Here is a 72,089-nt window from a genome sequence, read left to right as displayed (position 1 = left end):
GAGGATGGTAAAGGCCAAGGGAGGAAAGACTAAGGGAGGATGGTAAAGGCCAAGGGAGGATGGTAAAGACTAAGGGAGGATGGTAAAGAAGGGAGGATGGTAAAGGGGAGGATGGTAAAGGTTAAAGGTGGAGGATGGTAAAGGCTAAGGGAGGATGGTAAAGGCTAAGGGAGGATGGTAAAGACTAAGGGAGGATGGTAAAGGCTAAGGGAGGATGGTAAAGGCCAAGGGAGGATGGTAAAGAAGGGAGGATGGTAAAGGCTAAGGGAGGATGGTAAAGACTAAGGGAGTGGGGTAAAGGATAAGGGAGGATGGTAAAGGCTAAGGGAGGATGGTAAAGGGGAGGTTGATAAAGGCTAAGGGAGGTTGATAAAAGCTAAGGGAGGATGGTAAAGGCTAAGGGAGGATGGTAAAGGCCAAGGGAGGATGGTAAAGACTAAGGGAGGATGGTAAAGACTAAGGGAGGATGGTAAAGGCCAAGGGAGGATGGTAAAGACTAAGGGAGGATGGTAAAGACTAAGGGAGGATGGTAAAGGTTAATGGAGGATGGTAAAGGCTAAGGGAGGATGGTAAAGGCCAAGGGAGGATGGTAAAGACTAAGGGAGGATGGTAAAGGCTAAGGGAGGATGGTAAAGACTAAGGGAGGATGGTAAAGGCTAAGGGGGGATGGTAAAGGCTAAGGGAGGATGGTAAAGACTAAGGGAGTGGGGTAAAGGCTAAGGGAGGATGGTAAAGGCTAAGGGAGGATGGTAAAGACTAAGGGAGGATGGTAAAGGCTAAGGGAGGATGGTAAAGGCTAAGGGAGGATGGTAAAGACTAAGGGAGTGGGGTAAAGGCTAAGGGAGGATGGTAAAGGCTAAGGGAGGTTGATAAAGGTTAAGGGAGGTTGATAAAGGCTAAGGGAGGTTGGTAAAGGCTACGGGAGGATGGTAAAGACTAAGGGAGGATGGTAAAGGCTAAGGGAGGATGGTAAAGGCCAAGGGAGGATGGTAAAGACTAAGGGAGGATGGTAAAGACTAAGGGAGGATGGTAAAGGTTAATGGAGGATGGTAAAGGCTAAGGGACTGGGGTAAAGTCTAAGGGAGGATGGTAAAGGCTAAGGGAGGATGGTAAAGGCTAAGGGAGGATGGTAAAGACTAAGGGAGGATGGTAAAGGCTAAGTGAGGATGGTAAAGGCTAAGGGAGGATGGTAAAGGCTAAGTGAGGATGGTAAAGGCTAAGTGAGGATGGTAAAGGCTAAGGGAGGATGGTAAAGATTAAGGGACTGGGGTAAAGTCTAAGGGAGGATGGTAAAGGCTAAGGGAGGATGGTAAAGACTAAGGGAGGATGGTAAAGGCTAAGGGAGGATGGTAAAGGCTAAGGGAGGATGGTAAAGACTAAGGGAGTGGGGTAAAGGCTAAGGGAGGATGGTAAAGGCTAAGGGAGGTTGATAAAGGTTAAGGGAGGTTGATAAAGGCTAAGAGAGGTTGGTAAAGGCTACGGGAGGATGGTAAAGACTAAGGGAGGATGGTAAAGGCTAAGGGAGGATGATAAAGGCTAAGGGAGGATGGTAAAGACTAAGGGAGTGGGGTAAAGGCTAAGGGAGGATGGTAAAGGCTAAGGGAGGTTGATAAAGGCTAAGGGAGGATGGTAAAGGCTAAGGGAGGATGGTAAAGGCTAAGGGAGGATGGTAAAGGCCAAGGGAGGATGGTAAAGACTAAGGGAGGATGGTAAAGGCTAAGGGAGGATGGTAAAGTCCAAGGGAGGATGGTAAAGACTAAGGGAGGATGGTAAAGACTAAGGGAGGATGGTAAAGGTTAATGGAGGATGGTAAAGGCTAAGGGAGGATGGTAAAGGCTAAGGGAGGATGGTAAAGGCTAAGTGAGGATGGTAAAGGCTAAGGGAGGATGGTAAAGATTAAGGGACTGGGGTAAGGGGAGGATGGTAAAGGCTAAGGGAGGATGGTAAAGGCTAAGGGAGGATGGTAAAGGCTAAGGAAGGATGGTAAAGGCTAAGGAAGGATGGTAAAGGCTTAGGGGGGATGATAAAGGCTAAGGGAGGATGGTAAAGGCTAAGGGAGGATGATAAAGGCTAAGGCAGGATGATACAGGCTAAGGAATGATAAAGGAGGATGGTAAAGACTAAGGGAGGATGGTAAAGGCTAAGGGTGGATGATAAAGGCTAAGGGAGGATGGTAAAGGCTAAGGGAGGATGGTAAAGGCTAAGGGAGGATGGTAAAGGCTCAGGGAGGATGGTAAAGGCCAAGGGAGGATGATAAAGGCTAAGGGAGGACGATACAGGCTAAGGAATGATAAAGGAGGATGGTAAAGACTAAGGGAGGATGGTAAAGGCTAAGGGTGGATGATAAAGGCTAAGGGAGGATGGTAAAGGCTAAGGGAGGATGGTAAAGGCTAAGGGAGGATGGTAAATGCTAAGGGAGGATGGTAAAGGCTCAGGGAGGATGGTAAAGGCCAAGGGAGGATTGTAAAGGCTAAGGGAGTATGATAAAGACTAAGGGAGGATGGTTAAGGGAGGATGGTAAAGGTTAAGGGAGGATGGTAAAGGCTAAGGGAGGATGATAAAGGCTAAGGGAGGATGGTAAAGGTTAAGGGAGGATGGTAAAGACTAAGGGAGGATGGTAAAGGCTAAGGGAGGATGGTAAAGGCTAAGGGAGGATGGTAAAGGCTAATGGAGGAGGGTAAAGGCTAAGGGAGGATGGTAAAGGCTAAGGGAGGATGGTAAAGGCTAATGGAGGATGGTAAAGGCTAAGGGAGTGGGGTAAATGCTAAGGGAGGATGGTAAAGGCTAAGGGAGGATGGTAAATGCTAAGGGAGGATGGTAAAGGCTAAGGGAGGATGGTAAAAGGCTAAGGGAGGATGGTAAAGACTAAGGGAGGATGGTAAAGGCTAAGGGAGGATGGTAAAGGCTAAGGGAGGATGGTAAAGGCTAAGGGAGGATGGTAAAGACTAAGGGAGGATGGTAAAGGCTAAGGGAGGATGGTAAAGGCTAAGGGAGGATGGTAAAGGCTAAGGGAGGATGGTAAAGGCTAAGGGAGGATGGTAAAGGCTAAGGAAGGATGATAAATGTTATCTGCATAACATACCAATACCTACTGACATACTTTTGTATGTCTCCTCGTCTTTATTGTCATGTGTGCTCCCTCTCCGGGCCTCTAGGTCACCAGGCTACTCGTTATGGCGCACACCTGTCACCACACCTGAGTTAAGCAAAATAGGAAAAGTCCAAGTTGCTTTTCTTATGCCGCAGTCAACCCCCTGTCAACCCCGCCTATGTCATTACCTTCTACTCATGAGACCAAGCCCATGCATACACAGCTATACAAACAAGAGATTCGGTGTTATCTAAAGGCTCGGCAGTAAATGTCCACTCCCCTAGTTGATTTATAGTGATATGTCTGACTTGTCTCTTATCTCTTTCACTTCCTTGCAGAGTTCTGTGTCTCTGCATCTCTTTTATCTTTGAGGCTCTTCTGACAGACACCCTGAACTCACACATCTTCTCAGACCGTTTTTTTTTTTTAAAGAAGCAGAGACTAGAAAAGTACAGTGGAACAATATTAAGCCTTATAATGCATATTTTTTGTTTGTTAATCTGTAGTCTAGAACCCTATAAATGTAGTGGGGGAGGTGTCTTATAACCCCTCCCCTTCTATTAATACAACATAAAAATAATCCATTATTATAACACATAAAACATTTGGTGAAGCTCCTATCATGACCCCAATTTGACCCCATCAATATCCGTTGAATCGTGTCCATTTTCTGTTTTAGAAAGATTTGCACAAATATGAAAAGATGTGATGGTATCATCATAAAACAATATGAATTTAGATCATACAAGGGACAAACCTTAAACTGAGGAGATCTTTAAATGTCTCAGTTGAGTTCCTGCACCTGCTGTCCTATCACATTCAAATACAAATGTTTCAGTTGGACAATTAGGTTCCTGCATGAACCCCCAACAACTAAGGAGGTTCCTCGATGAACCCCTACCTCCTATGGGGTTCTTGGAAGAACCTTTTGGGGGCCATTTTCAGTGCCAAGAAGTCTAAGTTCTTCAAAGAAGTTTTAGGATCTTTTCGAAGAACCCTTGTTAAAAACCCTTCATTTGTTAGAGTGTATCTTATTGGCACCAGCAGAGAGTTGGCAGAGGAACACGGGCCACATCTCCAGTTGAGTGTCATATTCACTGTCTTTATCATTCGGGTCACTGCCACTTTCGTTTGTTTTTGGACAATCATTTCCTTTCCAGGTTAGATGGACGTCATATTGTATTTCAGGCTCTCCTTTTCGTAGGCCGATTATATGGATCAGACCACGTCGTGTTTATTGATCTGTTTGTCAGCAGAGTAGGCTACCCTGAAATTGTTGTAGTATAATTTAAAAAAAATACGTGCACGCACTTGGGCGTCCCGTACCGGTAAAACGTTACATCTTGCTTCACCTCTGATGCTATCTGATGTGAGGGCAATGTTCTGGCATTCTACAACTACATGGTTTCATCAGCCAGGTTACTGACATGGTTTCAATCAGCCAGGTTACTGACATGGTTTCATCAGCCAGGTTACTGACATGGTTTCAATCAGCCAGGTTACTGACATGGTTTCATCAGCCAGGTTACTGACATGGTTTCAATCAGCCAGGTTACTGACATGGTTTCAATCAGCCAGGTTACTGACATGGTTTCATCAGCCAGGTTACTGACATGGTTTCATCAGCCAGGTTACTGACATGGTTTCATCAGCCAGGTTACTGACATGGTTTCATCAGCCAGGTTACTGACATGGTTTCAATCAGCCAGGTTACTGACATGTTTCAATCAGCCAGGTTACTGACATGGTTTCAATCAGCCAGGTTACTGACATGGTTTCAATCAGCCAGGTTACTGACATGGTTTCATCAGCCAGGTTACTGACATGGTTTCATCAGCCAGGTTACTGACATGGTTTCATCAGCCAGGTTACTGACATGGTTTCATCAGCCAGGTTACTGACATGGTTTCATCAGCCAGGTTACTGACATGGTTTCAATCAGCCAGGTTACTGGCATGGTTTCATCAGCCAGGTTACTGACATGGTTTCATCAGCCAGGTTACTGACATGGTTTCAATCAGCCAGGTTACTGACATGGTTTCATCAGCCAGGTTACTGACATGGTTTCATCAGCCAGGTTACTGACATGGTTTCATCAGCCAGGTTACTGACATGGTTTCATCAGCCAGGTTACTGATATGGTTTCATCAGCCAGGTTACTGACATGGTTTCATCAGCCAGGTTACTGACATGGTTTCATCACCCAGGTTCCTGACATGGTTTCATCAGCCAGGTTACTGACATGGTTTCATCAGCCAGGTTACTGACATGGTTTCATCAGCCAGGTTACTGACATGGTTTCATCAGCCAGGTTCCTGACATGGTTTCATCAGCCAGGTTACTGACATGGTTTCAATCACCCAGGTTCCTGACATGGTTTCATCAGCCAGGTTACTGACATGGTTTCATCAGCCAGGTTACTGACATGGTTTCATCAGCCAGGTTACTGACATGGTTTCATCAGCCAGGTTACTGACATGGTTTCGTCAGCCAGGTTACTGACATGGTTTCAATCAGCCAGGTTACTGACATGGTTTCAATCAGCCAGGTTACTGAGGTTACTGATGGTTTCATCAGCCAGGTTACTGACATGGTTTCAATCAGGTTACAGGTTTCAATCAGCCAGGTTACTGACATGGTTTCAATCAGCCAGGTTAATGACATGGTTTCATCAGCCAGGTTACTGACATGGTTTCATCAGCCAGGTTACTGACATGGTTTCAATCAGCCAGGTTACTGACATGGTTTCAATCAGCCAGGTTACTGACATGGTTTCAATCAGCCAGGTTAATGACATGGTTTCATCAGCCAGGTTACTGACATGGTTTCATCAGCCAGGTTACTGACATGGTTTCAATCAGCCAGGTTACTGACATGGTTTCAATCAGCCAGGTTCCTGACATGGTTTCAATCAGCCAGGTTACTGACATGGTTTCATCAGCCAGGTTACTGACATGGTTTCATCAGCCAGGTTACTGACATGGTTTCAATCAGCCAGGTTACTGACATGGTTTCATCAGCCAGGTTACTGACATGGTTTCATCAGCCAGGTTACTGACATGGTTTCAATCAGCCAGGTTACTGGCATGGTTTCATCAGCCAGGTTACTGACATGGTTTCATCAGCCAGGTTACTGACATGGTTTCAATCAGCCAGGTTACTGACATGGTTTCATCAGCCAGGTTACTGACATGGTTTCATCAGCCAGGTTACTGACATGGTTTCATCAGCCAGGTTACTGACATGGTTTCATCAGCCAGGTTACTGATATGGTTTCATCAGCCAGGTTCCTGACATGGTTTCATCAGCCAGGTTACTGACATGGTTTCGTCAGCCAGGTTACTGACATGGTTTCAATCAGCCAGGTTACTGACATGGTTTCAATCAGCCAGGTTACTGACATGGTTTCAATCAGCCAGGTTACTGACATGGTTTCATCAGCCAGGTTCCTGACATGGTTTCAATCAACTCATCAGCCAGGTTCCTGACATGGTTCAATCAGCCAGGTTACTGACAAGGTTTCAATCAGCCAGGTTAATGACATGGTTTCTATCAGCCAGGTTAATGACATGGTTTCAATCAGCCAGGTTACTGACATGGTTTCATCAGCCAGGTTCCTGACATGGTTTCATCAGCCAGGTTACTGACATGGTTTCAATCACCCAGGTTCCTGACATGGTTTCATCAGCCAGGTTACTGACATGGTTTCATCAGCCAGGTTACTGACATGGTTTCATCAGCCAGGTTACTGACATGGTTTCATCAGCCAGGTTACTGACATGGTTTCGTCAGCCAGGTTACTGACATGGTTTCAATCAGCCAGGTTACTGACATGGTTTCAATCAGCCAGGTTAATGACATGGTTTCATCAGCCAGGTTACTGACATGGTTTCATCAGCCAGGTTACTGACATGGTTTCAATCAGCCAGGTTACTGACATGGTTTCAATCAGCCAGGTTCCTGACATGGTTTCAATCAGCCAGGTTAATGACATGGTTTCATCAGCCAGGTTACTGACATGGTTTCATCAGCCAGGTTACTGACATGGTTTCAATCAGCCAGGTTACTGACATGGTTTCATCAGCCAGGTTACTGACATGGTTTCATCAGCCAGGTTACTGACATGGTTTCAATCAGCCAGGTTACTGGCATGGTTTCATCAGCCAGGTTACTGACATGGTTTCATCAGCCAGGTTACTGACATGGTTTCAATCAGCCAGGTTACTGACATGGTTTCATCAGCCAGGTTACTGACATGGTTTCATCAGCCAGGTTACTGACATGGTTTCATCAGCCAGGTTACTGACATGGTTTCATCAGCCAGGTTACTGATATGGTTTCATCAGCCAGGTTACTGACATGGTTTCATCAGCCAGGTTACTGACATGGTTTCATCAGCCAGGTTACTGACATGGTTTCAATCAGCCAGGTTACTGACATGGTTTCATCAGCCAGGTTACTGACATGGTTTCATCAGCCAGGTTACTGACATGGTTTCATCAGCCAGGTTACTGACATGGTTTCATCAGCCAGGTTACTGACATGGTTTCATCAGCCAGGTTACTGACATGGTTTCATCAGCCAGGTTACTGACATGGTTTCAATCAGCCAGGTTACTGACATATAAACCAAAGTTCTTTGAGATCTTAGTGAAAAGCTGAAAACAGTAGATTAGTGTGATCGTGGTGTGTAGGCAAGAGAAGAGAACACACACACAGAGAGAGAGATAGATCAGAACAGACAGACAGGCAGGGAGGGAGGGAGGGAGGGTGAGGACAGGGGAGGAGTGTGATGATAGTGATTATTAATGAGTTGGCCTGTGATCCCTGGATGATGAATATCAAGGATTACTGTTAATCCAGCCACAGGAGAGGACATCTGACTGACACACACACACACACACAGCAAAGAGAAAGCAGAGAATGTGAGACTCACTGCAGAATGCTGTGGTAACCATGGTGTTTTTTTTAAAAATTGTACCTTTATTTAACTAGGCAAGTCAGTTAAGAACAAATTCTTATTTTCAATGACGGCCTAGGAACAGTGGGTTAACTGCCTGTTCAGGGGCAGAACGACAGATTTGTACCTTGTCAGCTCGGGGGTTTGAACTTACAACTTTCCGGTTACTAGTCCAACACTCTAACCACTAGGCTACCCTGCCGCCCCCACACCGGTTAAGTGTGACTTGAATTCTAAATAAATCCCTGACAGTGTCACCAGCAAAGCACACCCACACCATCACACCACCTCCTCCTCCATGCTTTACGGTGGGAACCATTTCATTTAACAGGTGTCCCATAATTTGTGGAATTTCTTTCCTTCTTAATGCCCATTGAGGATCTCCCCCTCTTTGGGGTGGCAGGGTAGCCTAGTGTTTAGAGAGTTGAACTAGTAACCGGAAGGTTGCAAGTTCAAACCCCCGAGCTGACAAGGTACAAATCTGTCGTTCAGCCCCTGAACAAGGCAGCTAACCCACTAGTTCCTAGGCCGTCATTGAAAATAAGAATTTGTTCTTAACTGACTTGCCTGGTTAAATAAAGGTTAAATAAAGGTAAAATAAAAAAAAATAACAAATAAAAAATGCGTTTGAGCCAATCAGTTGTGTTGTGACAAGGTAGGAGTGGTATTCAGAAGATAGCCCTATTTGGTAAAATACCATCACTCTCCTTCTTGGTCAAATAGCCCTTACAGCCTGGAGGTGTGTTGGGTCATTGTCCTGTTGAAAAACAAATGATAGTCCCACTAAGCGCGAACCAGATGGGATGGCGTATCGTTGCAGAATGCTGTGGTAGCCATGCTGGTTAAGTGTGCCTTGAATTCTAAATAAATCACAGACAGCGTCACCAGCAAAGCACCCCCACGCCATCACACCTCCTCCTTCATGCTTCACGGTGGGAACCACACACCTCCACCTCCATGCTTCACGGTGGGAACCACACGTGCGGAGGTCATCCGTTCACCTACTCTGCATTTCACAAAGACAAGGGGGTTGGAACCAAAAATCTCAAATTTGGACTCATCAGATCAAAGAACAGATTTCCACCGGTCTAATGTCCACTGCTCGTGTTTCTTGGCCCTCTTCTTCTCATTGGTGTCCTCTAGTAGTGGTTTCTTTGCAGCAATTCGACCATGAAGGCCTGATTCACAAAGTCTCCTCTGAACAGTTGATGTTGAGATGTGTCTGTTACTTGAACTCTGTGAAACATTTATTAGGACTGCAATTTCTGTGGCTGGTAACTCTAAGAAAATTATCCTTTGCAGCAGAGGTAATTTTGGGTCTTCCTTTCCTGTGGCGGTCCTCACGAGAGCCAGTTTCATCATAGCGCTTGATGGTTTTTGTGACTGCACTTGAAGAAACATTAAAAGTTTTGAAATTTTCCTTATTGACTGACCTTCATGTCTTAAAGTAATGATGGACTGTCGTTTCTCTTTGCTTATTTGAGCTGTTCGTGACATAATATGGACGAATAGGCGTGTCCAAACTTTTGCCTTGTACTGTAATTCATGGGTTATTGTTAGACGATTGCTAGCTATAACGAACATGGCAGTTGGCGTCACCTGGCGAGAGTTTGTCACATTAACATTGTGCCTTTGCTGTAGCAAGGCATTTTTGAAAAAAACATGTTTTTTTTTTTTTTCAAATGCAAATCTTTCTAAACAATAATTTCTGTCTCCAGTGGATAACCGTGAGATCTGTTGATTTGGAAGCATAATCTACAGTGTCACTCTTTATTCACATTTGAGAAGTAACTCAGTCCCATACGTCAGTCTATTCCCTATGTAATGCAGCCAGTGTGTACATTGACCGGTTCCCTGCTAATTCAATTACAGCCCACATGAGTCTAAAATATCTGACCCAGGTTTGTCACCATTGATCGGTTTGATTTGGATCCTGGGTTTAAAATGATAACATTAACAAGCCTATGGAATGTTGTTACCCTGGGTTTATTAAGAGGATAATCTTAACACGCCTATGGAATGTTGTTACCCTGGGTTTATTAAGAGGAGAACCTGAACAAGCCTATGGAATATTGTTACCCTGGGTTTATTAAGAGGAGAACCTGAACAAGCCTATGGAATGTTGTTACCCTGGGTTTATTAAGAGGATAACATTAACAAGCCTATGGAATGTTGTTACCCTGGGTTTATTAACATGATAACCTTAACAAGCCTATGGAATGTTGTTACCCTGGGTTTATTAAGAGGATAACCTGAACAAGCCTATGGAATGTTGTTACCCTGGGTTTATTAAGAGGATAACCTTAACAAGCCTATGGAATGTTGTTACCTTGGGTTTAAGATGATAACCTTAACAAGCCTATGGAATGTTGTTACCTTGGGTTTAAAATGATAACCTTAACAAGCCTATGGAATGTTGTTACCCTGGGTTTATTAAGAGGATAACATTAACAAGCCTATGGAATGTTGTTACCCTGGGTTTATTAAGAGGATAACATTAACAAGCCTATGGAATGTTGTTACCCTGGGTTTATTAAGATGATAACCTTAACAAGCCTATTGAATGTTGTCTCTGGCTGGGGCAGCCTTCTCCTTTGAAGGATCAAATGTACTGAACAAACATTAAAAACACAACATGCAAAATGTCAGAGATTTTACTGAGTTATAGTTCATATAAGGAAATCAGTCAATTGAAATAAATAAATTAGGCCCCTATGGATTTCACATAACTGGGAATACAGATGTGCATCTGTTAGTCAGAGATACCTTTTTTTTTTTTTTTTTTTGAATTTTACCCCTTTTTTCTCCCCAATTTCGTAGTATCCAATTGTTGTAGTAGCTACTATCTTGTCTCATCGCTCCCGTACGGGCTCGGGAGAGACGAAGGTTGAAAGTCATGCGTCCTCCGATACACAACCAACCAAGCCGCTGCTTCTTTAACACAGCGCACATCCAACCCGGAAGCCAGCCGCACCAATGCGCCGGAGGAAACACCGTGCACCTGGCCACCTTGGTTAGCGTACACTGCGCCCAGCCCGCCACAGGAGTCGCTGGTGCGCGATGAGACAAGGACACCCCTACCGACCAAGCCCTCCCTAACCCGGGCGACGCTAGGCCAATGCGAGGAGGTCATGTGAGGAGGTCATGCGAGGGGGTCATGTGAGGAGGTCCTGTGAGGAGGTCATGTGAGGAGGTCCTGTGAGGAGGTCCTGTGAGGGGGTCATGTGTTGTAGCAATTCACCTTGTTCCTGCTTCCTGTACAATGATTTGTTGACCAATAGAAAACAACACGGTATACATCCCAAGAGGACGGCCTTGGCAGAAGCTAACGGAGATCCACAATACAATACAAATACCCTATTCCATATGTAGTGCACTACTTTTAAATCCTATTCTCTATGGGCCCTGGTCAAAAGCAGTGGACTATAAAGAGAATAGGGTGATATTTGGGATGCAGATTGGTCCCTGTATCCGAGCTGAGGCCAGGGGCCATAGTGGAGGAGGTGGAGGGAGGAGGGAAGATGGTGGCTGTCAGCCTTGCATTGTTGCACTGGTCTGTCTTTCTGCTGACAGGATCAGCTGGCAGTCGTCTCCCCTCTCTCTGCCTTAGCACGCAAACACACGGTAGAGAGAGAGAGAGAGAGAGACAGAGAGGCACGCCCTGACACACACAGAGGAGTGCCACACACAGATCAGGGAGCTACAGGAAGATACACAGTGGAGAGGATGCAGAGGAAGACAGACAGACGGACGGGTGGGCGGGCGGGCGGACGGACAGACAGACAGAGAGCCAGAGAGAGAGAGTCAGAGAGAGAGAGCCAAAGAGTGAGAGAGACCGAGAGATATATAGAGAAGGAGCGAGAGAGAGACAGAGAGAGAAAAAGGCAGAGAGAGACGAAGGCAGAGAGAGACGAAGGCAGAGAGAGACAAAGAGAGAGAGAGAAAGGCAGAGAGAGACAAAGAGAGAGAGAGAAAGGCAGAGAGAGACAGAGAGAGACAGAGAGAGAGAGAAAGGCAGAGAGAGACAAAGAGAGAGAGGGAGAGAGAGACAGAGACCGAATGGAAATGTCATTACATCACAATCTCCCTCCTCTTCTCCTGTGGGAATGAAACACAACTCCCTGATCCCTTCTGCTTGTCTGATTCTAATCCCCAGTCACCCTGGAGAACACGGATGTTGTTGTGTACATGTTTACAGGCTTAGTTACAAGTGATGAGAGCTGCGCCGTGTTTAAAACACAATACTACACAACCGGCTGTGTTTAGTCTGTAGCCGATAAACTACCACACACTAAGAAAAGAGGGTTCCTCAAGGGTTCTTTGGGAAGGGTGAGGGTTCTATGTGGAACCATAATGACTAAAAGAACCATTTGAGCTCTTCGATGGTTATTTTCAATTCACAAAGGTGTTCTTTCCTCTTTTAGTGAACATTTAAATAATCGGGCGGTGGCCTATATGTTAGGGGCGTGGTTTCCTCAACTCTTTAAGTGAACATTTAAATAATCGGGGCGTCGGCCTATATGTTAGGGGCGTGGTTTCCTCACAAATCTCTCCGTGTGTGTGTGAGAATCTCTCCGTGTGTGTGTGTGTGAATCTCTCCGCGTGTGTATGTGAATCTCTCCGTGTGTGTGTGTGAATCTCTCCGTGTGTGTGTGAATCTCTCCGTGTGTGTGTGTGTGAATCTCTCCGTGTGTGTGAGAATCTCTCCGTGTGTGTGTGAATCTCTCCGTGTGTGTGTGTGCGTGAATCTCTCCGTGTGTGTGTGTGAATCTCTCCGTGTGTGTGTGTGTGAGAATCTCTCCATGTGTGTGTGAATCTCTCCGTGTGTGTGTGTGTGTGTGTGAATCTCTCCGTGTGTGTGTGAGAATCTCTCCGTGTGTGTGGGTGAGAATCTCTCCATGTGTGTGTGAATCTCTCCGTGTGTGTGTGTGTGAATCTCTCCATGTGTGTGTGAATCTCTCCGTGTGTGTGTGTGTGAGAATCTCTCCGTGTGTGTGTGTGAGAATCTCTCCGTGTGTGTATGAATCTCTGTGTGTGTGTGTGTGTGAATCTCTCCGTGTGTGTGTGAATCTCTCCGTGTGTGTGTGTGTGAGAATCTCTCCGTGTGTGTGTGTGAGAATCTCTCCGTGTGTGTATGAATCTCTGTGTGTGTGTGTGTGTGTGTGTGTGTGAGAATCTCTCCGTGTGTGTGTAAATCTCTCCGTGTGTGTGTGTGTGTGTGTGAATCTCTCTGTGTGTGTGTAAATCTCTCCGTGTGTGTGTGAGATTCTCCCACTAGCAGGCCAGGACATTGAGGACATTGGAACAACGTCCCCCTAACAGGAACCTCCATAGGTAACAGTGTATTCAATACAACATCTAGATAGATGTCCCCCCAGTGTCGCTATCACAACAGGGTATTTATATCTGACACGGAGGCAGAGGACAATAATAAGGAAACAAGAAACATGATGATGTCACGTTTATTTTCATGAACAACACTTTTAAAAAAACACAAATTGTGTTCTTATCCTGGAAGTATACTTGAAGCAGGTAGTATGCATTAATGTGAAGACATGAAGCATTTAAGAAGAGCGACCCGAGGACTGGCCGACCAATAAATAACTGTATCAACATCAAAAATAAAAAAACAGATTCACAAAATATAAATATAATATGACATTAATGAACAACTTCCTAAATACTGAACACTTCTCATACAACTCAAGTCAAAACAACTTGAATAGAAAAAACTAAAAAGGACCCAAATAAATACATGAAAACATTAAAATGAGAAACCTGGCAACTTCATAAATACTGCTCTTCTCATGAAGATCAATCAACATTTGCTTGAAAAGAAATGGTTGTTCACTCCTGTGAACTACAGTGAGTATATACAAAACATTAGGAACACCCCTCCTCCACTTTAGCCCTCAGAACAGCCTCAACTTGTCAGGTCGTGGACTCTACAAGGTGTTGAAAGCCTTCCACAGGGACTCTACAAGGTGTTGAAAGCCTTCCACAGGGATTCTGGCCCATGTTGACTCCAATACTTCCACAGTTGTGTCAAGTTGGCTGGATGTCCTTTGGGTGGTGGACCGTTCTTGAAACACACAGGAAACTATTCAGCGTGAAAACTCCAGCAGCGTTGCAGTTCTTGACATACCCCGTTTAAAAAGGCACTTAAATATTCATTTCTTGCCCGTTCACCCTCTGAATGGCACACGAACACAATCCATGTCTCAATTGCCTCAATTTTTTAAAAAGACCTTTAACCTGACTCCTCCCCTTCATCTACACTGATTGAAGTGGATTTAACAAGGTACATCAATAAGGGATCATAGCTTTCACCTGGATTCACCTGGTCAGTCTGTGTCGTGGAAAGAGCAGGTGTTCCTAATGTTTTGTCCACTCAGTATATCTGTGCTTGGTATTGTAGTATACGACTGTTATGTCTGACTCCTACTGGTGGCTCTTCCTGTGTTGACATGTGTTGTTGACCCTGTAGCTGTTGTCAGTAGACAGGAAATGCAACAAAACGCTAACAAACTGACAGAAACAGTTTGTTTTGGTTACCAGTGTACCATCATAAACATGATGTAGATGTGGCCAGGTTGAACCTCATCTCACCTTAGTTGAGCACCTTCTACTCCTCTCCAAGCTAGGGTTAGTTAGGGTTAGAGTTAGTTAGGGTTAGTTAGGGCTAGAGTTAGTTAGGGCTAGAGTTAGTTAGGGCTAGAGTTAGCTAGTGATAGCTAGGGTTAGAGTTAGCTAGAGTTAGCTAGTGATAGCTAGGTGTAACGGATGTGAAACGGCTAGCTTAGTTAGCGGTGCGCTAGAGTTAGCTAGGGTTAGAGTTAGCTAGGGTTAGAGTTAGCTAGTGATAGCTAGGGTTAGAGTTAGCTAGTGATAGCTAGGGTTAGAGTTAGCTAGGGTTAGAGTTAGTTAAGCCAGTTTGTCCCAGTGGTCTTGGCTGTAGAGACACACTTGATAGAGGATAGCCAGATCCACCAGTACCTGAGTCAACCCACACAACAGGAACTGGAGCGGGCTCTCCTTCAGGGCAAAGTAGGCCGTCTTGAAGCTGTCCCCGGCCATCCACAGTAGGACCATGTTCACACTGAAGACAGAAAACATGTCAATAAGAAAACAGGATCATTGACCATCCCTTTGAATGACAGAGTCACTGAGAAGAGGAAACATGGTGCTGCACCTGTTTGCCTCCAGGTGTGTCTTTTAGATCGGTTTGAGCACCGAACTCAAGAGGTCCTTATTGATCATCAGTGTCAAATAGGTCCGACTGGTGTCTGAAACAGTCCAACATGGGCCCTATAGCCCTATGACACCCAGAAGGTCTGTAGGACAGGCTGACTGATGTCTGAGACAGTCCAACATGGGCCCTATGACACCCAGAAGGTCTGTAGGACAGGCTGACTGATGTCTGAGGCAGTCCAACCTGGCCCTATAGCCCTATGACACCCAGAAGGTCTGTAGGACAGGCTGACTGGTGTCTGAGACAGTCCAACATGGGCCCTATGACACCCAGAAGGTCTGTAGGCCAGGCTGACTGGTGTCTGAGGCAGTCCAACATGGGCCCTATGACACCCAGAAGGTCTGTAGGCCAGGCTGACTGGTGTCTGAGGCAGTCCAACCTGGCCCTATAGCCCTATGACACCCAGAAGGTCTGTAGGACAGGCTGACTGGTGTCTGAGGCAGTCCAACATGGGCCCTATGACACCCAGAAGGTCTGTAGGCCAGGCTGACTGGTGTCTGAGGCAGTCCAACCTGGCCCTATAGCCCTATGACACCCAGAAGGTCTGTAGGCCAGGCTGACTGGTGTCTGAGGCAGCCCAACCTGGCCCTATGACACCCAGAAGGTCTGTGGGCCAGGCTGACTGGTGTCTGAGACAGCCCAACATGGCCCTATAGCCCTATGACACCCAGAAGGTGTAGCAGAGTTCTCTTTAGGACTAGCTAGCACACGATGCCGGCTCCCTAATGTGTACCGGAGTATTCTTTAGGTCTGGCGAGCATACGGTTACCGCCCCCTACTGTACTGGAGTGCACTTGCCTCCCAGAGTCATAGCATAACATTTTTACCCAACGAAGTATAAAGAGGAATTCCTGCAGATGAATTGCGGTCTGCAGTCGCACCGTTCTCCCTGTGCCAAGCCACAAACCGGTATTAGCTTAGCATCTGTATACGTAGCTTATCTATCTTGTCCAATTTAAACAGAGAAGCATGGCGAGGCTGACAGTCTCACATCATCGTGACCTCAACTCTGCAATGTGCCAAGCCACAAACTGGTATTAGCTTATTATCTGTATATGTAGCTTATCTTAATGATTATCTATCATATCCAATTTAAACAGAGAAGCATGGCAAGGCTGAGAGTCTCACATCATCGTGACCTCAACTCTACATTGTGCCAAGCCACAAACTGGTATTAGCTTAGCATCTGTATACGTAGATTATCTATCTTATCCAATTTAAACAGAGGAGCATGGCATGGTTGACAGTCTAACATCATCGTGACCTCAACTCTACAATGGTTGTTGACTTAACTTAATGGTGCTTCTTCATTATCATAACCACCAGGTTTTGGCAGACAGCCGGGTGTCATCTGAGTATTATTGGCTCACATCCAAATGCCAACTTATTCCCCAGATAGTGCACTGTGTAGGTGCATTGCATTATAGGTAGGGAATACGGTGCCATTTTGAGACAAACTTAGTTAATTTAGTAGGTTAGTTAGTGTGTCTCAGGGTACGGCTGGAACGCGTTTCAGAGGATAGCTCTCGTCAGAGTAAACACTCATTAGCTTCACCTCACGAGAAAGAAAAACGTTCATCAACTACAAGCATACCAGGAGTTTTACTGCAGCAGCTCATGGCCGGACTAACCAAGTCTGGGGCCTGGGAAAGGACAATTTAAAGCAGTAATTATTCACTCCTATGGCCTTTTTATTGCCTACCTCATCATGCCTTTTGCACACACTGTATATAGACTTTCTTTTTTTTCTACTGTGTCATTGACTTGTTTTATTGTGTTATTGACTTGTTTATTGTTTACTCCGTGTGTAACTCTGTGTTGTTGTCTGTGTCACACTGCTTTGCTTTATCTTGACCAGGTTGCAGTTGTAACTAGCCTACCTGGTTAAATAGAGGTGTTCTCAACTAGCCTACCTGGTTAAATAGAGGTGTTCTCAACTAGCCTACCTGGTTAAATAGAGGTGTTCTCAACTAGCCTACCTGGTTAAATAGAGGTGTTCTCAACTAGCCTACCTGGTTAAATAGAGGTGTTCTCAACTAGCCTACCTGGTTAAATAGAGGTGTTCTCAACTAGCCTACCTGGTTAAATAGAGGTGTTCTCAACTAGCCCACCTGGTTAAATAGAGGTGTTCTCAACTAGCCCACCTGGTTAAATAAAGGTGTTCTCAACTAGCCTACCTGGTTAAATAAAGGTGTTCTCAACTAGCCTACCTGGTTAAATAAAGGTGTTCTCAACTGGCCTACCTGGTTAAATAAAGGTGTTCTCAACTAGCCTACCTGGTTAAATAAAGGTGTTCTCAACTAGCCTACCTGGTTAAATAAAGGTGTTCTCAACTAGCCTACCTGGTTAAATAGAGGTGTTCTCAACTAGCCTACCTGGTTAAATAGAGGTGTTCTCAACTAGCCTACCTGGTTAAATAAAGGTGTTCTCAACTAGCCTACCTGGTTAAATAGAGGTGTTCTCAACTAGCCTACCTGGTTAAATAGAGGTGTTCTCAACTAGCCTACCTGGTTAAATAGAGGTGTTCTCAACTAGCCTACCTGGTTAAATAGAGGTGTTCTCAACTAGCCTACCTGGTTAAATAGAGGTGTTCTCAACTAGCCTACCTGGTTAAATAGAGGTGTTCTCAACTAGCCTACCTGGTTAAATAGAGGTGTTCTCAACTAGCCTACCTGGTTAAATAGAGGTGTTCTCAACTAGCCTACCTGGTTAAATAGAGGTGTTCTCAACTAGCCTACCTGGTTAAATAAAGGTGTTCTCAACTAGCCTACCTGGTTAAATAAAGGTGTTCTCAACTAGCCTACCTGGTTAAATAAAGGTGTTCTCAACTAGCCTACCTGGTTAAATAAAGGTGTTCTCAACTAGCCTACCTGGTTAAATAGAGGTGTTCTCAACTAGCCTACCTGGTTAAATAGAGGTGTTCTCAACTAGCCTACCTGGTTAAATAAAGGTGTTCTCAACTAGCCTACCTGGTTAAATAGAGGTGTTCTCAACTAGCCTACCTGGTTAAATAGAGGTGTTCTCAACTAGCCTACCTGGTTAAATAGAGGTGTTCTCAACTAGCCTACCTGGTTAAATAGAGGTGTTCTCAACTAGCCTACCTGGTTAAATAGAGGTGTTCTCAACTAGCCTACCTGGTTAAATAGAGGTGTTCTCAACTAGCCTACCTGGTTAAATAGAGGTGTTCTCAACTAGCCTACCTGGTTAAATAGAGGTGTTCTCAACTAGCCTACCTGGTTAAATAAAGGTGTTCTCAACTAGCCTACCTGGTTAAATAAAGGTGTTCTCAACTAGCCTACCTGGTTAAATAAAGGTGTTCTCAACTAGCCTACCTGGTTAAATAGAGGTGAAATAAAATGAAATCAAATAAATAAATATATATTGCATCCTCTAAACTCCATGGGCAAATTCATTTAAAATCGGTTGTTGCTAGGAAATATAATTTATTTTTAAATGAAATTTAGAAGAGCTTGTTCTCTCATTTTCTAAATGTTCTGCCTATGCATTACACAAAAACCTGTCACTGATATTCACCCTTCTAGTCAATACAGCACATTGAATTGAACTTGATCCTTCTAGTCAATACAACACATTGTTCACTGTACAATAGAATGCTGCATTGATTGGCTGATTGGCTCATATCCAAAGGCCTAACTGTGATTGGTCTGGAGATATGGCAGGAAGGAAACATGCATAATGATATGGGGCAGCAGGGTAGCCTAGTGGTTAGTGCGTTGGAAGGTTGCAAGTTCAAACCCCCGAGCTGACATGGTACAAATCTGTCGTTCTGCCCCTGAACAAGGCAGTTAACCCACTGTTCCTAGGCCGTCATTGTAAATAAGAATTTGTTCTTAACTGACTTGCCTCGTTAAATAAAGGTCAAAAAAAAAAAAAAAGTGGCTGTAACACGTTTTTCCTCATCAGTTAAACACACACCCCCTCCCCTCATTCTCATAAATACACACACACCCCACCCCCCTAGTTTTCATAAATACACACACACCCCACCCCCCTAGTTTTCATAAATACACACACACCACTCTCTCTGTCTCCCACAAACAAACTGCTCCCAACTTTAAAAAAAACCTTAGGCACCAAACAGAATTTAAGTAGCCCAAGAAAAATACTTGTTTTATAGTATAGTCTCCCATTAGGCCTTTATGAATCCTATATAGTTTAGTCTCCCATTAGGCCTATATGAATCCTATATAGTTTAGTCTGCCATTAGGCCTATATGAATCCTATATAGTTTAGTCTCCCATTAGGCCTATATGAATCCTATATAGTTTAGTCTCCCATTAGGCCTATATGAATCCTATATAGTTTAGTCTCCCATTAGGCCTATATGAATCCTATATAGTTTAGTCTCCCATTAGGCCTATATGAATCCTATATAGTTTAGTCTCCCATTAGGCCTATATGAATCCTATATAGTTTAGTCTCCCATTAGGCCTATATGAATCCTATATAGTTTAGTCTCCCATTAGGCCTATATGAATCCTATATAGTTTAGTCTGCCATTAGGCCTATATGAATCCTATATAGTTTAGTCTCCCATTAGGCCTATATGAATCCTATATAGTTTAGTCTGCCATTAGGCCTACATGAATCCTATATAGTTTAGTCTTCCATTAGGCCTATATGAATCCTATATAGTTTAGTCTCCCATTAGGCCTATATGAATCCTATATAGTTTAGTCTCCCATTAGGCCTATATGAATCCTATATAGTTTAGTCTCCCATTAGGCCTATATGAATCCTATATAGTCTCCCATTAGGCCTATATGAATCCTATATAGTCTCCCATTAGGCCTATATGAATCCTATATATAGTTTAGTCTGCCATTAGGCCTATATGAATCCTATATAGTTTAGTCTGCCATTAGGCCTATATGAATCCTATATAGTTTAGTCTGCCATTAGGCCTATATGAATCCTATATAGTTTAGTCTCCCATTAGGCCTATATGAATCCTATATAGTTTAGTCTCCCATTAGGCCTTTATGAATCCTATATAGTTTAGTATCCCATTAGGCCTATATGAATCCTATATAGTTTAGTCTGCCATTAGGCCTATATGAATCCTATATAGTATCCCATTAGGCCTATATGAATCCTATAGAGTTTAGTCTCCCATTAGGCCTATATGAATCCTATATAGTTTAGTCTTCCATTAGACCTATATGAATCCTATATAGTTTAGTCTCCCATTAGGCCTATATGAATCCTATATAGTTTAGTCTGCCATTAGGCCTATATGAATCCTATATAGTTTAGTCTCCCATTAGGCCTATATGAATCCTATATAGTTTAGTCTTCCATTAGGCCTATATGAATCCTATATAGTCTCCCATTAGGCCTATATGAATCCTATAGAGTTTAGTCTTCCATTAGGCCTATATGAATCCTATATAGTCTCCCATTAGGCCTATATGAATCCTATATAGTCTCCCATTAGGCCTATATGAATCCTATATAGTCTCCCATTAGGCCTATATGAATCCTATATAGTCTCCCATTAGGCCTATATGAATCCTATATAGTCTCCCATTAGGCCTATATGAATCCTATATAGTCTCCCATTAGGCCTATATGAATCCTATATAGTCTCCCATTAGGCCTATATGAATCCTATATAGTCTCCCATTAGGCCTATATGAATCCTATATAGTTTAGTCTGCCATTAGGCCTATATGAATCCTATATAGTCTCCCATTAGGCCTATATGAATCCTATATAGTCTCCCATTAGGCCTATATGAATCCTATATAGTCTCCCATTAGGCCTATATGAATCCTATATAGTCTCCCATTAGGCCTATATGAATCCTATATATAGTTTAGTCTGCCATTAGGCCTATATGAATCCTATATAGTTTAGTCTCCCATTAGGCCTACATGAATCCTATATAGTTTAGTCTGCCATTAGGCCTATATGAATCCTATATAGTTTAGTCTGCCATTAGGCCTATATGAATCCTATATAGTTTAGTCTCCCATTAGGCCTATATGAATCCTATATATAGTTTAGTCTGCCATTAGGCCTATATGAATCCTATAGAGTTTAGTCTCCCATTAGGCCTATATGAATCCTATATAGTTTAGTCTCCCATTAGGCCTATATGAATCCTATATATAGTTTAGTCTGCCATTAGGCCTATATGAATCCTATATAGTTTAGTCTGCCATTAGGCCTATATGAATCCTATATAGTTTAGTCTGCCATTAGGCCTATATGAATCCTATATAGTCTCCCATTAGGCCTATATGAATCCTATATATTTTAGTCTTCCATTAGGCCTATATGAATCCTATATAGTCTCCCATTAGGCCTATATGAATCCTATATAGTCTCCCATTAGGCCTATATGAATCCTATATAGTCTCCCATTAGGCCTATATGAATCCTATATAGTCTCCCATTAGGCCTATATGAATCCTATATATAGTTTAGTCTGCCATTAGGCCTATATGAATCCTATATAGTTTAGTCTCCCATTAGGCCTACATGAATCCTATATAGTTTAGTCTGCCATTAGGCCTATATGAATCCTATATAGTTTAGTCTGCCATTAGGCCTATATGAATCCTATATAGTTTAGTCTCCCATTAGGCCTATATGAATCCTATATATAGTTTAGTCTGCCATTAGGCCTATATGAATCCTATAGAGTTTAGTCTCCCATTAGGCCTATATGAATCCTATATAGTTTAGTCTCCCATTAGGCCTATATGAATCCTATATATAGTTTAGTCTGCCATTAGGCCTATATGAATCCTATATAGTTTAGTCTGCCATTAGGCCTATATGAATCCTATATAGTTTAGTCTTCCATTAGGCCTATATGAATCCTATATAGTTTAGTCTTCCATTAGGCCTATATGAATCCTATATAGTTTAGTCTCCCATTAGGCCTATATGAATCCTATATAGTTTAGTCTCCCATTAGGCCTACATGAATCCTATATAGTTTAGTCTGCCATTAGGCCTATATGAATCCTATAGAGTTTAGTCTCCCATTAGGCCTATATGAATCCTATAGAGTTTAGTCTCCCATTAGGCCTATATGAATCCTATAGAGTTTAGTCTCCCATTAGGCCTATATGAATCCTATATAGTTTAGTCTGCCATTAGGCCTATATGAATCCTATATAGTTTAGTCTCCCATTAGGCCTATATGAATCCTATATAGTTTAGTCTGCCATTAGGCCTATATGAATCCTATATAGTTTAGTCTCCCATTAGGCCTATATGAATCCTATATAGTTTAGTCTCCCATTAGGCCTATATGAATCCTATAGAGTTTAGTCTCCCATTAGGCCTATATGAATCCTATAGAGTTTAGTCTCCCATTAGGCCTATATGAATCCTATATAGTTTAGTCTTCCATTAGGCCTATATGAATCCTATAGAGTTTAGTCTCCCATTAGGCCTATATGAATCCTATATAGTTTAGTCTTCCATTAGGCCTATATGAATCCTATATAGTTTAGTCTTCCATTAGGCCTATATGAATCCTATAGAGTTTAGTCTCCCATTAGGCCTATATGAATCCTATATAGTTTAGTCTTCCATTAGGCCTATATGAATCCTATATAGTCTCCCATTAGGCCTATATGAATCCTATATAGTTTAGTCTCCCATTAGGCCTATATGAATCCTATATAGTTTAGTCTCCCATTAGGCCTATATGAATCCTATATAGTTTAGTATCCCATTAGGCCTATATGAATCCTATATAGTTTAGTCTCCCATTAGGCCTATATGAATCCTATATAGTTTAGTCTCCCATTAGGCCTATATGAATCCTATATAGTTTAGTCTGCCATTAGGCCTATATGAATCCTATATAGTTTAGTCTCCCATTAGGCCTATATGAATCCTATATAGTTTAGTCTGCCATTAGGCCTATATGAATCCTATATAGTTTAGTCTCCCATTAGGCCTATATGAATCCTATATAGTTTAGTCTTCCATTAGGCCTATATGAATCCTATATATTTTAGTCTGCCATTAGGCCTATATGAATCCTATATAGTTTAGTCTGCCATTAGGCCTATATGAATCCTATATAGTTTAGTCTGCCATTAGGCCTATATGAATCCTATATATTTTAGTCTGCCATTAGGCCTATATGAATCCTATATATTTTAGTCTGCCATTAGGCCTATATGAATCCTATATAGTTTAGTCTGCCATTAGGCCTATATGAATCCTATAATGTTTAGTCTGCCATTAGGCCTATATGAATCCTATATAGTTTAGTCTGCAATTAGGCCTATATGAATCCTATATAGTTTAGTCTGCCATTAGGCCTATATGAATCTTATATAGTTTAGTCTCCCATTAGGCCTATATGAATACTACCATGGAATCACATCTTACGAGTAGCAAACCCTTTTCCTTTCTTCCTGGACCAATCAGATGTGCCTAAACCTAGTGTGAAGTTACCAGGTTGTTAGCTAGCTAGGTAACATGACTGAACATGACGTTGTTCGTTATCAAACCAATAATTAGCGGCCCGGGATTAGTTTAAAACGGCCAGCGACGTGGTTCTGTAAAATTATATCAAATGCGCACGAAATCGTGCAGAAAAAAAATGGTGGCTCTGGTAAAAATGTCTCGTGTTTTTTGAGACGAGGCGTTTTCCTTTCTGTAACGCTGAAGACATGCCTGTCGCGAAGCTGTGCTCCATTTTTCCTCTGGCACTCAAGAGACTGTGTGACAGGCTAGCAAACGTGTAATTGCAAAGCCTAGTCAGACTGGCCCGTGCTCTTGGTTATACCAGGCAATTCAATTAGACAATGTGTCAAGTTGGCTCGCTCTGCTCCAATGCATAACATGTTCAAATGTAACAACAAAACACTCATCAGGGTCTGCATCCCCGCTCGCCATCCCGGCTGCATTAGAATATAAAACAGAGAGGAATAGATGGGCATGAAGAGCGGACAGAGAGAAGCAGGTGAGTGAGGGCTGGTAGTGGATGCTGAGAGAAGCAGGTGAGTGATGGCTGATAGGCGATGCTGAGAGAAGCAGGTGAGTGAGGGCTGGTAGGGGATGATGAGAGAAGCAGGTGAGTGAGAGCTGGTGGGGGATGCTGAGAGAAGCAGGTGAGTGATGGCTGATAGGCGATGCTGAGAGAAGCAGGTGAGTGATGGCTGATAGGCGATGCTGAGAGAAGCAGGTGAGTGAGAGCTGGTAGGGGATGCTGAGAGAAGCAGGTGAGTGATGGCTGATAGGCGATGCTGAGAGAAGCAGGTGAGTGATGGCTGATAGGCGATGCTGAGAGAAGCAGGTGAGTGAGAGCTGGTAGGGGATGCTGAGAGAAGCAGGTGAGTGATGGCTGATAGGCGATGCTGAGAGAAGCAGGTGAGTGATGGCTGATATGCGATGCTGAGAGAAGCAGGTGAGTGATGGCTGGTAGGGATGCTGAGAGACGCAGGTGAGTAAAGGGGTGGTAGGGGATGCTGAGAGAAGCAGGTGAGTGAGGGCTGGTAGGGGATGCTGAGAGAAGCAGGTGAGTGACGGCTGATAGGGTGGCTGAGAGAAGCAGGTGAGTGAGAGCTGGAAACCTTTATCTGAGTAGAGCGGGTCAATTTCCTGAAGAAAATGTGTTTGTTTCCTCAGCCTCACCTCATGCCTGTGGTGGAGTGGTTGCGTTGGTTCTGGAGCAGCTGTGGTAGCCCCAGCATGGCCTCCGTCAGCACGGCCAGGAAGCCCAGGGACTCCACAAACAGAGAGGAGTCCAGGAGGAGAAGGGTGGCGAAGGCACAGGGCAGCGTGAAGGCCAACAGGAAGATGAGGTAGTCCTCAAAGCCATCCCAGCTCCAAAAGAACCGGGGTTCCAGATCTGATAGAGAGAGAGATGGGGTGGATGGAGAGAGAGAGCGAGACAGAGACACAGAGAAACACAGACACAGAGATACAGACAGAGAGAGAGAGAGACAGAGACACAGAGATACAGACAGAGAGACAGAAACAGACAGAGAGACAGAGATACAGACAGAGAGAGAGAGACAGAGATACAGACAGAGAGAGAGAGACAGAGACACAGAGAGAGACAGACACAGACAGAGAGACAGTGATACAGACAGAGAGACATAGACACAGACAGAGAGAAAGGGATACAGACAGAGAGACATAGATACAGACAGACAGAGAGAGAGAGAGAGAGAGACACAGACAGAGAGACAGAGACACAGACAGAGAGACATAGACACAGACAGAGAGACAGATATACAGACAGAGAGACATAGATACAGACAGAGAGAGAGAGACAGAGACACAGACAGAGAGACAGAGACACAGACAGAGAGACAGCGACACAGACAGACACAGACAGAGAGACAGAGAGACATAGACACAGACAGAGAGACATAGACACAGACAGAGACATAGACACAGACAGAGAGACATAGATACAGACAGAGAGAGAGAGAGACAGAGACACAGACAGAGAGACAGAGACACAGACAGAGACACAGACAGAGAGACATAGATACAGAGAGAGATGGATACAGACAGACAGAGAGAGAGACAGACATAGACAGACAGAGAGAGACACAGACAGACACAGACAGAAGGTAAACAATGGAAGGTTTTTGTTCCCTCTTTCCTCCCCAATACCTCCCTCTAGTGGTGAAACAATAGAACAGCTGCAGAGGTGGCTGGATGGTTATTAAATGGTGCATACAGTGCCTTGCGAAAGTATTCGGCCCCCTTGAACTTTGCGACCTTTTGCCACATTTCAGGCTTCAAACATAAAGATATAAAACTGTATTTTTTTGTGAAGAATCAACAACAAGTGGGACACAATCGTGAAGTGGAACGACATTTATTGGATATTTCAAACTTTTTTAACAAATCAAAAACTGAAAAATTGGGCGTGCAAAATTATTCAGCCCCCTTAAGTTAATACTTTGTAGCGCCACCTTTTGCTGCGATTACAGCTGTAAGTCGCTTGGGGTATGTCTCTATCAGTTTTGCACATCGAGAGACTGAAATTTTTTCCCATTCCTCCTTGCAAAACAGCTCGAGCTCAGTGAGGTTGGATGGAGAGCATTTGTGAACAGCAGTTTTCAGTTCTTTCCACAGATTCTCGATTGGATTCAGGTCTGGACTTTGACTTGGCCATTCTAACACCTGGATATGTTTATTTTTGAACCATTCCATTGTAGATTTTGCTTTATGTTTTGGATCATTGTCTTGTTGGAAGACAAATCTCCGTCCCAGTCTCAGGTCTTTTGTAGACTTCATCAGGTTTTCTTCCAGAATGGTCCTGTATTTGGCTCCATGCATCTTCCCATCAATTTTAACCATCTTCCCTGTCCCTGCTGAAGAAAAGCAGGCCCAAACCATGATGCTGCCACCACCATGTTTGACAGTGGGGATGGTGTGTTCAGCTGTGTTGCTTTTACGCCAAACATAACGTTTTGCATTGTTGCCAAAAAGTTCAATTTTGGTTTCATCTGACCAGAGCACCTTCTTCCACATGTTTGGTATGTCTCCCAGGTGGCTTGTGGCAAACTTTAAACTAAACTTTTTATGGATATCTTTAAGAAATGGCTTTCTTCTTGTCACTCTTCCATAAAGGCCAGATTTGTGCAATATACGACTGATTGTTGTCCTATGGACAGAGTCTCCCACCTCAGCTGTAGATCTCTGCAGTTCATCCAGAGTGATCATGGGCCTCTTGGCTGCATCTCTGATCAGTCTTCTCCTTGTATGAGCTGAAAGTTTAGAGGGACGGCCAGGTCTTGGTAGATTTGCAGTGGTCTGATACTCCTTCCATTTCAATATTATCGCTTGCACAGTGCTCCTTGGGATGTTTAAAGCTTGGGAAATCTTTTTGTATCCAAATCCGGCTTTAAACTTCTTCACAACAGTATCTCGGACCTGCCTGGTGTGTTCCTTGTTCTTCATGATGCTCTCTGCGCTTTTAACGGACCTCTGAGACTATCACAGTGCAGGTGCATTTATACGGAGACTTGATTACACACAGGTGGATTGTATTTATCATCATTAGTCATTTAGGTCAACATTGGATCATTCAGAGATCCTCACTGAACTTCTGGAGAGAGTTTGCTGCACTGAAAGTAAAGGGGCTGAATAATTTTGTAGATGGGTGATAGATGGGTGTCTTATGGTTTTTAAAAGGATGTTGTTAGCCTTTGCTATCATCTTTCAACGTAACCAAACGCCTGGAGCCGAAGTCAGATGGCTGTTAGATAGTTATTCTACGGGTGCTATATGGTTGCTGTTACCTGTGATGTGGTGCTGTTTGGTGCTGATACGGTTGGTGTTCTGTACAGAGCAGCAGAGGTTGAGCATCACCAGCATGGTGAGAATCATCACCACACTCTGCAGGAGCAGAGTCACCTCAAACTGCTTCCCAAACCTGCAGGTGTGAAAACACACACACACACACACACACACACACACACACAAACAGGCAGACGCGCACACACACACAGACACACACACACACACACACAAACAAACAAACAAACAAACAAACAAACAAGACGCACACACACACATATTAGCGGAAAACCTGACACTACATTACCTCCAAGTAAACCTTACCCCCAAACACCCAAACCAACTCGCCAGAAGAGGATGCGGAGGATGTTAGCGACCAGCAGAACCAGGCAGACGCGTGTAGAGAAGCCGTCTGTGTTCTTGGTCCGAAGGATCTGCCGGTACTGTGAGGTGTAAGGCAGAGCCCCTCCAGCCACCATCACACAGGACGTCAGCCAGTCCAAAGAGTGCCACAGGGTCCCCACATCTCCCTCCTCTTCATCACCCAGACCCAGTCTGTTGTCCATGTCTCTCACAACAAATAGGACACCACAGCACAGCTTTCCACCAGTAGGCTCTGATCCAATGCACCGAACATAACGTCAGACTTTAGTTCCGTTAGTTCAATAGTGCATATAGGTAGGCCCTAAAACAGAATCTGTAAGATGTTGTTGTAGTTTTGTTTATTTACTTTTTTTTAACTGCAAATCAGTCAGACAGTAAACTGTAACCTATTTCAAAGCTGAAACTTCTGCTGAGCTCTTATTCTGGCATGAATTACAAAGCAACACGAGGTGAGAAATAAAAACGGACTGTAGTCAACCTACCTATATGATAGGGAGGCTTTTGTTCATCAAAGCCAGGATAAGAAAAAGTCAAGAGTTGAGTGAATTCAACCGGCAGAAAATGAATGGCGAATAAACCAAATCGAGGAGGATGCAATTTCCTTTAAAATATATATTCCTACTAAGTGCTTGTTCGCCATGCATCATGTTCCAGGTTCTGCTCTATTTCTTCCAAATACTCACTAATGTTGTTGCATTATATTATAAACGCTTCTAATTCAATACCTTTTGCTCGTTTCCCGTTTTGGTAAACTCGCGAGATTTATCATGCGCATGCTTCACTGTTTACTCGTTGGGGGGGTCTGTAGCTCGTCAGTGAGGGATTCGATTAATCTCGCTCTGGCGCCCGTGTTAGCGTGTTTTACACCGGCTCAAAGTTTATTGCATTTAGAACCGGGCTGCTTTATGGGCATGAGCCAGGTGCCATGCTCTGACCGTCAGATTGCGAAATCGGCTCAAAACAAAAGTTTGGTAATCAAGCACGTGTAGTAATTAGTTAGAGTATGTATTTTCCCATGTGATTGCTTTTGATTTAAAGAAAAACGCTTTATCTGCCATCCCAATTAAAACTAATTAGAAAATGTATTTTATTGGAAAATATATGTTGTTTGTTTCTGGACGATGCACCATGCTGCCTTGTTGACAACATGACCAAGCGGTGCAGATTACTGTTCCATTTGAGAAGGGCGCTCCTCCCTCTCCGTTTTTGCCCGATGAGGTAAACGGTCATTGCCCGTTTCAACCCAGGCCAGTGTAAAATAATTCCCTCAATCATTCAAGGTTGTTTCGCTTCGACTGCAGAGAAGGAAGAAGACGTATCGGACGAACCAGTGGTCGAACCATAAGTACAGCAGCGCCACGAATTTAGTGCAATGTCAGAGATCCAGGATCCGAAATCTGTACAGGACCTGACTGGGGTGGTGAGTCTTATTATTAGACCCAAATCCTTGCCATATCCTGTCCCATTTGAAAACCTGAGAACTAGCTAGCGTTAGCTAGCAGGCTGGCTAACTGGCTAAAGTTACTGTTTTTTTCTCCCCCAATCGTTTTTGTAGCAACATTAACTTTTTAATTTTTTTTTTATCTCAATGAAATAGTTGCAGTCAAATTATGTTTCGCTACATTACCTTGTTTTAGTCCTGTTTAGCTAGCTAGCTACAGCTATTATTCTTGAAATGTAACTGATAGATAGATGGGTGATAGATGGCTAAACGTAATTGTGTTCCCCCCGGCTTGTAAAGCTTGACTTTTTTTTGACGACAAAACTGCAAATCCCCATGGTTTCCATGGTATCAGCGGTGTAGGTATCAGAGGCAGCTTCAACGCCCACAAAGTTCAATAGTATGCATGCATGCAATACGATTCTGCTATGCTACAGGATATAAACGTGTCCACCCACACATTGCAACAAACAGTGATTACATGTTCTGTCCTCCTCTCTTACAGGTCCAGACATTGCTGCAGCAGATGCAGGATAAATTCCAGACCATGTCAGACCAGATCATTGGAAGAAATATCCTGCCTTTTTACAATTTCAATGCTATTTTTTCACTATTTCAACGCTATCAAAGACAGACTTTTAGAATGACACCGTTTTATGTTACAATTGAATTGGATTGCTCATAGCGTAGTCTAATGATATCAATGACTTGACCATTCAGATACATGTAATGCACTCAATCCTGGAGGTTTTGTCAGCCCGGGTTTGAAGCAAATTGTGTAAATCAATCACTTGTATTTGTCACATGCTTCTTTAAACAACAGTTGTAGACTAACAGTGAAATGTTAAACTTTTTGCTAACATTTCCAAATACAGAACATTAATATCGGCGTTGTATTACTGATGGATCGCTGTAAACAAGCAGACAGATTGGGCCAAAGGGATTGGTGCTACATAGTTCTATGGAACTTTTGGGTGTTCTATGGAACTTTTGGGAGTTCTATGGAACTTTTGGGAGTTCTATGGAACTTTTGGGAGTTTGGGATATCTTGTATAGTAGGCATGGCACCTGAATGTTGTTCCCGCTTCCTTGACAAGAGTACTCGATGAGATGAGTGGCCGCATCGATGACCTGGAGAAGAACATTGGTGACCTGATGACCCAGGCTGGCGTGGAGGAGATGGAGGCGGAGAACAAGGTCAAGGAGGAACAGGGCTCTGCTTAAAAGGTAATCAACATGGAGTCCACTGAGCGTTCTGCTTGTTTTTGTCATCTCCTATAGATCTCTCTGTGTGTGTGTGTGTGTGTGTGTGTGTGTGTGTGTGTGTGTGTGTGTGTGTGTGTTCGAAGGGTTTTTCCAATTAAACTGTCCAATATTTGTCAACAACACTGTGTATGTTTTCAGATTGTAACTACTAGAACCAGATCCATATGTTTTTTGGGGCGGGGTCCGATTACGATTTTTGGGGGTCAAAGTTCCCAATGCCGATATATTGTTTTTTTTAGAGTGGGAAATGAAAACGTGTCATCTTTCTACTCTGAATTCTCAGACATTTCGATCCAAAAGAGCAATTGTCCAATAACTATGCTTCAAATGTTGATTTCATACTTTGTGACGATAATAATAATGTCACGCAAAATGGCTGCAGGTGTTCCGATCAGCATGAGATTCCCTCGTTTCATTCTATTTATTCAATATCGGTTATCAGTGAATATCCGCCCGTACTGATTTAGCGGTTAAAAAGGACAATATTGGCTATCAGTGAATATCCGCCCGTACTGATTTAGCGGTTAAAAAGGACAATATTGGCTATCAGTGAATATCTGCCCGTACTGATTTAGCGGTTAAAAAGGACAATATCGGTTATCAGTGAATATCTGCCCGTACTGATTTAGCGGTTAAAAAGGACAATATCGGTTATCAGTGAATATCTGCCCGTACTGATTTAGTGGTTAAAAAGGACAATATTGGCTATCAGTGAATATCTGCCCGTACCGATTTAGTGGTTAAAAAGGACAATATCGGTTATCAGTGAATATCTGCCCGTACTGATTTAGTGGTTAAAAAGGACAATATTGGCTATCAGTGAATATCTGCCCGTACCGATTTAGTGGTTAAAAAGGACAATATCGGTTATCAGTGAATATCTGCCCGTACCGATTTAGTGGTTAAAAAGGACAATATCGGTTATCAGTGAATATCTGCCCGTACCGATTCAGTGGTTAAAAAGGACAATATCGGTTATCAGTGAATATCTGCCCGTACCGATTTATCGGTTAAGAAGGACAATATTGGTGATAGTACTGGTACCCCTTGACTTATTACACATTAATTTAAAATGGATTTAATGTTTTTTTCTAATCCATTTATCTACACACAATACCTTATAATAACAAAGTGAAAACATGTTGTTTTTTAGAAATGTTGAAAATATATTGAAAAATGAAATACAGAAATATATCTAATTTACATCAGTATTCACACCTCTTTGCTATGACGCTACAAATTTCCATCCAATGTCCTTTGATCATCCTTGGGTTTGTCACTACAACTCGATTTGAAGTCTACATGTGGACATGATTTAGAAAAAAACACAGCTGAATGTGTAAATAAAGTCCCACTGTTTGTTGACAGAGCAGAAACTATAGCATCAAGTCCAAGGAACTGTCCGTAGTGCTCTGAGATATACTGTATGCTTAATCACAATTATATCTGGGGGAAGGGTATAAAACATGTTTAGAGTGATGAAGAAGTTTCCATGAGCCCAATGGTCTCCATCATAGGAAATTGAAAAAATATGGAACTACCCAGACTGCCTAGAGCTGGCTGTCTGACCTAACTGAGCAATTGGGCAAGAACCCAATGACCACTCTAACAGATCTACAGAGTTCCTTAGCTGAGATGGGAGAGCCTGTCAGAAGGACAACAGTCTCTACAGCACTTCACCAATCTGGGCTGTATGGGAGAGTGGCCAGACGGAAGCCACTCCTGAGGAAAAGGTACATGACGACACACCTGGTGTTTGCAAAAAGGCATGTAAAAGACTGAGAGCATAAGGCAAAATATCCTGTGGTCTGATGGGACAAATTATATAACTCTTTGGCGTGAATGTAAATCAGTGTCTGGAATAAAACAGGCACAGCTCATCGCCTGTCTTAACGCATTCCCTACTGTGAAGCATGGTGGTGGCAGTGTCATGCTATGGGGATGCTTTTCAGCAGCAGAGACTGGTAAGAATAGAGGGAACAATGAAGGGAGCCAAATACAGGAAAATCTGTGATAAGAACCTGCTTCAGAGCGCAAACAACCTTAGACTGGGAGCAAAGAGTGACGTTTCAACGGGACAAGGACCCCAAGCATACAGCCAAAGCAACGCTTGAATGGCTTCAGAACAAGAATGTGAAAGTCCTTGAGTGGCCTAGACTTAGTCCCATTTAAAATCTGTGGAAAAACTTGAAGATTGCTGTTCACCGCCACTCCCCATCTAACTTAAGAAAGCTTGAGAAAGCTGATACAGACACACCCAACACGACTCTAAGCTGATACAGACACACCCAACACGACTCTAAGCTGATACAGACACACCCAGCACGACTCAAAGCTGATACAGACACACCCAGCACGACTCAAAGCTGATACAGACACACCCAAGACGACTCTAAGCTGATACAGACAAGGAGCTGTCCGTAGTGCTCTGAGATATACTGTATGCTTAATCACAATTATATCTGGGGGAAGGGTATAAAAAATGTTTAGAGTGTTGAAGAAGTTTCCATGAGCCCAGTGGTCTCCATCATAGGAAATTTAAAAAATATGGAACTACCCAGACTGCTTAGAGCTGGCTGTCTGACCTAACTGAGCAATTGGGCAAGAACCCAATCAGGACGACTCTAAGCTGATAGACACACCCAGGACGACTCAAAGCTGATACAGACACACCCAGCACGACTCAAAGCTGATACAGACACACCCAGGACGACTCAAAGCTGATACAGACACACCCAGGACGACACTAAGCTGATACAGACACACCCAACACGACTCTAAGCTGATACAGACACACCCAACACGACTCTAAGCTGATACAGACACACCCAGGACGACTCTAAGCTGATACAGACACACCCAACACGACTCAAAGCTGATACAGACACACCCAGGACGACTCAAGGCTGATACAGACACACCCAGCACGACTCAAAGCTGATACAGACACACCCAGGACGACTCTAAGCTGATACAGACACACCCAGGACGACTCAAGGCTGATACAGACACACCCAGGACGACTCAAGGCTGATACAGACACACCCAGGACGACTTTAAGCTGATACAGACACACCCAGGACGACTCTAAGCTGATACAGACACACCCAGGACGACTCAAGGCTTTATTTGCCTCCAAACGTGCTTCCACAAAGTATTGACTCAGCTGTTAATATTGTATGTAAATGAGATTTCTGTATTTCATGTTAAATAAATGAGCAAAAACTTCTTCACTTGTTTCCACTTCACTTGTTTTCACCATGTCACCATGGGGTATTGTGTGTCGATGAGGAGAGGGGGGAGGGGTCATGTAATCCATTTTGAATTCAGGCTGTAACACAACCAAATGTTGAACATTTTCTGATGGCACTGTGTATCGGTCAGGCTCTAGTATCGGTCAGGCTCTAGTTTTTGTGTGATTTGAAAGATCTTTGGTTTATTTAACATGGCCTCTTCTCTTTCCACCCTCAGGTTTCCAAGTAACAGGATGGTGGAGACTATAAATGGGAAACAGACAATTTTTCAGGAGTATTGTAGTATTTAAGGTTTTTTGTTTTGTTTTAATTATTAGTATTTTAATTTACTGTGTATGTAACATGTTTTATATTAACTCTTGTAATAATGTTCACTGTCAACTTTTTTTTTTTTTTTTAATTGATATTTAACTTAACTTGAGACACTATCCTGAATAATGGCTCACTCAGGTGACTCAGGCTCACTCAGGTGACTCGCTGGGCCAGTAACTGATTATGTCAACTAGCCAATTGATCATTTTAACAATATTTCAACACAAAACATTTACTGCTATTCAAATGTTCTAAAAACATGTTGTGTGTTAAGATTTCTTTATTACTTTGTCTTTTTCACAATAAACCAGGGCTTGCATACACTTTTGTTCCTCTTCTCTCATACAGGTTGAAAAGGGCAGTGCATCGAGGACATGAGTTGTGCACAAAATTTTATTTTATTTTTTTATTTTTTGCAAGGCACTGTATATTTTCCTATTTTCAAAGAAGCTGTCAATATCTCTGAATAAATGCCCCCTCGGGAAGGATATAATGCCCAGTTAAAAAGCAGTGAACACCCACATCCACCATACTCAAGGAGTTGGGTTTTAAAAATGCAACAGAGGGAAGCGTGAAATGGAAATGCACAACTTGTATGCTACTGCAATTTATTCTAACATGTTCAATTGGAAAGTCAGTGTATGACACATTGCAAACTGGTACATGTTACAAATGTGTCATTACTCCGACTACCATGGAATTACATAGGTTTGGGCACTGATCTACACTGTCAAATAAGAAAGGACAACAACCCTGAAATATCTTGCTTCGTTTGAACATTTGGTGCAGAATGTCTTTCAAGTCCATCAGGACAGGGCAATTCACCCGTTGTAGCCAAATCGGCCCAGTTGTGTGTGTGAGAGAAAGTCTTACAGCTGGCAGCGTTAGCTTCTTTATTTTTTGTATGATTAAGAATATTATGCTTTGAACATGACATCAGCAGAGATTAGACAAATAATGTCGTTTATATTGCAGATTTCTGTATTACCCCTCTGTGCCCAGATTTATAGATATATCGTTTGCTGTCGTGTATGGATTTAACTACAAGTACCTTAGAACCATAGCTACCGCACATCAACTTGTACCATAGATAGGTCGACCGGGAAACCGGTTTCTGAACAACTGGTTAAATTGTACTTGGAAACAAAAAAGAGTAGTGGTGAGAGTCAATGTAGTATTGCCGTATAGAATAGTCCTTTGTGCTTTATGCAGATAGACTTATTGCACGATATTTGCTGCTCTTCACTTGCTTTCTATCGGAGTGTGACTGCAGAAGAGCGTAGATCCTATCAGCTGTCGTTGGATTCTTAGGAAGCGCTTTAGAGGTTTGTTTATGCAGCACTACTTTTGTGTACATCCGATTTTTTTTTTTTTTTTACAAAATCAGGAATTAATAGTGTTTTATTTCTCGAAATCATCAGTTAACTTAATTTAATTGTCAAAACGACTTTAATATGTTTAATCTTAAACTATTGGACATGATTGATGCCGAATGGCTGAAGTATTCCTCGGGTCTATTTCTTCTGGATGGCAGTGCTTCGCCTTTCTCCTCGCTCCCTGTGCTATAGCCGCCATCTTGAATTTTAATCTTAATTTCAGAAATGTTTTGTTTCCGACGATATTTTTTTCCGATTACAGTGTCGTACCAATTCTGGATTATTTTTTTTGTTGTTGTTGAAGGATTATCTAATGTTCCTGCTCATCTTGGAATAAATATTTAGTGAGTATTTGTACGTTATTTGTTCAATCGGTGAATGGTCGTTGCAAGACGTCCCTGACACTTCTATGGGTGGAAAAATGTTTTCAGAACGTAAGTTACCTCGCTAACAACTGTGCCGTTTTGTAGCCAGCTAGTTACTGTAACATTTGTCCGGTAATGTAGATAACTAGAAGGCTATTAAACATCCAAACTCAGCCATGATAGTAAGTTACCTAGTAATAAAGAAAACAAACGAGATATGGACAAGCTAGTCAGTTTTCCTGAACTAGCGTTAGCCATGCTAGCTGGCTAGCTAACCTCGGTTATTGGGCCTGGGCGAGTGTTTTGTCTATTTTGCTTTTCAAAAACAGATAGTTAACGTTTAGCTACGTGTTTATCGTACAATGTTTGTATATTAGAGGTGTATTTACGCTCGACTTTTGTGTTGAAAATCACTAGCTAGATTGTTTCGGTACCTATAACTGGTAGATAATTAGCTAGCTATACAGATGATTTGCTTTAGCTAGTTAACGCGGGTGTTTTACTTTACTGTTATTGATTGTTAGCTAACTAACATTACTAAACCCTGTTAACACCAAGGCATTGAAACGAATATTATCAGTGCCGGTGAGTGAGATGTATGTCAACTTTCTGTAAATAGTTAGTCGCTTTCAAGTTTTCAAGCCATCCATAATTTGTTAAGCTAATGCCGGGCCAACCTACATAGCTATGTAACATCGCTAAATATTGTGTAATGTCCACCCTCTGACATGCAAATAGACTACATTAACGACGAGTTGGCTATCATCAGGCCTCTGTTTGAAATGGAAAGTTGGCAAACATGTATCAGTGGTGTTCTTCCGGGTTCCTCGTTGAACACTTTTCTCAAAACAGTCAACTAACTAGCGAACGTAAACTCGCACATGATGTGGTTCCGTTTCTGACATTGAGATACCCCTCAGAATGAGGTGTTGCACTAATTTGCCAGCTGTTTTTTGACAAGAGGCCCTGTCAGTACAACCTCTTGTGTTGTTGTTAGCTTGTACTGACGTTACGCCGGGGCGTATTTCAGTTGCTAGTGTTCAAGGGTGTAGCTAGCTAAAGAAGTGTTACCAAATCCATTGTTCCGTAAAATAAATGCATGGCTTCTATTGCCCATTAGTTTAACTTCCGATCAATATTTTATTGTTACGTGTGAATCTGGCTGGCAAAGAAGACATCATCACGCACGTCTCAAACGTACCAAATTTGAGTCGGCCAAAGCGGCTTCCCTCATTCGACCACTAAGTGGCGCTGCAGATATAATCTAAATCAGAATCTGAAGATTCTACACCATTTATATTTTAGATTATTATATAGATTTTTTTGGTGGGGGGGGCTCATTCTGGGTCTCAATTTACTGTTGAGAGTTAAACTATAAATAACTTTTTTATTTGTCACATGCTTTGTAAATACAACAGGTGTAGATTAACAGTGAAATGCATTACTATCTTTCTTCCCATAGAGCATCAGACAATGTAGGCCTGTCTCAAAATACAACACGGCCCCTTTAAGGCTTGCCTGGAGGTTGGTGCACCACCCTTGGTTGCCTGTGAAATATTGAAACGTTACAATTACACCTAAATACTTAAAATAATACCCTCCAGGGCTTGAAATTGAGGCCATCCTGTCTTCCCTGGGACAATAAGATATACAGTACCAGTCAAAAGTTTGGACACCTACTCATTCAAGGGTTTTTATTTGTTTTTTACTATTTTCTACATTGTAGAATAATAGTGAAGACATCAACTATGAAATAACAAATGGAATAATGTAGTTACCAAAAAAGTGTTGAACAAATCAAAATATATTTTTGATTCTTCAAAGTAGCCGCCCTTTGCCTTGACAACTTTGCACGTTCTTGGAATTGAGTTAACCAGCTTAACCTGGAATGCTTTTCCAACAGTCTTGAAGGAGTTCCCACATATACTGAGCACTTGTTGGCTGCTTTTCCTTCACTCTATGGTCCATCTCATCCCAAACCATCTCAATTCGGCTGAGGTCATCTGATGCAGCACACCATCACTCTCCTTCTTGGTAAAATAGCCCTTGCACAGCCTGGAGGTGTGTTGGGTCATTGTCCTGTTGAAAAACAAATGATAGTCCCACTAAGCACAAACCAGATGGGATGGCATGTTTCTTCAGAATGCGGTAGTAGCCATGCTGGTGAAGTGTACCTTGAATTCTAAATAAATCACCAATAGTGTCACAGCAAAGCACCCCCATACCATCACACCACCACCTCCATGCTTCACAGTGGGAACCACACATGCAGAGATCATGCATTCACCTACTTAGCTTGTTGATGTGGACACCAAGGAACTTGAAGCTCTCAACCTGCTCCACTGACCACGCGGTCAGGTCTCCGACCTCCTCCCTATAGGCTGTCTCGTCGTTGTTGGTGATCAGGCCTACCACTGTTGTGTCATCGGCAAACTTGATGATGGTGTTGGAGTCTTGCCTGGCCGTGCAATCATGACTGAACAAGGAGTACATGAGGGGCCTGAGCATGCACCCCTGAGGGGTCCCCGTGTTGAGGATCAGCGTGGCGGATGTGTTGTTACCTACCCTTACCACCTGGGGGCGGTCCATCAGGAAGTCCAGGATCCAGTTGCAGAGGGAGGTGTTTAGTCCCAGGGTCCATAGCTTAGTGATGAGCTTTGAGGGAACTATGTGTTTGAACTCTGAGCTGTAGTCAATGAATAGCATTCTGACGCAGGTGTTCCTTTTGTCCAGGTGGGAAAGGGCAGTGTGGAGTGCAATAGAGATTACATCATCTGTGGATCTGTTAGGGCAGTATGCAAATTGGAGTGGGTCTAGGGTTTCTGTGATAAATGGTCATGAAGTGAGCTATGACCAGCCTTTCAAAGCACTCCATGGCTACAGATTTAGGCAGGTTACTTGAGTGTTCTTGGGCACAGGGACTATGGTGGTCTGCTTAAAACATGTTGGTATTACTGCTTAAAACATGTTGGTATTACAGACTCGGACAGGGAGAGGTTGAAAAGGTCAGGGAAGACACTTGCCAGTTGGTCAGCACATGTTCGCCGTACACCTCCTGGCCTTGCGAATGTTAACCTGTTTAAAGTTCTTACTCACATCGACTGCGGAGAGCATGATCACAGTCTTCCGGAACAGCTGGTGCTCTCATGAATGTTTCAATGTTATTTGCTTCGAAGCGAGCATAGAAGTAGTTTAGCTCGTCTGGTAAGCTCTTTTCACTGGGCAGCTCTCGGATGTGCTTCCCTTTGTAGTCTGTAATGGTTTGCAATCCCTGCCACAACCGACGAGCATCAGAGCCGGTGTTGTACGATTCGATCTTAGTCCTGTATTGACGCTTTGCCTGTTTGATGGTTCATCGGAGGGCATAGCAGGATTTCTTATAAGCTTCCGGGTTAGAGTCGCGCTCCTTGAAAGCGGCAGCTCTAGCCTTTAGCTCAGTGCGGATGTTGTCTGTAACCCATGTCTTCTGGTTGGGGTATGTACAGCTGGATGTTTACATACACCTTTTAGCCAAATACATTTAAACTCTGTTTTTCACAATTCCTGACATTTAATCCTAGTAAAAATGACCTGTCTTAGGTCAGTTAGGATCACCACTTTATTTTAAGAATGTGAAATGTCAGAATAATAGTAGAGAGAGTGATTTATTTCAGCTTTTTATTTCTTTCATCACATTCCCAGTGGGTCAAAAGTTTACATACACTCAATTAGTATTTGGTAGCGTTGCCTTTACATTGTTTAACTTGAGTCAAATGTTTCGGGTAGCCTTCCACAAGCTTCCCACAATAAGTTGGGTGAATTTTGGCCAGTTCAGTTCTACCCACAAATTTTCTATAGGATTGAGGTCAGGGCTTTGTGATGGCCACTCCAATACTTTGACTTTGTTGTCCTTAAGCCATTTTGCCACAACCTTGGAAGTATGCTTGGGGTCATTGTTCATTTGGAAGACCCATTTGCGACCAAGCTGGCTGATGTCTTGAGATGTTGCTTCAATATATCCACATAATTCTCCTCCCTCATGATGCCATTCATTTTGTGAAGTGCACAAATGGTATAGAGGGAAATGGTCCTATAATTCCTATAATAACTACAACCTAAAACTTCTTACCTGGGAATATTGAAGTCTCATGTTAAAAGGAACCACCAGCTTTCATATGTTCTCATGTTCTGAGCAAGGAACTGAAATGTTAGCTTTCTTACATAGCACATATTGCACTTCTACTTTTTATCCAACACTTTGTTTTTGCATGATTTAAACCAAATTGAACATGTTTCATTATTTATTTGAGGCTAAATTGATTGTATTGATGTATTATATTAAGTTAAAATAAGTTAATTCAGTATTGTTGTAATTGTCATTATTAAAAATAAATAAAAATCGTCCGATTAATTGGTATCTGCTTTTTTGGTCCTCCAATAATCGGTATTGGCGTTGAAAAATCATAATCGGTCGACCTCTAGTTCTTATAGGCACTTTAGTATTGCCAGTGTAACAGTATAGCTTCCGTCCCTCTCCTCGCTCCTCCCTGGGCTCGAACCAGCAACACCACGACAACAGCCACCATCGAAGCAGCGTTACCCATGCGGAGCAAGGGGAACAACTACTAGAAGGCTCAGAGCGAGTGACATTTGAAACGCTATTAGCCTGCGCTAACTAGCTAGCCATTTCACTTCGGTTACACCAGCCTCATCTCGGGAGTTGATAGGCTTGAAGTCATAAACAGCGCAATGCTTGACGCACAACGAAGAGCTGCTGGCAAAACGCACGAAAGTGCTGTTTGAATGAATGTTTACGCGCCTGCTTCTGCCTACCGCCGCTCAGTCAGATACTTAGATACTTGTATGCTCAGTCAGATTATACTGGACACGCTAGATAATATCTAGTAATATCATCAAACATGTGTAGTTAACTAGTGATTATGATTGATTGTTTTTTATATGATAATTTTAATGCTAGCTAGCAACTTGCCTTGGTTTACTGCATTCGTGTAACGGGCAGTCTCCTTGTGGAGTGCAACGAGAGAGAGGCAGGTCGTTATTGCGTTGGACTAGTTAACTGTAAGGTTGCAAGATTGGATCCCCCGAGCTGACAAGGTGAACATCTGTCGTTCTGCCCCTGGACACCAGGGTTTACACCTCTACTCTTTATAAGTGCCATGGGATCTGTAGTGACCACAGAGCCAGGACACCAGGGTTAACTCCCCTACTCTTTATAAGTGCCATGGGTTCCTTAGTAACCACAGAGCCAGGACACCAGGGTTAACTCCCCTACTCTTTATAAGTGCCATGGGTTCCTTAGTAACCACAGAGCCAGGACGGACACCAGGGTTAACTCCCCTACTCTTTATAAGTGCCATGGGATCTGTAGTAACCACAGAGCCAGGACACCTGTTAACGGTAATTATCCTTCATTATATTTGTCTAACATGCCTATATTTATGTCATTAAAAGTCTCATTAAAGATTAACTGTATTTTCTGGCACCGGCCTCATTTTCTGGCACCGCCCTCATGTCTGCATCTCTTTGGACATGAGGCTTGTAGCCAATATGCAGATCACCTACACTTTTTGACATATTGGCTTTTTTTTATTTAGACTGCATTTGGAAAGTATTCAGACCCCCTTTATCCACATTTTGTTACGTTACAGCCTTTATTCAAAAATGGATAATAACATTTTCAAATAAAATGTTCCCTCGGTCTACACACAATACACCATAATGACCAAGCGAAAACTGTTTTTTTTTAAATAGAAATTTTTAGCAAATGTATTAAAACAAAAACAGATGCCTTATTTACATATATATTCAAACCTTTTGCTATGAGACTCAAAATTGAGCTTCGGTGGATCCTGTTTCCATTGATCATCCTAGAGATGTTTCTTCAACTTGATTGGAGTCTACCTGTGGTCAATTCAATTGACTGGACATGATTTGGAAAGATACACACCTGTCTATATAAGGTCCCACAAATGACAGTACATGTCACAGCAAAAACCAAGCCATGAGGTCGAAGGTATTGTCTGTAGAACTCCAAGACAGGATTTTGTTCAGGTTACAGACCTGGGGAAGGGTACCAAAACATTTCTGCAGCATTGAAGGTCCCCAATAACAAAGTGGCCTCCATCATTCTGAATGGGAAAAGTTTAGAACCACCAAGACGCCCGGCCAAACTGAACAATCGGGAGAGAAGGACCTTGGTGACCAAGAACCCGATGGTCATTCTGACAGAGCTCCAGAGTTCCTCTGTGGATATGGGAGAACCTTCTAAAAAGAACAATCAACCCGATCAAACATTTCTGGAGAGACCTGAAAATAGCTGTGCAGCAACGCTCCCCATACAACCTGACAGAGCTTGAGAGAAGGTGCTTCATCAAAGTACTGAGTAAAGGGTCTGAATACTTAGGTAAATGTATGTACTTCTCTGATAGAGTTCAGTGTGTCAAATCGGAGGGCCTGTTGTCCGGACCTCTGACAGTCTCTATGGGTGTGCCACAGGGTTCAATTCTCGGGCCGACTCTCTTCTCTGTATACATCAATGATGTTGCTCTTGCTGCTGGTGATTCTCTGATCCACCTCTACGCAGACGACACCATTCTGTATACTTCTGGCACGCGCTGCATACTCGTAGCACGCGCTCCACCAGGTATATCTCACTGGTCAACCCCAAAGCCAATTCCTCCTTTGGTCGTCTTTCCTTCCAGTTCTCTGCTGCCCATGACTGGAACGAATTGCAAAAATCTCTGAAGTTGGAGACTCACATCTCCCTCACTATCTTTAAGCACCAGCTGTCAGAGCAGCTTACAGATCACTGCACCGGTACATAGCCCATCTGTAAACAGCCCATCTATCTACCTACCTCATCCCCATACTGGTATTTATTTATTTATTTTGCTCCTTTGCACCCCAGTATCTCTACCTGCACATTCATCTTCTGCCGATCTACCATTCCAGTGTTTTAATTGCTATATTGTAATTACTTCCCCACCAAGGCCTATTTATTTCCTTATCTTACCTCATTTGCACTCACTGTATATAGACTTTGTTTTCTTTTGTTCTACTGTATTATTGACTGTATGTTTTGTTTATTCCATGTGTAACTCTGTGTTGTTGTATGTGTCGAATTGCTACGTTTTATCTTGGCCAGGTCGCAGTTGCAAATGAGAACTTGTTCTCAACTAGCCTCCTGGTTAAATAAAGGTGAAACAAAATAAATTTAAAAAATTGTAATTTCAGTTTTATATATATATATATATATATATACACATTTCTATAAACCTGTTTTTGCTTTGACATTATGGGGTATTGTGTGTAGATTGATGAGGGAATTTAAAAAAAATGTATTTTAGAATAAGGCTGTAATTAGGGATGCATGATATATCGGGGAGCAAATCGGAATCGACCGATATTAGCTAAAAATGCCAAAATAGGCATCGTCCCGATGTCTAGTTTAACGCAGATGTGCAAAACCGATGTCAAAGCTGACGTGCATACCTATATAATGTAGGTAGGTGAGGTACGTGCCTGTATAATGTAGGTAGGTGAGGTACGTGCCTGTATAACCTAGGTAGGTGAGGTACATACCCGTATACCGTAGGTAGGCGAGGTACATAGCCGTATACCGTAGGTAGGCGAGGTACATAGCCGTATACCGTAGGTAGGCGAGGTACATAGCCGTATACCGTAGGTAGGCGAGGTACATAGCCGTATACCGTAGGTAGGCGAGGTACATAGCCGTATACCGTAGGTAGGCGAGGTACATAGCCGTATACCGTAGGTAGGCGAGGTACATAGCCGTATACCGTAGGTAGGCGAGGTACAGGCGAGGTAATGACGCCATGAAAAATACAACGCTACACGTGCAACACAGCATTTCTAATCTAGCAATACCACAACCCTAATGACTCATTTGGAAGTGCATCACCACCCAGACGTTCAGAGACTACTTAGTTTTTCTGGTTTTATTCTAAGTGCATGCTTCCAACAACTAAACAAGTTCAAGTCATTTGAAAGAGTAAGAACATTTCAGCGAGACAACTCAAAGGCGAAATCCATTAACGCCAAGCTAATGGAATTCATTGCCTTTTGACAATCAACCGTTCTCTGTCGTGGATGATGTTGGCTTTCGCCGACTGGTCGAGCACCGGTACACACTAGCAAGTAGGCGCTATTTTTCAGATGTTGCCCTACCGGAGTTAGACAGTATTGTTGAAACGCACATCATGAGCTACTTGTTATGGGCATCGCTGCTATTAGCTTCACACTGACATTTGGACCAGCGACGTCAGCCCCATGAGCATGCTGAGTCAGTGGATCGACGAGGATTTCGTACTGAGGAAAGCCGTAATTGCATGCTCAAGAATGTGCTGGTTCTCCTACCGCTGCTGCCATTTTCAATGGCATTTGAGAACATGTTTGAAACCTGGAAACATGAACACGCTAGCTAGCTCCTTTCAAACAACTGACTGGAGAAATAAGCTCATCAACTGCGTCTGCAGCAGACGTGATACGCTCTGTCACGGCACTGAGACACCTGCTCAACAAAACCGCAGACGTGATACCCTCTGTCATGGCACTGAAACACCTGCTCAACAAAACAGCAGACGTGATACGCTCTGTCACGGCACTGAAACGCCTGCTCAACAAAACAGCAGACGTGATACCCTCTGTCATGGCACTGAAACACCTGCTCAACAAAACTGCCGACAGGCCACGGGGTTAAAACGTGCAGAAGTACTCTACTAGAGACGGTGAACAAGCGATTAGGTGGCGTTCTCTCTGGGCCGTTTGACTGTGTCGCCACGGAGCTCGTTGCTAGGTACAAGGACCGCTACTTCGATTCAGACAAGAAACAGGGTTTACCTGAAATGTTTGCACACAGCTGGACAAGAGTGAAACGGACACAGTGACAATGCGCACCAAAGAGGACACAGAGAGACAGCTGAAACTTCACTACTTGACATGTATAATGAAATCCTGGTTGAGAATGAAACGACTGAACAAATGAACAATGAAACAGCACAGCAAGTAAGTGAAAGAAATAGGTTTTGATGATGTTTTACTGGTAATGGAGACATACTTAAATGGCAACAAAATAACTTTTGGTGTGCGTTTCAAGTATTTAACTGTACTAAAATGCTTAATAAGTCCGCTAAAATGTAAAATATCGGTTATCGGGTTTTTCTGTCAAGGAAAATATTGAATATCGGTATCGGCAAAAAATGTAATATCGGTGCATCGCTACCTGTAAAATGTTTTTATTTAATGTAATTTTTTTTCTTTAAAGTGAAGGGGTCTGAATACTTTCCGAATGCACTGTAGGTAGGGGTAAAGTAACTAGGCAACAGGATGAATAATAAACAATACCAGCAGCATATGTGATGAGTCATAAGGCAGAGCAAAGGGGTGTGGTCAATGCAAAAAGTCCAGGTCGCTAGTTCGTTAACTATTTCATCTTCGTGATATGGCACATCTGTCCGGTGTGAAGCGATTATCTTGGCAAAGAAGAAATGCTCACTTAACAGGGACGTAAACGAATTAGTGTACAAAATTTGAGCGAAATAAGCTTCTTTTTTTTGTTGTGCGTATGGAACATTTCTGTGATCTTTTATTTCAGCTCATAAAACATGGAACCAACAACTTGTTGGGTTTTTTAAATATTTTTTGTTCAGCGTTAAATACAAAAACCACCACCTGGTGGACAAAGTGCACAGATGCTGTTTCCATATACATGGTTCCACCCGGTGGGAAAAGAAGGCGTCGGAGGACATGATCCACACATTAGACCCCCCCCCAGTACAAGCTGAGAAAATATTCATCAAAAACAGAAATTCTGGACTTTTACAACAGAGTCCGATGAGAGGTCCAGGTTTTGGTGTCGGGTGCGGATCCCTTTTCCTCGACCACAGACATTTTGGTCCAGTGTTAACACGACAACGTACATTTCTCTTTAACAGTACACCTTACTGAAGACAGGAAAACTGCATTCTAAATGCCCGAAGAAAAGCTTTTCTCCCAGAACACCACACAGCCGACTACCTAGCTGACGCACTCCGTAGAGGCACTAAAATAACGGCTGTTTTTGAAGAGAAACGGTCCACAATAACAATAAACAATACTGTAAACATTACAGCTGCAATCAGAGAACTGGGCTGGAAATGGTTGAATTGTTTTGGCCACAATTTAATCCTTTTAAAGTAAACTCTGTGTAGAATGAGTAACAGATAACAGAGGGAACCTTGGTTGTCTGCCTCACTATTAATGTCTCCTTCTCACACAGTAACTACATTTCAAAATAATATATTACCATTTGTAATGTGTAGTAGCATTGGCCATGCACAAATCCAATTAAAAAAATGTACGAAAAAAAGAGTTGGGTTATTACAGTTTTGCTACGCTTTTGTTACAAGCTGTGGTGATTTTTATAACATTCTTCTAATGTAATGTCACATTTTTATCCACACAGGACAGTGACTTGTTTGGGGTCAAAACAGAACATTATAAAGAATACTAGAGCAGTGTGCAGCAATTCACCGGGTAACGGAGGCAATTCGCCGGGTAGCGGAGGAGGCAATTCGCCGGGTAGCGGAGGAGGCAATTCGCCGGGTAGCGGAGGAGGCAATTCGCCGGGTAGCGGAGGAGGCAATTCGCCGGGTAGCGGAGGAGGCAATTCGCCGGGTAGCGTAGGAGGCAATTCGCCGGGTAGCGGAGGAGGCAATTCGCCGGGTAGCGGAGGAGGCAATTCGCCGGGTAGCGGAGAAAGTCAGACGCGCTACCCTCCGTCATGGCAAGCCATCGCTGTTTTTTGGAGTCCATCAACCAAGCGCTGAAGCCACAGAGCAATATGTCACCATCTCCTCATTCCATCCCAATGCTCACCCTGTTAAAGGGAGAAATCTTAGTGGACAAAGATGGAGGCACTGCACTGATCTGAAGGCTTGGTGGTGGGAGGGGGACAAAAAACATCACCTTCGTCGACCCTCGCTGACGTTTGGACCATGATACCACACTGGACGAGACTGAAAACAAAAGGTTGAGCATGAGGTAATGATCCTCGGACGAGCGCCTGTCAGAATAAGGGTGGAAGGGGTTGGGCAGTCTAATTGGGAAGAAGGGCTCAGCTGTTGCACTAGCTGCCTCCCGCCATTGAAGAAACTGACAACTTACCTGCATGAACCAGCCATTGTAGGAGAGGAGGACCCACTGCTCTGGTGGCAGAGAAATGAACGTAGTTTTCCTTTTACTCGCAGAAACGTTGCCCACAAGTACTTGTGTAGATGTGCCACACGTTCAGCTTCAGAGCGAGTCTTTTGGCACGGGCAGGGAATGTCGTCACTCTTCAGAGAGCGATTCCTGAAAGGTGGACGTGCAGGTCTTTCTGGCAAAGAACTTGGATGGTTTTTAGCTGCAACCAGCAGCAGTGAATGTAGTTAGTCTACTTGTGCAATTTCTTTCAGGAATTTGATAGCCTTATATAAGCCTGATTTAGTAGCTTTTATATACCTCAACATGTGCAATTCAGTGCTGAACTATTCTTATTGTTTACTACTATTTGGTATTATTTGTTTTTAAGACCGGTCAGTGAACATGCTAACAATTAGCTATTTTGACTGTCCTCTTGTACCTGGCATCTAAGCTGCTGGTCATTTCGAAGGCCTAAGTTTTATTTATATCTTTTTGTTGCTCAATAGGTGCAATATTCATGCTGCTGAACAAGTCTGATTGTAGTTCTTGGTGTTTCTTATTTAATAGTTTTGTTATATTTTGTATCTTGTGTCGTAGGCTACACTGTTTTGTCCTGTTTTTTGGAAGCAGCAACTGCTAGTCATTTCCATTCCAGGAGGCCTAAACCTTCTCTCACTTAGTTGTTTTCCTTAGTAAATATTTAATATCTATTTGCAATCGGAAGTTGCGTGTTTTGAAGAAAGGTAATGCTGTTTGTTCGTTTGCCAGCATGCAGAGTTAAAGCCTTGATTCCCACCCTGTCTATGGTCTTCTTGTTTATATAAACATTTGGTAATAGCGTAAACCCAAGGATGGTATGAAGGTATTGGGGAGAAATGGATACCGCCCTATTCCAGGTTTGGTCCATCGGTACCGCTTGCCGTGCGGTAGCAGAGAGAACAGTCTATGACTTGGGTGGCAGGAGTCTGACAATTTTTAGGGCCTTCTGACACCAACTGATATAGAGGTCCTGGATGGCAGGGAGGTCGACACCACCCACCGTGCTCAGAATGACACGTAATCACATTTTTAAATGATGCTATTTAATTTTAAGAGAACATGTAAGTTGAGGATGCGATAAACGTGTCCTTACCGCGCACTTTGAAGCCAAGTAACGAACAGAAAAATCATTAGCCTGTTGCGTGTCTTTCAAGTTTGGCGAAAGTAACTTTCACCATTTAACAAATGCACCTTTTTTACAATAAAGCATTCCATGTGTTTGAAGACCTATGTAATATAGCCTACTAATCCTGATGTGATGATTGGATCGTTGTAATTTAGACTAATAATATAACTCATTCCATGTGTTTGCAGACCTACAGTGCCTTGCGAAAGTATTCGGCCCCCTTGAACTTTGCGACCTTTTGCCACATTTCAGGCTTCAAACATACAGATATAAAACTGTATTTTTTTGTGAAGAATCAACAACAAGTGGGACACAATCATGAAGTGGAACGACATTTAATGGATATTTCAAACTTTTTTAACAAATCAAAAACTGAAAAATTGGGCGTGCAAAATTATTCAGCCCCTTTACTTTCAGTGCAGCAAACTCTCTCCAGAAGTTCAGTGAGGATCTCTGAATGATCCAATGTTGACCTAAATGACTAATGATGATAAATACAATCCACCTGTGTGTAATCAAGTCTCCGTATAAATGCACCTGCACTGTGATAGTCTCAGAGGTCCGTTAAAAGCGCAGAGAGCATCATGAAGAACAAGGAACACACTAGGCAGGTCCGAGATACTGTTGTGAAGAAGTTCAAAGCCGGATTTGGATACAAAACGATTTCCCAAGCTTTAAACATCCCAAGGAGCACTGTGCAAGCGATAATATTGAAATGGAAGGAGTATCAGACCACTGCAAATCTACCAAGACCTGGCCGTCCCTCTAAACTTTCAGCTCATACAAGGAGAAGACTGATCAGAGATGCAGCCAAGAGGCCCATGATCACTCTGGATGAACTGCAGAGATCTACAGCTGAGGTGGGAGACTCTGTCCATAGGACAACAATCAGTCGTATATTGCCCAAATTTGGCCTTTATGGAAGAGTGGCAAGAAGAAAGCCATTTCTTAAAGATATCCATAAAAAGTGTTGTTTAAAGTTTGCCACAAGCCACCTGGGAGACACACCAAACATGTGGAAGAAGGTGCTCTGGTCAGATGAAACCAAAATTGAACTTTTTGGCAACAATGCAAAACGTTATGTTTGGCGTAAAAGCAACACAGCTGAACACACCATCCCCACTGTCAAACATGGTGGTGGCAGCATCATGGTTTGGGCCTGCTTTTCTTCAGCAGGGACAGGGAAGATGGTTAAAATTGATGGGAAGATGGATGGAGCCAAATACAGGACCATTCTGGAAGAACCTGATGGAGTCTGCAAAAGACCTGAGACTGGGACGGAGATTTGTCTTCCAACAAGACAATGATCCAAAACATAAAGCAAAATCTACAATGTAATGGTTCAAAAATAAACATATCCAGGTGTTAGAATGGCCAAGTCAAAGTCCAGACCTGAATCCAATCGAGAATCTGCGGAAAGAACTGAAAACTGCTGTTCACAAATGCTCTCCATCCAACCTCACTGAGCTCGAGCTGTTTTGCAAGGAGGAATGGGAAAAAATGTCAGTCTCTCGATGTGCAAAACTGATAGAGACATACCCCAAGCGATTTACAGCTGTAATCGCAGCAAAAGGTGGCGCTACAAAGTATTAACTTAAGGGGGCTGAATAATTTTGCACGCCCAATTTTTCAGTTTTTGATTTGTTAAAAAAGTTTGAAATATCCAATAAATGTCGTTCCACTTCATGATTGTGTCCCACTTGTTGTTGATTCTTCACAAAAAAAATACAGTTTTATATCTTTATGTTTGAAGCCTGAAATGTGGCAAAAGGTCGCAAAGTTCAAGGGGGCCCGAATACTTTCGCAAGGCACTGTATGTAATATAGCCTACTAATCCTGATGATTGGATTGGATAGTTGTAATTTAGACTAATAATATAACTCAATCACTGTTCACAATGCGTGGTTGAGCAGTATAGCATAGAGGCCTGGGCTATAGGCTATATCAGATACGTTTTTTTTGCACGGGGGGGTGACGGGGGGGGGAGATGCAATTCTACTACACTTTAATGACTGGAGACATTTGCAGAATTGTTATATATATTTTTTAATTAATACGCCAAATGACATCATCGCAGATACTGACAAACGGATCAATTAAAACTTCTTATGGAGGAGTGTTCCTGTGGCGGGATTAGAGCAGCGGAAATTTAGAGCGCCACCTATAGTTTTTGATAAAACTCAAACTTTCATTAAAACACACATGCAAGGTACTGAATTAAAGCTACACTCGTTGTGAATCTAGCCACCAAGTCAGATTTGTAAAATGCTTTTTTGGCGAAAGCATGAGAAGCTATTATCTGATAGCATGCACCCCCCAGAATAGCAGACCGTCACCTAAACAACAGATTTTGCGGTAGCCGGTGCTACCCAAAACGCAGAAATAAAATATAAAACATTCATTACCTTTGACGAGCTTCTTTGTTGGCACTCCTATATGTCCCATAAACATCACAATTGGGTCTTTTTCCTGATTTAAATCCGTCATTGTATACCCAAAATGTAATTTGCTGAAGGCCAGTCTAATCCTGGAAGACACAAAGTCACTTTTTAAAATTACAAAAGTTGCCTATAAACTTTTACAAATCACTTCAAACTACTTTTCTAAACCAACTTTAGGTGTTAATAATCTATAAAATTGATCACGGGGCGATCTGTATTCGATAGCAGCAAGTCTGGAAATCATCGTCCATGTTTTCAATTTCACAACATCCTGTGGTGCGCCTCAAGACAGGAAGGGCCTATTCGTGATCTAACCAAGGATAAAGCAGACATGAATTGACAGTACTGGCGACATCGTGTGGAAGCTGTAGGCGTTTACAGGGGATCCTCATTTATTTTCTGTCGCCTTAGACATTCATTGAATGGCGGATGAATATTTATTTTGGGTTTTTGGTAAACAGTTTTACCAGGGATTTTTACTCCTAAACACGTTCTGTTATAGCCACAGACCCGATTTAACCAGTTTTAGAGACTTCAGAGTGTTTTCTATCCACACATACTAATCATATGCATATACTATATTCCTGGCATGAGTAGCAGGACTTTGAAATGTTGCGCAATTTTTAACAAAAAGCTGCGAAAATTCGCATCATCCCTAACAGGATAACATGACGTTGTCCATATAATGACCCTATGAGGACGGGGAGACACACATAGAATATGACGTCTAAACTGGCACCGACCCAACAACGATGAGTAGTGAATAATGCTCGGTGAGCACTCACCCGGGGATGTGGCCGATGCTCTCCACTGGTGCTTAGGAGATGGGCTGTAGGCCTACTGTTGTTCCCATCTATTAAGTTTAGAACTAAACCATAGGTTCGTCTTTTCATTTTCTTCTCTTTTTAAAAAACAGTAGCCATTTTGCTTTTCCAAACTAGGTTCTCCCGCCATTGAATTGATAAATATTGCGATATGCCTGGCTGGGCCGTCTTTTACTTTACACTGACTGTCACAACTCAATCATCTATTAGGGTATTTACCAAGCGGGCTGCTTTTCCTTCCAACTGTAGGCAATGTGATTTAAAAATATATTAATTACAGTTAGGGGAAGCTAATGACCCTCTGTGGCCAAATCATGCTTTAGTAGCTTATATAAATGATTTGATTTAGTTCTGTACAGACAGGAGTAGGCTAATTAGGCGATGTAATTTTGGCAATTTAATTCAATTTACTTAGGTGGTGTGTCTATAAGAAAGACTCCTAGGGAAAGCTACGTCAATCTACCACCCCCCCCCCCCATTGTAGAAAAGTTGCTCTATTCTATTGGTCAGCTTGTCCAGAAAGAAATGGCCCAACCAGACTCCGGGATGATAGATCACAAATTCATACAACCAGTAGGCCTAGGCTACATAAAAATACAACGATCAGAACGTTTTGGCTTCAAATGTTGATCAACTATTATTTGTTAACATTATTAGTGCAGTAAGGGTATGGGTGAATGGGCATCTGGCTACCAGACAATGAGAGAATGTTGAAAACCAACAGAACCTGAGAGAAAGAGTCTACTGGTTTCAATGGTATATGTCTTTATAAAACAATAGACTACTGGTTTCAATGGCATATGGAAGTCTTGTTGATGAGTTTGGTCCATCTCCTTCCATCTCTCTCCAAAAACACTCCTTCCCTCCAAAATTAGTGCAGTCCAGAATTATTTTCTTTATGGTGTCTGGGATGAACAGTTGAAGAGAAGACTTTATGTCCTACACTACTTGTATGAAATGAGTAACCGCCATCCGCGTCGACCCTGGTTGCATCCTCCCCGTTAGCAGTCATGCGGGGGGGGGGGGGGGGGGGCATTCCTTGGGCAAGAACACCATTCAATTTCACCATTTTTTTTACGTCCATATTTCTCCTCCTGTAGGCTGATGATGATCTAGTTGCTGACGGCCTGGCCCTGGGACTGGCCCTGGGGCTGGTCCTGGGGCTGGTCCTGGGGCTGGCCCTGGGGCTGGCCCTGGGGCTGGCTGAGGGTCAATCTCATCCTCTTCTTACAACTCACTGTTAGATTCTGAATTGACAGAGACATGATCCTCATTCCAAAGTGGAAGACGCTCCATTCACACTAGCTTCTCTCTCTGCAAAAATTGTTTCTAGGGCCTTCTGAGCAGAGATTATTTTTGCCATACTGATTGATTGTGGTAAGGAGTCACACATGCAAAGCTATTTATTTGTTGTGTCCCTCCCCCAATTTGCACCTGGCTGGGGTAAAGTGTGGGGAAATACATTGTAAAAAAAAAACTCTGTATCGAAATAATGTACTGTAATAACAGTGTGCAGGTTCCCGCAAGACATTGTGTAGTTTCACACACTACAAAGGGTAAAGAGTGTGAGAAAAGCGGGAGACAGACAGGTCCTTGGTGCTGTGTTGAAACAGCAGGCCCAGGGAGGAGGAAGACAGACAGGCAGGGAGACAGACAGGTCCTTGGTGCTGTGTTGAAACAGCAGGCCCAGGGAGGAGGAAGACAGACAGGCAGGGAGACAGACAGGTCCTTGGTGCTGTGTTGAAACAGCAGGCCCAGGGAGGAGGAAGACAGACAGGCAGGGAGACAGACAGGTCCTTGGTGCTGTGTTGAAACAGCAGGCCCAGGGAGGAGGAAGACAGACAGGCAGGGAGACAGACAGGTCCTTGGTGCTGTGTTGAAACAGCAGGCCCAGGGAGGAGGAAGACAGACAGGCAGGGAGACAGACAGGTCCTTGGTGCTGTGTTGAAACAGCAGGTCCAGGGAGGAGGAAGACAGACAGACAGACAGGTTATTGGTGCTGTGTTGAAACAGCAGGCCCAGGGAGGAGGAAGACAGACAGGCAGGGAGACAGACAGGTCCTTGGTGCTGTGTTGAAACGGCAGGCCCAGGGAGGAGGAAGCCAGAGTGAAGGCCCACAGCGAACCTTTTTGTTTCATATTTCATTGTTTTCACCAACACACACACTTTTGCACACTTTTACTACCTTTGGGTCCAGCTGACCTAACACCACATATGTAATATAAATGTATAGGGGGGTGCACAGTGTGCCCTCAATGAAAATGAGCCAGGGCCAATGAGTCTCAGGTTGAAAAAAATAAATCATAGTATATATTTATTTTTTAGTAAACGTTGAAAATTGGTCCCACAGACCCGAACACCACACAAGACTTAATGAAGCCGGCGACTGATGTGGTAAACTCTTCAATGTTATCGTTCGAATCTCGGAACATATTCCAGTCTGTGCTAGCAAAACAGTCCTGTAGCTTAGCAACCGCTTCATCGGACCACTTCCGTCACTGGTACTTCCTGTTTTGAATTGTCCTGTAGCTTAGCAACCGCTTCATCGGACCACTTCCGTCACTGGTACTTCCTGTTTTGAATTGTCCTGTAGCTTAGCAACCGCTTCATCGTAACACTTCTGTCACTGGTACTTCCTGTTTTGAATTGTCCTGTAGCTTAGCAACCGCTTCATCGGACAACTTCCATCATTGGTACTTCCTGTTTTGAATTTTTCCCTGTAAGCAGGAATCAGAAGGATATCGTTATGGTCATATGTGGCCAAATGGTGGGTGAGGGAGAGCTTTGTATGTGTTTCTGTGTGGAGTGAAGGAGATCAAGTCGCCTCTAGTTGCACAGGGGACATGTTGCAGCGTCACCTCACCAAATACACAAGTTGCAATTTCTAAATGTGGTTGTGCATCAGCAGTTTCTCTCATATCATTCACTGACAGTCACTCAATTAGCCCTTGTCAGCAAAAAAAATGTTATATTCGTAAGTTAGTCTAGCGGCTAGCTATCTAAATTTGTAGTAATCATGGTTGAATTACCGACCACTTTTGATTTTTAGTTTCTCTCTCACTCAAATATCATATTAAAAACTGCAAACATTTCTCTCCACCATATGTAAAAATTTGTAGATTTGCAGGAAATGAGCTGTAAAACTGCACTTTTTTGTTTCTACCCTATTGGCAAAATCAGTATAATTGCATGAAGTTATAAAATTGCTAAATCTTGTCTTCGCCCCATGGCAAAATGTGTAGAATGGCAGGAAATTAATTCTAAAACATTTTTTTCTCTGCTGTCCGGTGGGGGGGAGGGCTAAAGTGATTTGCTCGCAAGGTGGGGGGCAAAATTTCTCGTAGGGGCCCCAAAATGCTAGGGCTGGCTCGGACTGAAAATATGGGTACGCAGGCACTTTGATCAGGCCCACACCCATCTCTTCAGGGTGGAGACCATGTTTTCAGTATGACTGGATGATGTAATGATGTGTGTGGTCTCTAACCGGGCCTTCATCCATTCCTCTTCCCACCCCAGGTGACAGCCCCTAGCTTCCAGTCTTCCCCACTCTGAGTGCTCCCTCAACTCAGAGACTCGATGCAACTGGACCAGGGGGCTTGTGGGTATGAAGTGGCTGGGCCAATCCAAGAGCATGGTGTTGAATGGCAGCAGGTACTCCACCAGTGAGCAGCAGCCCGTGAGCCAGAGCCAGACCCGCTCCCAGCAGCAGCTACACCCACAGAGGAGCTCTCTCCGACCAGGCACTGGCAGCAGGAGATGTAGCCGCCGTGAGTACTGGGACTGGGAATATATTCTATCATATGTGGGTCATATTCATAAGTGTACACCGTATCAAAACATTTTACAGCAAAAAACAAAGAGTTTCTTATTGGACACGTTCAGGTAATCCTGTCCCATTTTCAGTCCGTTGGCTTCAGTTTGTTTCCTTTTTCCTGGTTTTTGGAAAAATGAGCCAGAAATTGTAGTTTTTCTAGGTGGCTCCCATTTTGGCTGAGGTGTTTCCAAGCGCGTGGAAGAGAGCGCGTTCTTTGGTATTTTTCTCCGGTAAAGACGATAACGTTTCTCCGTCTTAATTTGTATCGTTTATTGACGTATTAGGGTACCTAAGGTTTGATTTATAAACGTTGTTTGACTTGTTTGGAAAAGTTTATTAGTAATGTTTGGGATTCATTTTGTATGCATTTTGATGGAGGGAAACTGGATGGATTATTGACTGAAGCGCGCCAGCTAAACTGAGTTTTTATGGATATAAAGAAGGACATTATCGAAACAAAAGGACCATTTGTGATGTATCTGGGACCTTTTGGAATGCCAACAGAAGAAGATCTTCAAAGGTAAGGCATTTATTATATTGCTATTTCTTACTTTCGTGGCGCACCTGCCTGATTGAAATATGTTTTTCATGCTTTTGTACGCGGGGAGCTGTCCTCAGATAATCGCATGGTGTGCTTTCGCCGTAAAGTCTTTTTGAAATCTTACACAGCGGCTGGATTAACAAGAAGGTAAGCTTTATTTTGATGTATTACACTTGTGATTTTATGAAAGTTAAATATTTATAATTCTGTAGTTTGAATTTCGACCCTCTGTAATTTCACCGGATGTTGGGACGCTACCGTCTCACCTGCCCATAAGAAGTTAACAACATATATTGGCGGTCAAATTTTGTCAATTTTTGCAATGAATATAACAAATTAAAGGCTTATTGTTGTTTATTATTATTATTATTATTAACAGTTCACATTGTGAAAAGTAATGTAACATTGCTTATGATTTTATACTCCCAATTGTTATTCATTTTGTGGAAGGAAACATTTATAAATCATAATAATAATTTGACCAATGTCCACAGTGGTGCTGCAGGTGGTCCGCAATTTAAATTATTTACTTTTACACAATGTTTTTTTTATTGTTCTTTTTTTAATCAATAACAGTTGGGAGTATTAATCGTATTATAATCAATATTACATTACTCTTCACAATGCAAATAGTTAATCATAATATGACCGCCAAGACATGTTAAAATGGTTCCGAGTATGGTGTCCTCGAGCTTTTAAATATTGATTTGTGTGTTCCCCCGGAATGGGAATGGTTGGGGACCGCTGGTCTTAGGGGGTAACTTCACCGTACTCATTTACTCTCATGTTTTTCCCAGGGTTCAGTGCGGCCAGCCTGGAGGCGGAGCGACGCTGTATCCCGTCCTCTGGGATGACCGCCAAGGAGCTGTGTGAGCACGATGACCTCACCACCAGCCTCATCCTCGACCCTTATCTGGGCTTCCAGACACACAAGATGAACACCAGGTCAGTCTGGGGCCTTAACCTTAACCTTAAACCTGACTCTGACCCTCATCCAATACCTGGGCTTCCAGACACACAAGATGAACACCAGGTCAGTCTGGGGCCTTAACCCTAACCTTAAACCTGACTCTGACCCTCATCCTCATCCAATACCTGGGCTTCCCCTGCTAAACTCTAGACTGATTTTAAAGAGTGTGAGATTTTGGCAATTAAACTCATGGATATAATTTTTATGTCTGTGTGCAGTTTGAAGGTTGCTAGCTAGCGTTAGCTCAATGACTGGATGTCTATGGAGTTCTAGTCATTGTGCTAACACTAGTTAGCAACGGCTCCTGAAACAGCCTTCCACTTCCCTCAAACTGCACGCAGAGACATAAACATGGTTGTCCATGAGTTCATCTGGGTAAGTTTCCCAAAATCTCACACTGTCCCTTTAAGATCAGAGTGACAGGTTAGTATCCAGCCACCGCATGCTCCCCCTCGTCTCCCGACAGCGCGGTGGGCCCCGTCCCCCTACAGCGCGGTGGGCCTCGTCCCCCTGCAGCGCGGTGGGCCTCGTCCCCCTGCAGCGCGGTGGGCCTCGTCCCCCTGCAGCGCGGTGGGCCTCGTCCCCCTGCAGCGCGGTGGGCCTCGTCCCCCTGCAGCGCGGTGGGCCTCGTCCCCCTGCAGCGCGGTGGGCCTCGTCCCCCTGCAGCGCGGTGGGCCTCGTCTCCCCGCAGCGCGGTGGGCCTCGTCCCCAGTTTCCCCCTCTTATTCAATAGGATTTAAAAGGCCAAACTGATCCTAGATCAGCACTCGGGGATACTGCGAATATGGACCCAGGCCTAGACCTCCTCTTTCCTCCGCTCTCATCACTGAGCCAGGTCTAGACTTCCTCTTTCCTCCGCTCTCATCACTGAGCCAGGTCTAGACCTCCTCTTTCCTCCTCTCTCATCACTGAGCCAGGTCTAGACTTCCTCTTTCCTCCGCTCTCATCACTGAGCCAGGTCTAGACCTCCTCTTTCCTCCTCTCTCATCACTGAGCCAGGTCTAGACCTCCTCTTTCCTCCGCTCTCATCACTGAGCCAGGTCTAGACCTCCTCTTTCCTCCTCTCTCATCACTGAGCCAGGTCTAGACCTCCTCTTTCCTCCTCTCTCATCACTGAGCCAGGCCTAGACCTCCTCTTTCCTCCTCTCTCATCACTGAGCCAGGTCTAGACCTCCTCTTTCCTCCTCTCTCATCACTGAGCCAGGCCTAGACCTCCTCTTTCCTCCTCTCTCATCACTGAGCCAGGCCTAGACCTCCTCTTTCCTCCTCTCTTATCACTGAGCCAGGTCTAGACCTCCTCTTTCCTCCTCTCTCATCGCTGAGCCAGGTCTAGACCTCCTCTTTCCTCCTCTCTCATTACTGAGCCAGGTCTAGACCTCCTCTTTCCTCCTCTCTCATCACTGAGCCAGGCCTAGACCTCCTCTTTCCTCCTCTCTCATCACTGAGCCAAGTCTAGACCTCGTCTTTCCTCCTCTCTCATTACTGAGCCAGGTCTGGACCTCCTCTCTCATCTCTGTCAGAGTGCTACTGTCTGGAAAAGCAGCATAGAAATCGAATCAATTGCAGTTACCAGAGGTGGGACCAAGTCATTGTTTTACAAGTCACAAGTAAGTCTCAAGTCTTAGCACAAGTCAAGACAGGCAAGTCACAAGTAAGTCTCAAGTCTTAGCACAAGTCAAGGCCGTCAAGTCTCAAGTCCTAAACTTTGAGTTTTGAGTCCTAAACAAGTCATAATGTGCTCTTCACCAAATGTAATACCATTTCATATTTTTAACAGTAATAGTTAGTATATTACATTCACGGAAATCAGGAATGCTTTTAAAAATATATTTATTACTATCCAAGTAAACTTTATATTTCCATTGAAAAACATGGGTATCCATAAGAAAGACGCCCCCCCCCCCTCCAATAGCAATCGAGGATCGCTATGGAGCTCAATCGGGTGATGTAGGCTTGTACACAATCGCCCAACCTTAACACACACGCACACACACTCTCTGTGTGGTTACAGTAGGCTAACGTATGTCAATGGTTTTAGGAACAGCAGTAACATCAGGTAGGATTTAGTCTCAATCTTGGGTGCAATGATCACGTTCCCACACTGACTGACTGACTGTGTGGAGGCTCATTGATTTAACGTTGCATTAGCCTACTGGCAACGTTATGAATGATATCGCTGTCGGCTGTATTAGCCACGACTCACCGTTCTTTGTGCAGCTTCAAATGGCGAACAAAGTTGTAAAAATTGTTGCGTCTCCGTCTGTCATTTTCTTCCCGCATGTTTTGTAAGTTGCAATCCGTTTTGTTGTTGATACAGCATCGTCTTTATATCAGAAAATAAACATTTTGGAGATCATCTTTCCAAGGGCTCCATCTGAATTCACCCCCCCCCCCCCCGACGTTCCTCTGCACTGCCACGCACAACTTTTTCTCAGCTGGCACAATTTGATTGGCTGCTGTCCGATTCAAACTGTAATCCGTTATATTAAGAAGTTGATGCGCTGCACAATTGTTTTTTTTTTAATAGCATCATTTTTAATATTTGGGCTTGGGGAGGGTGTCAGGTCGAGTCAAAAGGCTCAAGTCCAAGTTGAGTTGCAAGTCATCATATTTGTGACTCGAGTCCACACCTCTGGCAGTTACTCACAGTGAGGACTTTAGAATGCATCAGGAAATGTTTTGTATGTGACATGTCTCTTATTCACTTTATAGTCTTCCTTCTAGAACTTGTTGCTTAGATAATATGAATGGTATTTGGAAACCGGAATGTTTTGTCGTTATCGACGACACCTGTGATGTCGTGACAGATTTCGACCAATCAAGGGAAGACAGGAAGAGCTGAAGGAGATTATCGAGCGGTTCAAGAAGCACGACAACCTGGAGAAGGCTTTCAGAGCACTCACCTCTGGAGACTGGTCCAGACACCACTTCCTACACAAGTCTAAAGCCCAGGAGAAGCTCTTCAAACAACACGTGAGATTACAACACCACAGAGTCACAAATTACACTCTATGCCAGGTCACAAAGGTTCAACAAATAATAATAAATGAAGTAGAGTCTGCACCAATCAACTGATCTAACAACATATATTTTATTAGGTTGGTTATCCACAAGATTCAGTCCCTTCTTTTCCTTGTAACTTGTTTGTTTGTTTGTTTTCCATTTTGTTCCAGGTATTTGTGTATCTGCGGATGTTTGCGGCTGACAGTGGGTTTGAGATTCTCCCGTGTAACCGCTACTCCTCTGAGCAGAACGGAGCCAAGATCGTGGCCACAAAGGAATGGTGAGGAACGCTGTTTTCTTCTTCACACTTCCTGTTGTTCTGACATCATCGTCATTGAAACGGCCCGACCTTCACACTTCCTGCTGTTCTGACATCATCATCGTCATTGAAATGGACCGACCTTCACACTTCCTGTTGTTCTGACATCATCGTCATTGAATTGGACCGACCTTCACACTTCCTGCTGTTCTGACATCATCATCGTCATTGAAATGGACCGACCTTCACACTTCCTGTTGTTCTGACATCATCGTCATTGAAACGGACCGACCTTCACACTTCCTGTTGTTCTGACATCATCGTCATTGAAACGGACCGACCTTCACACTTCCTGCTGTTCTGACATCATCATCGTCATTGAAATGGACCGACCTTCACACTTCCTGTTGTTCTGACATCATCGTCATTGAATTGGACCGACCTTCACACTTCCTGCTGTTCTGACATCATCATCGTCATTGAAATGGACCGACCTTCACACTTCCTGTTGTTCTGACATCATCGTCATTGAAACGGACCGACCTTCACACTTCCTGTTGTTCTGACATCATCGTCATTGAAACGGACCGACCTTCACACTTCCTGCTGTTCTGACATCATCATCGTCATTGAAATGGACCGACCTTCACACTTCCTGTTGTTCTGACATCATCGTCATCATTGAAATGGACCGACCTTCACACTTCCTGTTGTTCTGACATCATCTTCATCATTGAAATGGACCGACCTACACACGTCCTGCTGTTCTGACGTCTTCATCATTGAAATAGACCGACCTACACACGTCCTGCTGTTCTGACATCATCGTCATTGAAATGGACCGACCTTCACACTTCCTGCTGTTCTGACATCATCGTCATAGAAATGGACCAATCTTCTTTCAAACCACTAAAATCACTATGCTCTTTAGTTCTTGATTTTCTGTGTCGTATTGATCACGTCCCTTATTTGGATCAACATTTTCTTTCTTTCTTTCTCTTCCTTTATTTCTCTCTTTCTTTCTCTTGTACTTCAGGAAAAGGAACGATAAGATAGAGTACTTGGTGGGCTGCATCGCCGAGCTGTCGGAGAGCGAGGAGAACATGCTGCTGCGTCACGGGGAGAATGACTTCAGCGTCATGTACTCGACACGCAAGAACTGTGCTCAGCTGTGGCTGGGGCCTGCAGCCTTCATCAACCACGGTACGACAGTCTCCACTGCCAACACCGTACAGGTTGTCATTGGAAATACCAATACCAATATCATTCACTTACCTGTATAAATTACTACACCACATTTTAAATGAATCAAAATATAACAAGTAAACCAACTTACATGAAAAAAATACAGCCAGCACTCCCAAATAGAGTTTACCGATAGCTGTATTCTGGGTAGTTACAATGGACAGATTTATTCTGGACAGTTACAATGGGATGTTTGGGTCCGTCTCCAACACGGAAACAGATAATAGGTGTTTAATATCAGACCCTGGTCTAAAGTAGTACACTAAATAAGTACTAGGGTGCCGTTTGGGGCGTGTCCTTTGTCAGTGTTCCAGAAGAACAATTGAAGTTATGCTGCAGTCTCTCTCTGTGAGGAAACTAGGATCCTAATCTTCTGTGTTGCTTTGTTGTTTCAGATTGCCGGCCAAATTGCAAGGTGAGTGTGACCAAGCCCAGGGCTCAATACAATAGGCTGCTACCCTTGGTGAGAGTGACGAAGCCCAGGGCTCAATACAATAGGCTGCTACCCTTGGTGAGAGTGACGAAGCCCCCAGGGCTCAATACAATAGGCTGCTACCCTTGGTGAGAGTGACGAAGCCCAGGGCTCAATACAATAGGCTGCTACCCTTGGTGAGAGTGACGAAGCCCAGGGCTCAATACAACAGGCTGCTACCCTTGGTGAGAGTGACGAAGCCCAGGGCTCAATACAACAGGCTGCTACCCTTGGTGAGAGTGACGAAGCCCAGGGCTCAATACAATAGGCTGCTACCCTTGGTGAGAGTGACGAAGCCCAGGGCTCAATACAATAGGCTGCTACCCTTGGTGTGAGTGACGAAGCCCAGGGCTCAATACAATAGGCTGCTACCCTTGGCGTGGAATGAGGTTAACACAATACACTTGGTGTATTGATTAAGATGGCAGAAAGAGGGTGGTTCACACACAGACAATAAAATATATTATTATTTGTAATGTCATTTTTTTATTTCTTGGTGACAACAAAAGATTGGTAAATCACACCTTAAAGTTGTGACTGAAAATGTTCACTTCTTTAAAAGTTTTTAATAATTTTCTTTGCTTTGAATGGTTCCCTTCAGTTTTGGGATTCTGCTACCCACCTGTGATTAAAGGTTACCTCAGGGTCCATATTTATAGAGTGCTGATTTTAGGATCATGTCCGTCCCCTCCATATAATCGTATTCATCAAATTGTATTTTGTCATATGTGCTGAATACAACGTAGACCTTACCGTTAAATGCTTATTATAAGCCCTTAACCAACAATAAATTAAAGAAAAAACAACAATAACATAAACATGGGCACCAATTCAGTGTGCGGAGGGTACAGGCTAGTCAAGGTAATTTGTACATGTAGGTAGGGGTAAAGTGACTATATATAGATAATAAACAGACAGTAACATCAGTGTAGGTAGGGGTAAAGTGACTATATATAGATAATAAACAGATAGTAACATCAGTGTAGGTAGGGGTAAAGTGACTATATATAGATAATAAACAGACAGTAACATCAGTGTAGGTAGGGGTAAAGTGACTATATATAGATAATAAACAGTAACATCAGTGTAGGTAGGGGTAAAGTGACTATATATAGATAATAAACAGATAGTAACATCAGTGTAGGTAGGGGTAAAGTGACTATATATAGATAATAAACAGACAGTAACATCAGTGTAGGTAGGGGTAAAGTGACTATATATAGATAATAAACAGATAGTAACATCAGTGTAGGTAGGGGTAAAGTGACTATATATAGATAATAAACAGACAGTAACATCAGTGTAGGTAGGGGTAAAGTGACTATATATAGATAATAAACAGACAGTAACATCAGTGTAGGTAGGGGTAAAGTGACTATATATAGATAATAAACAGACAGTAACATCAGTGTAGGTAGGGGTAAAGTGACTATATATAGATAATAAACAGACAGTAACATCAGTGTAGTTAGGGGTAAAGTGACTATATATAGATAATAAACAGACAGTAACATCAGTGTAGGTAGGGGTAAAGTGACTATATATAGATAATAAACAGTAACATCAGTGTAGGTAGGGGTAAAGTGACTATATATAGATAATAAACAGTAACATCAGTGTAGGTAGGGGTAAAGTGACTATATATAGATAATAAACAGACAGTAACATCAGTGTAGGTAGGGGTAAAGTGACTATATATAGATAATAAACAGACAGTCACATCAGTGTAGGTAGGGGTAAAGTGACTATATATAGATAATAAACAGACAGTAACATCAGTGTAGGTAGGGGTAAAGTGACTATATATAGATAATAAACAGTAACATCAGTGTAGGTAGGGGTAAAGTGACTATATATAGATAATAAACACAGTAACATCAGTGTAGGTAGGGGTAAAGTGACTATATATAGATAATAAACACAGTAACATCAGTGTAGGTAGGGGTAAAGTGACTATATATAGATAATAAACAGACAGTAACATCAGTGTAGGTAGGGGTAAAGTGACTATATATAGATAATAAACAGACAGTAACATCAGTGTAGGTAGGGGTAAAGTGACTATATATAGATAATAAACAGACAGTAACATCAGTGTAGGTAGGGGTAAAGTGATTATATATAGATAATAAACAGACAGTCACATCAGTGTAGGTAGGGGTAAAGTGACTATATATAGATAATAAACAGTAACATTAGTGTAGGTAGGGGTAAAGTGACTATATATAGATAATAAACAGACAGTAACATTAGTGTAGGTAGGGGTAAAGTGACTATATATAGATAATAAACAGTAACATCAGTGTAGGTAGGGGTAAAGTGACTATATATAGATAATAAACAGTAACATCAGTGTAGGTAGGGGTATAGTGACTATATATAGATAATAAACAGTAACATCAGTGTAGGTAGGGGTAAAGTGACTATATATAGATAATAAACAGTAACAGTAGTGTAGGTAGGGGTAAAGTGACTATATATAGATAATAAACAGACAGTAACATCAGTGTAGGTAGGGGTAAAGTGACTATATATAGATAATAAACAGACAGTAACATCAGTGTAGGTAGGGGTAAAGTGACTATATATAGATAATAAACAGACAGTAACAGCAGTGTAGGTAGGGGTAAAGTGACTATATATAGATAATAAACAGACAGTAACATCAGTGTAGGTAGGGGTAAAGTGACTATATATATAGATAATAAACAGTAACATCAGTGTAGGTAGGGGTAAAGTGACTATATATAGATAATAAACAGACAGTAACATCAGTGTAGGTAGGGGTAAAGTGACTATATATAGATAATAAACAGTAACATCAGTGTAGGTAGGGGTAAAGTGACTATATATAGATAATAAACAGACAGTAACATCAGTGTAGGTAGGGGTAAAGTGACTATATATAGATAATAAACAGACAGTAACATCAGTGTAGGTAGGGGTAAAGTGACTATATATAGATAATAAACAGTAACATCAGTGTAGGTAGGGGTAAAGTGACTATATATAGATAATAAACAGACAGTAACATCAGTGTAGGTAGGGGTAAAGTGACTATATATAGATAATAAACAGTAACATCAGTGTAGGTAGGGGTAAAGTGACTATATATAGATAATAAACAGTAACATCAGTGTAGGTAGGGGTAAAGTGACTATATATAGATAATAAACAGACAGTAACATCAGTGTAGGTAGGGGTAAAGTGACTATATATAGATAATAAACAGACAGTAACATCAGTGTAGGTAGGGGTAAAGTGACTATATATAGATAATAAACAGACAGTACCATCAGTGTAGGCAGGGGTAAAGTGACTATATATAGATAATAAACAGACAGTAACATCAGTGTAGGTAGGGGTAAAGTGACTATATATAGATAATAAACAGTAACATCAGTGTAGGCAGGGGTAAAGTGACTATATATAGATAATAAACAGACAGTAACATCAGTGTAGGTAGGGGTAAAGTGACTATATATAGATAATAAACAGACAGTAACATCAGTGTAGGTAGGGGTAAAGTGACTATATATAGATAATAAACAGACAGTAACATTAGTGTAGGTAGGGGTAAAGTGACTATATATAGATAATAAACAGTAACATCAGTGTAGGTAGGGGTAAAGTGACTATATATAGATAATAAACAGACAGTAACATCAGTGTAGGTAGGGGTAAAGTGACTATATATAGATAATAAACAGACAGTACCATCAGTGTAGGCAGGGGTAAAGTGACTATATATAGATAATAAACAGACAGTAACATCAGTGTAGGTAGGGGTAAAGTGACTATATATAGATAATAAACAGACAGTAACATCAGTGTAGGTAGGGGTAAAGTGACTATATATAGATAATAAACAGTAACATCAGTGTAGGTAGGGGTAAAGTGACTATATATAGATAATAAACAGTAACATCAGTGTAGGTAGGGGTAAAGTGACTATATATAGATAATAAACAGTAACATCAGTGTAGATAGGGGTAAAGTGACTGTATAGATGATAATAAACAGAGTAACAGTAGTTATCTAAAAGGCTAAACTGATCCTAGATCAGCACGTATTCTCAGAGACTCGTTGTAAATACTGTCCCTGGTGTCTAACTGTTTTAGTTGTGTATCTAGATGGCTGAAGGTGGTAATGAATCTCTAACTGTTTTAGTTGTGTGTCTAGATGGCTGAAGGTGGTAATGAGTGTCTTGGTGTGTTTTAGTTGTGTATCTAGATGGCTGAAGGTGGTAATGAGTGTCTTGGTGTGTTTTAGTTGTGTATCTAGATGGCTGAAGGTGGTAATGAGTGTAGTTGTGTATCTAGATGGCTGAAGGTGGAAAATGAGTGTAGTTGTGTATCTAGATGGCTGAAGGTGGTAATGAGTGTAGTTGTGTATCTAGATGGCTGAAGGTGGTAATGAGTGTAGTTGTGTATCTAGATGGCTGAAGGTGGTAATGAGTGTCTTGGTGTGTTTTAGTTGTGTATCTAGATGGCTGAAGGTGGTAATGAATCTCTAACTGTTTTAGTTGTGTATCTAGATGGCTGAAGGTGGAAATTAGTGTCTTGGTGTGTTTTAGTTGTGTATCTAGATGGCAGAAGGTGGTAATGAGTGTAGTTGTGTATCTAGAAGGCTGAAGGTGGTAATGAGTGTAGTTGTGTATCTAGATGGCTGAAGGTGTTTAATGAGTGTAGTTGTGTATCTAGATGGCTGAAGGTGTTTAATGAGTGTAGTTGTGTATCTAGATGGCTGAAGGTGGTAATGAGTGTAGTTGTGTATCTAGATGGCTGAAGGTGGTAATGAGTGTAGTTGTGTATCTAGATGGCTGAAGGTGTTTAATGAGTGTAGTTGTGTATCTAGATGGCTGAAGGTGGTAATGAGTGTAGTTGTGTATCTAGAAGGCTGAAGGTGGTAATGAGTGTAGTTGTGTATCTAGATGGCTGAAGGTGGTAATGAGTGTAGTTGTGTATCTAGATGGCTGAAGGTGTTTAATGAGTGTAGTTGTGTATCTAGATGGCTGAAGGTGGTAATGAGTGTAGTTGTGTATCTAGATGGCTGAAGGTGGTAATGAGTGTAGTTGTGTATCTAGATGGCTGAAGGTGGTTAATGAGTGTAGTTGTGTATCTGGATGGCTGAAGGTGGTTAATGAGTGTCTTGGTGTGTTCCAGTTTGTGTCGACGGGTCGTGACACGGCCTGTGTCAAGGTGCTAAGGGACATCGAACCGGGAGAGGAGATCTCCTGTTACTACGGCGACGGATTCTTCGGGGAGAACAACGAATATTGTGAATGCTACACGTGTGAACGGTATGTATGGTCTCGGCGTCCATTTTCTGTTGATTTTGAATAACAACAAAAGTCTGTTGGTTTTTCCATCTCTCCTTTTTTTTTGGGGGGTACATCATTTGAGGTAATGTGACGTAGAGGCACAATTTAATACACAATAAAACATAAAAACATTTTTTTAATAAGCAGTGTTTATTCATATGGCTGGAGGAATATGAACACAATGTGTTTACCCAAGGCACATGTTGTGAACTCTACTGGTCCGTTTGTTTGTTTGTTTGTTGTACAGACGTCTCACTGGCGCGTTCAAATCCAAGGCCGGGCTGCCGGCGGAGGCTCCGGTGATCAACAGCGCGTACGGGTTACGGGAGACAGACAAGCGTCTGAACAGGCTGAAGAAGATGGAGGCAGGAGGAGAGGGCAGCAGGAACTCTGACAGCCACTCCGTGGGCTCCCACACCGACATAGACTCTCAGGACATACCAAACACACACACATGTAAGAACAGGTTGACACCAGGGTTGAAATTAGGGCTGAGGTTTTTGGGGGTTCATTCAGTTTGTGGTTTTAGGTGGATCCCCTCCCCTTGTATTGTTAGAATTCTCTATTCTGAATTTGGGGATTTTTTTATTTTATTTCAAATGTATAAAACGAACCACAAATTGATCTGATGTTTACTTTCCCTCTCTTCTCCCCCCCCCCCCCCCCAACCCCCCTCAGCTGGAAGGAAAAGGACTTCCTCCAATATGAAGTTCAGCAGAACCAGAACTCGAAGCAGACCGTCTCTTTCCAGAGCACTAACCTCTACCTCACCTTCTAAACAAAGTCACAGAGACACTGGCAGGATACCAAAGAGACTGCGATCCAAACCCGCCAGGCCTTCGCTCTCCAAGGTCCGGTTGCGCAGTAGATGCAGCAGGGGCAGAGGTTCGGAGCCCAAAGCGGCGGCGGCCCGAGGGGAGGTGCTGGGTACCGCCGGGCCTGGTCGCCTGGGTCTCCGGGAGCCGAGGACGTCGTCGCTGTGTAAGGCGGGCGTGTCGGTGAAGACGGAGAAGGATGCACAGGGACCAGTCCAGACAGCACTGGGCCAGCGGGGGTGTCTGACCCGCCATGCGGCCAAGGAGAACAACACCCCGGCAGTCCGCGAGGGCAGCCAGAACCAGCCTTGCACTTACAGGACTCGCAGGTCCACCAGGACCCTGGTAAAGGTCCAGGAGGCTGTACCCGGGTCAGCTGGGGTTAAACTGGAGAATGGAGGGGTGGAGATTAAAACTGAGCCTGCTGACCTGGAGCAGTACCTGGGTCACGGGTTGGGCTCGGAGCTGGGCGGAGGTCTGGATGCTGGCTACACGAGCAGAGGGGTATGTACCAGACGCAGCCAGCTCACCCAGCTCCGGCCCGAACGGACGATAAAGTGCGAGGACTCGTCGTACGGCGAGCTGTTCCCACCGATAGCGGTGGCCCCGGTGGCGTCCTCCCAACAACCCCGTCACCACCACAGTACTGCCGACACGGCAGACTGCAACAAGATGCTGCTGGGCCTCTCTGTCCCAGAGCACCACTGGGACTACAAGGGGAGCGAGGCCCTCCGGAGGGAGCGGGGGGAGGACAGGGACAAGGGGAGGGAGCCCCTCCGGGGGGAGGACAGGGACAGGGACAAGGGGAGGGAGCCCCTCCGGAGGGAGCGGGGGGAGGACAGGAACAGGAACAAGGGGAGGGAGCCCCTCCGAAGGGAGCGGGGAGAGGACAGGAACAGGAACAAGGGGAGGGAGAAAGGGCGTCGGCATAAAGAGAAGGGAGGTTACCGGAGTCACAGGGGGGACAGAGCGCAGAGCAAAGGGAAGAAGAAACAGCGGATCACGCGCTACGACGCCCAGCTGATCCTGGAGAACAGTGGAGGGATCCCCAAACTGACGCTCCGTCGGCGCAGAGACAGCAGCAGCAGCAAGACCAACGAGCCCAGCGAGCCAATCAGCACGCAGCAGCAGGCTAGCAGCACCACCACGACGCCGCAGCCTACCGCCCAACCCCCAGTCAACTCCTCTTCGTCATCTTCCTCCTCATCAACGTCCAAGATCAGCATTATGTTCAGGAAGGACCCGTCTCAGGACAGGGAGAAGGGCAGTTCCTGCAGCTCCTACCACGTGTCCAAGCTGAACGGGTTTGGGCCTCCCGGGCTCCACAGCACCAGCAGCTCCACCAAGCTGAAGATCCAGCTGAAGAGGGAGGACGACGGACGGGCCCAGACGCACACCGACAACAGGGGGGACACGGAGGGCTGCGGTCTGGGTGGCGGGGCCTTCGGCCTGGAAGCCAGGAACGGTGGGAACCACGTGGGGCACAGGATACAAAACATTGTGGTAGATGAGTCTTCGTCTGATGATGATGAGGAGGAGGAGGAGGAGGATGACTACTTTGACGATGAGTTTGAGGACGATTTCATTCCACTCCCGCCGGCGAAGCGGTTGCGTCTCATCGTGGGGAAAGACTCAATAGACATCGATATCTCATCCCGGAGGAGAGAGGACCAGTCTCTGAGGCTAAACGCCTGATAAAGCTCTCTGAATGGAGTTCATAGCTGCGTCCCAAATGTCAAACTGTTCCCTATGCTGTGCACTACTTTTGTGTGTGGTAAATAGCAGTACACTAGGTAGGGAATAGGGTGCCATTTTGGGACTCAAGTCCATCACTCCACCTTTTACATGTACAGAAAACACTTGACTCACTAATCAACTGTTGTGTTGATGATGTTTAAAGAAGTACAGTCATTTAAAAAATAACTTATAAAGTTGCAAAAAAAAAACTAAGCGAATCAGAAGGAAGATGTTTGTATAAATGAAAAGTGAATGCACTTCTGTCATGATTTAATATTCATAATGAACATGAATATCGTAGAAGGTGTACAGATATTATGGTGACTATCCTCTGTCCCGCAGACAGACTTATTGAACTTTTTATTTTACATTTTGTCTCACAGTACGCAATTCTAAACTCTGTTGGCAAACCAGACTCTCTTTTTTGTTTTTTGTTTTATTTTTAAATTGAGTTTTTGTAAAAACCCCATATGATATGGGGATATGGGTCCAGTAACGTTCTGATAGGGATCAATCCATTCAGTTGTAGTAATAATGACAGGTTTCTATAACCGTTCCAACTCATGAGTGAACTCAGTCCCACCAACACACTGGAATCATAGTGGGTTCTATCAGCTGCTCATCAGGGTTGAGCTTCATTCCAATTCCGGAAACAAACAGGAATTCCGAATTGGAATTGGAATCTCTCAGTTTGCTTCCTTGTCTGAATTGAAATGGAATTGAGTCCAACCCTGCTCCTCCTGTCCTCCTGGCTGTGTTTTTTTGTTATTCTCTAAGAGAACGTTGACCCTGGCTGCAATATCCCAAATGTGTTTAAAGCTCACACAGTACTGTTTACAGCATGATGGGTAATGGGTCATTGACAAGCCAACAAATGGACCAATGTTTTGGTAATTTTTAAGCTTCATTTCTGATTTCTGGGGCCTCTGATTGGGTTTTGACTAGATCGTATACAGCTACGGACAGAATTAACTTCCTAGCAGGTTAGGAGAATTAGGTTAAAGGTTAGGAAAAGGGTTGGGGGTTAGCTGAAATGCTAATATTCTACCTGACTCCAACGTACAACGATGAATTTTTTACCGTTGCTGTTATACCAGGGGTGTCAAACTCATTCCACGGAGGGCCAAAGTGTCTGCTGTTTTTGTTGGTTGTTCCTTTTAAGACCTCGACAACCAGGTCAGAAGAGTTTCCTTACTAATTAGGTGACCTTGAGTCATCAATCGAGTACAAGTGGAGGAGGGAAAACCTGCATACACTTTAGCCCTCCGTAGAACGCATGCTGTATACCGTCTAGCCACGAGAGGTTTAACGTTTTTAAACACTAATCTGTTAAATGAATACATGGCGTGTACGCTGTCTGCTGTTTTTTTTTTTAAACACGTCATCAGGAAGTAACACGAAGAAGACCAGAAGTCATGTGACAGGAAGACTGAATCATGTTCTGGAAAACGAGTTCAGACTCACCAGAGTATTTAGTTGTTGTTTTTCTTTAGATCCAAATCAAACATAATGAACACATGACGACTTCATCGAAATGTTATCCCCAACGAAATAGTCATTTTTCACAAACAGTATTAGGTGCCTTACAAATAACTCTTGGGGGGGGGGGGGTATCTGTCGAAGGCCTAGTTTTTTAGAAAAAAATGATTATCAGAAGGTGAAGAACTGTAGGTCGTCCCTCGGTAACTGTAACTACGGGAACACTCCCCCCCCCCCAGTCTTTCTGTATAGTCTTTCTGTTTGAGTTATTTTAGGGCTGGTTTCCCAGACATATTCAGACTAGCCTCGAACTACCAAGCTATTCTCCATCAACTGTTTTTGTTTTAGTCTTTAATCCTTGTCTGGGAAACCAGTCTTTTTAGTGTGGAAGTACTGAACTGCCAGATTTAACCCAAGGGATCAACTGAGATGAATGTTAACTCCACTTTCTGTTGTCCTGTACTGTTCATATCACCAGCAAGCAGCGAATCACAGTGATAAACAGGGGTTGTGTTCATGTAGGCACAAAAAGAGGAGGGGAGGGGGGAGGGGCCTCCCTGGACTTGTCCAATAAGAAATTGTCACTTTTTTTTTTCCTTTTTTTTTCTTCCTGTTGCAAAACATTTTCTGTTGTTTGCCCTAATGAACACAACCCTGGCTATACCGTGTACCTCCCCCTGTATGGACGCCAGTCACTCTCCATTCTGTACTGTTCCAGGTGTTACTGTGTGATCTTATGTCAGCTGTCGACATTTCTGATTTGATGAAATTCAATAACGACAACAAACAAACAAACAAAAAAATGAAAGAAATGTGAATCGTTTGCAGACATTTTTTTTTAGTGTTGCGTTGGGTTAGT

At 43.2% G+C, this 72,089-nt stretch overlaps 3 protein-coding genes across 3 annotated transcripts; 2 read left to right on the top strand and 1 right to left on the bottom strand.

Annotated features, from left to right (window-relative positions):
- Positions 1 to 14,974: 14,974 nt before the first annotated feature.
- On the bottom strand, positions 14,975 to 28,129 carry LOC139403896 (solute carrier family 66 member 2-like). Its single transcript, XM_071147091.1, has 4 exons — positions 27,912 to 28,129; positions 27,566 to 27,699; positions 24,936 to 25,152; positions 14,975 to 15,149 (listed from the first exon to the last, which is right to left on the bottom strand). The coding sequence occupies exons 1-4, from the start codon at positions 28,127 to 28,129 to the stop codon at positions 14,975 to 14,977; spliced, it is 744 nt and encodes a 247-aa protein (XP_071003192.1).
- A 1,095-nt stretch (positions 28,130 to 29,224) lies between these two features.
- Positions 29,225 to 34,613, top strand: LOC139403890 (heat shock factor-binding protein 1-like). The gene is made up of 4 exons (XM_071147084.1): positions 29,225 to 29,367; positions 29,894 to 29,960; positions 30,491 to 30,615; positions 34,126 to 34,613. The coding sequence occupies exons 1-3, from the start codon at positions 29,320 to 29,322 to the stop codon at positions 30,610 to 30,612; spliced, it is 237 nt and encodes a 78-aa protein (XP_071003185.1). The 5' UTR covers positions 29,225 to 29,319; the 3' UTR covers positions 30,613 to 30,615; positions 34,126 to 34,613.
- Positions 34,614 to 35,499: 886 nt separating this feature from the next.
- LOC139403891 (histone-lysine N-methyltransferase KMT5B-like) lies at positions 35,500 to 71,119 on the top strand. The gene is made up of 11 exons (XM_071147085.1): positions 35,500 to 36,030; positions 55,089 to 55,339; positions 56,725 to 56,872; positions 59,705 to 59,870; positions 60,071 to 60,180; positions 61,196 to 61,362; positions 61,800 to 61,819; positions 67,042 to 67,178; positions 67,447 to 67,655; positions 67,878 to 68,784; positions 68,974 to 71,119. The coding sequence occupies exons 2-11, from the start codon at positions 55,177 to 55,179 to the stop codon at positions 69,707 to 69,709; spliced, it is 2,763 nt and encodes a 920-aa protein (XP_071003186.1). The 5' UTR covers positions 35,500 to 36,030; positions 55,089 to 55,176; the 3' UTR covers positions 69,710 to 71,119.
- The last annotated feature ends 970 nt before the right edge of the window (positions 71,120 to 72,089 follow it).

This window comes from Oncorhynchus clarkii, unplaced genomic scaffold (genome assembly GCF_045791955.1).
Source record: "Oncorhynchus clarkii lewisi isolate Uvic-CL-2024 unplaced genomic scaffold, UVic_Ocla_1.0 unplaced_contig_10857_pilon_pilon, whole genome shotgun sequence".
Classification (NCBI taxonomy): Eukaryota; Metazoa; Chordata; class Actinopteri; order Salmoniformes; family Salmonidae; genus Oncorhynchus; species Oncorhynchus clarkii.
Note: the sequence above shows the minus strand (reverse complement) of the source record. Positions and strands in the feature narration are given on the sequence as shown.

Coding starts and splice junctions, on each gene's coding strand:
- LOC139403896 (XM_071147091.1), bottom strand. CDS start 28,129: ATGGACAACAGACTGGGTCTGGGTGATGAAGAGGAGGGAGATGTGGGG. Junction 25,153..27,565: donor CAAACAGCACCACATCACAG/GTAACAGCAACC, acceptor TCTCTCTATCAG/ATCTGGAACCCCGGTTCTTT. Junction 15,150..24,935: donor CACTCCACCACAGGCATGAG/GTGAGGCTGAGG, acceptor TTCTGTCTTCAG/TGTGAACATGGTCCTACTGT.
- LOC139403890 (XM_071147084.1), top strand. CDS start 29,320: ATGTCAGAGATCCAGGATCCGAAATCTGTACAGGACCTGACTGGGGTG. Junction 29,368..29,893: donor TACAGGACCTGACTGGGGTG/GTGAGTCTTATT, acceptor CCTCTCTTACAG/GTCCAGACATTGCTGCAGCA. Junction 29,961..30,490: donor AGACCAGATCATTGGAAGAA/ATATCCTGCCTT, acceptor TGACAAGAGTAC/TCGATGAGATGAGTGGCCGC.
- LOC139403891 (XM_071147085.1), top strand. CDS start 55,177: ATGAAGTGGCTGGGCCAATCCAAGAGCATGGTGTTGAATGGCAGCAGG. Junction 59,871..60,070: donor AGAAGCTCTTCAAACAACAC/GTGAGATTACAA, acceptor ATTTTGTTCCAG/GTATTTGTGTATCTGCGGAT. Junction 68,785..68,973: donor GACAGGGACAAGGGGAGGGA/GCCCCTCCGGGG, acceptor CCGGAGTCACAG/GGGGGACAGAGCGCAGAGCA.